Genomic DNA, 71,816 nt, shown 5'->3' with positions numbered 1-71,816 from the left:
GTGAAGGATCCAGGGCTCCTCATCCCAGCTCGCGCTTGGCCGAATTAGGAGAGATGTCACACTGGCTTCTACCTCACGGGGCTCAGGCCCGACTGGCCTGGGAGCTTTAGGCTCACCCGAGCTGGGAGCCTCATGCTCAACCAGCTTGGGGACTTCGGAGCTAAATGTGCACTCGGTGATGAAATCTGCTAAGGCTTGGGCCTTAATGGCAGTTCGCGGCTTGTACTGGAGGTCGTACTCGCTGAGCTCAATGGCCCACTTCGTCAACCGACCAGAGACCTCGGGCTTTAGTAAGACTTGCCTCAGAGGTTTGTCGGTGAGAACGATAACAGTGTGAGCCTGGAAGTACGGGCGAAGCTTCCGAGCTGCAATTACCAAGGCATATGCTAGCTTTTCTATCTCCGGATATCTTATCTCTGCTCCCTGCAATATTTTACTAACATAATAGATGGGACGTTGGACCCGATCTACTTCCTTTATTAGTACCAAATTGACCACTTCGTCGCTCGCCGAGAGGTACAGTTCCAAAACATCGCCTTCCTCGGGCCGGGTTAAAATCGGCACACTAGCGAGGTATTTCTTGAGCTCATCAAACGCGAGCTGACAGTCTTGGGTCCATTCGAACCCTTTGCTCTTGATCGCCTTAAAGAACGGCAGACAGCGATCCGCCGATTTGGACATGAAGCGGCCCAGGGCGGCTATGCGGCCATTCAACCTCTGAACCTCCATCATCTTTCGGGGTGGTCTCATATCTAAGATGGCTTTAATCTTATCAGGGTTGGCCTCAATGCCACGCCGGTTAACAATGTATCCTAGGAATTTGCCCGAGGTCACACCGAATACACACTTGTTTGGGTTCAATCTCATATTAAACTTACGCAAAATTCCAAAAACAGAATGCAAGTCTTGTATTAATTCATGTGAAAATTGAGTTTTGACGACCATGTCGTCTACATAACATTATACTTTTCTGTCGATTAATGGCACGAACAACTTATTTACAAGTCTTTGAAAGGTTGCCCCCGCATTCTTCAACTTGAAGAGCATAACCTTGTAACAGTACAGACCGAACTCTGTGATGAAGGCAGTCTTTTCTTCGTCTGCCGGGTCCATCTTTATTTGGTTATTGCCCGAATAGGCGTCTAAGAAACTCAGCAACTCGTGCCCTGAGGTCACATCCACCAAATGGTCAATTTTGGGGAGCGAGAATCAGTCTTTTGGGTAGGCTCGGTTTAAGTCGGTGTAGTCGATGCACATGCGCCACTTGCCGTTAGCCTTCTTTACTAGAACGGGGTTGGCTACCCAGCTCGGGTAATGGACTTCTCTTATGAAGTCAGCTGCAAGGAGCTTCTCGACCTCCTCATCGACCGCTTTCCACCGCTCCGGGGCTAAGTTTCGTTTCTTCTGTCTAACGGGCCTAACTACAGGATCAGTGTTCAACTTGTGAGTTATAAGGTCAGGGTCTATACCGAGCAACTCTGTTGCGAACCATGCAAAAATATCTAAATTTTGAAGTAAGAAAATTACCAGTTTGGATCGTAGAGGTTCCTGGACGGAAGCACTGATCTGAAGCGTCCGAGCTGGGTCTGCTGTCGAGGTCGGGACTGCAACTGTTTCTTCCATGGCCGCGGCTCGTTCTTCACCTTGTTCCGTAGGCCGCTCCAATTCGAGGTCGCCGGCCACCTTGGTCTTTCCCTTTAGGGCGGCGACATAGCACTTGCGGGACTCGAGCTGGTCGCCCCGCGCCACTCCCACACCGAAGTTTGTAGGGAACTTCATAGCCAAGTGATAGGTGGAGACCACCGCCCGTAGGACATGGGTGATCGTGGGGAGGGGGTCGCGACCACCAGAAAGTTGTGGTTGAATTTGACCATGCAGGGCCATGTGCTAACTTCCACAGGTACTGTTATTTTCCCAAAGGGTCAGACTTCTTCTCCGCTGAAGCCCACTAAAGGAGTGTCCGCGGGCTTCAAGTCACTTTTCTGCAACTGAAGCTGGTCAAATGCGACTTTGAAGAGAATGTCCGTCGAGCTACCCGAGTCGACGAGCACGCGCCTAACCTCGAAGTCGTTGATCCTCAGCTTTATCACAAGTGCGTCATCGTGGGGGTAGTGGACCCCTCGCGCATCATCTTCCATGAAGAAGATTGGCTCTTCTGTCCTTGGCCGGTTTGGAGAATTTTGTTATTCCCGGGCGGCCTCACGAACTGGCGTCCGAGCTACTACTGAAGTGCAACCCGCAACGATCGAACCTCCCACTATCATGTGGATGGTACCCCGAACCGGCCTCTCCTCCGGAGGCTGCCTCTGTAACTGTTCGGCCGGCCTGCTACTGGACTCGGGAGCATCCCAACCGTGCTCCCCTTGCCAACCTGTTTTATTACTATTATTATTATTATTATTATTATTTTGCACAAAGTTCCTCAAATATCCGCGACGGATGAGCTCCTCTATCTCGTCGTGGAGGTTTTTACAATTCTTGGTACTGTGACCGTGATCTCGGTGGAAACTGCAATACAGATTTTTATTTCTCTCATTGGGATTCCCTCTCAGACGGGTGGCCACTTCACGTACGGGGCGTCCTTGATCGCCATCAGGATTTCGGCCCGCTTCGCGTTCAGTGGGGTGTAATCAGTTCCGTCCGCCACAGGAGCTCGGAACGACTGACCCGGCTTTGCTCCCCGAGCTGCATCTTTTTTCTTTCGACTGTCTCCTTGGCTGGAAGGCTCTCCTTCCCTTTTCCTCTTCTCGGGCGCACCCTCGCCCTTCTGGTTGATCTCTTCCTCCGTGGCTATAAACATGTCCGCAAGCTTAAGAAACTCGGTTATGGTCGTCGGTTGGTTGACAACCATGTGCCATTTAAACTCTTTATGCGTCACACCTTTCTTGGCTGCTGCAAGGTGCACGGTGGGGTCCAGGCGCGGTATCTGCATGCACACATCGTTGAACCGCTTGATATAGCCCCAGATAGACTCTCCCTCTCTCTGCACTATGTTGAGAAGGCTTTCTTCAGTTCGCGGGCACCGCTTGCTGGTGACGAAGTGGGACGTGAAGGTTTGCACGAACTGTACCCAACTTCTTATCGACCCAGGTGCCAAGTTCCGGTACCATGTACGGGATACTCCTCTGAAAGTGGTGGAGAAGGCCACGCACATGCACGACTCGCTAGGTCTTGCCAAGTGCATCTGCAACTGGAAGGCATCTACGTGATCATTTGGGTCAAACGACCCATCATACTTGTCAAGAGGGGGGAGCTTGAAGTCTTTAGGCATTGGAACTGCCAGGAGTTCGGAAGACAGGGGAGATGGAACTGAGAGGAGGGGAGCTTTGACTTCGGCCGAGCTTACCTCTTCTTTGCCCCCGAGCTCGGGCAAATCGCGGGTGACAGATCGGCGAGCTCGGCGGCGGTGTCTCTGCTTCTTAGTGGGCTCAGTGTTCGTGCTGCTCACCTCTGCGTTGTCCATAATGGTTTGTGCAGGAAGTAGCCCGGTCCACTGGTGATGGCTGCGGACAAAGGGATCCTGCTTGGAGTCTGTTGCCAGGATCTCAAATCGGTTCTCAAGGAGCGGGGTTTCAAACTTCGACTGCCGAGGTGATGTAGATCTGGCGAGTTGGGGTCCTCCCGACCTGTCCACCCGCGGCGAGGCCGGGGGTAGCCGGTCCTTGGCCAGAGGAGCGCTCGTCCTGGCAGTGAGACCTAGCTTGCTGCGAGGCTGGGTGCCGAGGCGGGATCTGCGGCTGTTGAAGCTGAGGTTGAGGCAGCTGAGGGAACTGCTGCTGGTAATGGTACTGGGAGACGTGGTGCAACACTTGCTGCTGATAGAGCTGGTGTTGCTGAAGCTGCTGCACTTGGGCTTGCATGACCCACATGCATTGCATCAGGTCGTCGAGCTGGCTCTGGCTGGTCGCCAGAGGAACGACAGTCGATCAGCAAAGGTCGTTTCTACAGAGGATGGAAGGGGAACACCCACAGGCGCCGTTGTTCGCGGCATGTTCAGGCTGGGGACTCTGTCCACCGAGAGAGGAATGGTGAACTGCCCTATGCAGACCGTGGGAACCTGGGGTTGTTCCCTGGAGTTATCCATCTCCATGCTTCGTTCAGCGTTGCTTGAGGAAGCCATAAGGTTTAGAGAAAGGCTTTTTGAAGCGTATTCCCACAAACGGCGCCAAATGATGGTGCGCAATCCGGTCACTCCTAGTTGGCGCTCGCGTGGCTTCCCAAGAAGTACTTGAGATGAGGAAGAAGAAGAATCCCCGGGGGGTTCGCCTGACGGGAATGCTCCGACGATTAAGTCAGTATTCTGAGTGAGAAGCAAAGAGAAGATAAAAACTAAGAGTGAGGTAGCGCAAGAGATTTCAAGATGATACCTCCGTTCCTTGATACTAGCTCCTTATAACAGAAATCCATTGTATCAGGCTCACAGGCCTCTAACATGGCGGGTATAACCGCCACTGTCAGCCTGCCGCAGCCGTTACTGACAGGGCTGAGGTGGCACATGCGGGGCCGTCGCCGTAGTGTACGTGCCTATCAGGTGTAAGGCACCCTCTGAAGGTGGCAGACACGACGCTGTCTGACGAGGGATATGGTCGATGTTCCCAGATTTGTCGGGTACGGTGGTCGGCAAAAGGTCTTCCTATGATGTGACGGACTACCCTTCCGCGACCTACCCTGTGCCGGGTTATCCCGTAAGCGGCGTGCTGCCTGTGGCAAGCTATGCCGAGCTGGCTGACCCGAGGTGCCTATAACTCGGGGTGTCTAGAGATGGATCGGTGCGTTCCTGTCTAGGAGTGGCCTGAGGTCCATTGGGAGGAGCTCGGGCCTCAAGAGAGGTCAGGGTACCCCGACTTCGGGGTGCCCCGAAGTGCCTTAACCCTGGGGATGAGGTGCAGGTAAGGTGGCTCCCGACGAGTAGTTTATCTGCCTAGTTGCCGAGCTGAACTCGGTGGGACCTTCCCTCCGAGTTGTGGTTGCATCCGTTGCGCTGTCATGCTGAGTCACTGTTTGAGCAGGGTCACACCCACATGTACCCGTGCTGCGAGGTCGGGCCAAATCACCCTCCATCATAAACTTTTAAGTGTATATATACAAGCAAGTTCAAACTTTTTATACGTGTTCTGTATCTTTTAGGTATCATTGTAGAGTTTTAATAAATAATATAAAATAATATTGTTCTATAAAATTTTTTTGAAAAAAAAACTAAAAAAATAATAAATTAGAAGGTCAAAGGATTAACGTATCCAAGGATTAACGTATCCAAGGATTAACGTATATCCAAGGATTAACGTATCGATACGATACTCCCAATACGGGGCATATCCTACGAGTCGTGTGTAATCAGTATGATACACCTCCGTATCGGGTTGTATCGCATTGTATTGATGGATACGATCTGATACACACCGATATGGAAGTGTATCCGTGCCTAGTTTGACAAAATTGTACAGTGACTACTTTTGGACTATTTTTCATCTTTAATACAAGTTAAAAAATAGTATTATGAAAATTGAAATAAATAATTTAAGATTTAATTTTTCCAAAAAATTAATAAAAACTAAAAATTATAAAAATAATATATTTCATCTACCTTAGATGATTTATATATTTTATTTTACACATAATTATATGTTAAAAATAAGAACATAGTTATTATTTGAAAAAATAGAGTTATTATATAAAAATATTAAATAAATAAAATTTCCTAACAAAATTAATGGAAAACAAAAAATTATAATTTTAAAAACTGAAATGAATAATTTAAGATTTAATTTTCCCAAAAATTTTAATAACAACTAAAAATTAAATATAATTTATTTAATCTACCTTAAATGATTTATTTGTTTTATTTTACAATTATGTGTAAAATAAAAACATTATATTTTAAAAATGAAAACATATTTATTATTTAAAAAATAGTTGTTATTCAAATAAAATACTAAATTAATAAATATTCCCAAAAATTAATAAAAATTAAAAATTATAATTATAAAATTGAAAGAGTGATAATTATTGTACAATGTTTGAATTTTTTTAGAGTCTCGGTATTGTTTATTGTAATATTTCTCTTCATGTAACCTATTAAAGTATGCATTTCTCATGTGTTTATATCTTATTCATAGATAATTCAACTTTTGGTTTAGGATGATTAATGTATTTATGTGATTTATATGCATTTTTCTAGCGTATTCAAGCATTTCTATATCTTTCATTCGTATCCATGCGTTTCCAAAGCGTATCTGTATCCGTATCTGACATATTCAATACGATACCCGATACCGATACTTTGATCCTTAGGTGTATCAATGTTTTGAACCTTGTATATAAGTATACATATTTAAATCAAATCAAATTGGATCATATCACAATGAATAATGGTGTAGCCATATTCTGTCCAATTATAGAAAGATCAAATTCAAATCACTTCTAAATGGATTAAATTCTATTAAAAAAAAACATTATTTTGTTAAGGGCAAATTTCTTAAACTACCCCTATTGTTTAGCTAATTGATAAACTCTATCCTTATTGTTATTATATTATCTTAAACTACCCTGATTATTTCCGACAATTGTCATCATTGTTAAATGCTAACAGAAAAATGAAATATTAAATTTGCCCTTTATTTTGATTCAAAATTTCAAAAAAAAAGGCAAATCATTGTAAGAGTTGTCGTCAATTAGACAAAACGGCCACTAGTACCGTAAGACACGGCATCGAACCCAACAGACCTGCACTGTGTGGCGAACACCAGTAATATTCTCCTATGTAATCTCATCAACAGAGTTCGCATCTCCGCCCCACTGCTTGTCGCCCCACAAACGCCCCACACGATGTGCGACTGCCACGTGTCCAATCGCACGCAGTGGGGCGTTCCCGTGTGTGGGGCTAATGGGACAAGCCCAAACTTCCTTTCTCCTATATTCCCACCCCCTCAACCTCAATCCAATGTTTTAAAAAACCACCCGGAAATAAAACCATTTTGGTCGCCGCTTTCCGGGTCGACAGTCCAATTGTCTGATTCGAACAGACGAGCCGTTTTGACAAATAAATTAAAAATAATTAAAAATAAAAAACAGTCAAAAACCGTTGAACGGGTTGATGGTTCAACCATTTGAGTTAATAGAATCGGTTGCCTGGAGGGTTCTTGGGCCGAATGGTCAGACCGTCCGAGTCAATGACGGTTCAAAAACCTTGCCTCAAATCGTGTCTAACCCCTGTTCTACTCCCCTCTGCCCAAGTTTGGATCCAACTCTATTTCCAACAACGGCGATTGCTTCGACTTGTTCACCATTACCAGGTACGCTCCAATCCTCGTATTTTGTTTTGATATTTGGTTTTTTCATTTCAAATCAGAGAAACCCTCGTTTGATATTTTGTTTTTCATTTCAAACCAAAGAAATTTTTTTCCCCTCTTTCAACTCCCTCTCCAGCACCGGCAATCACTCCGGCTAATTCACCGTCACCAAGTACTCTCCAACCCTTGTATTTTGTTTTGATATTTGGTTTCTTCATTTCAAAACAGGGGAGCACCTTGTTTCTTTGATTTGGAGAGTACATAGTGACGATGAACTGGCCGAAGCAATTGTCGATGCCAAAGAGGGTGTTGGAAGAGGGGAAAAAGTTTCTCTGGTTTGAAATGAAAAGCAAATTATCAAACAGGGGTTTCTCTTATTTGAAATGAAAAAATCAAATATCAAAACAAAATATGAGGGTTGGAGCATACATGGTGACAATGAATTGGCTAAAGCAATCATCGGTGCCGGAGATGGAGTTGGATCCGAGCTCGAGCAGAGGAGAGTAGAAGGGGATCAAACACGATTTGAGGTTGAGAGCGGGAATATGGAAGCAAGGTTTTCGAACCACCGTTGACCCGAACAATCAGACCGTTCGACCTAGGAACCGTCCAGGCAATGGGTTCCGTTTTACCCCAAACTCGGTATTTGGTCAAAAACCGTTGAAAAGTCAATAACCCGTTGACCTCGACAATCGAACCATCAACTCGTTCAATGATTTTTGACCATTTTTTAAGTTTTAATTATTTTTTAATTTATTTGTTAGATTGGACCATCTATTCAAACCGAACGATCAAACCATTGACATAAAAACCAATGGCCAAAACGGTTCAATTTCCAGGTCGTTTTTAAAACATTGTAGGAGAGAAACCAACTGAACATGTATCAGTCGCATGTTGTGTGGGGCATTTGTGCGGCGACAGGCGGTGGGGCGGAGATGCGAAGTCGTGTATCCAATTCCTACAATTCTGCACTGAGGAGCTTGCAATTCGTGAAATCACCGCGAGAGATTCTGTACTTCTAGCCGATAATTGAGTATACCCCTACGATAATTGAATATACCCCTGTGATACTCAGGATGCCCTTTACACTTCACTGTATAATTCCCTCTTCTCTTTTCATGTAGAGAACAGCCGTGAGCAATCAAACTGGTATAAAAGGAGAAACCCATTTGAACAAACCATGTCCCCCGAAGAATCAAACCAACTCCACGAACCAATCTTGGGAAATTGGATTTGGAGGAAACAAATTCAAGAACGGTGGAGAAAATACAAATGGCGATCGGGAGAAACAAAAGATCGAAGTAACGGTTCTCAATCCCAGATGGGTCTTTCCTCTGAAGATAAAAAGAGGAGAAATTCTTGCCCGAAGCCGATGAGAGCAATTAAACTAAGGATCGAGGAGGGTAAAGGAATGGAATCAGTAAAACCGACCAAGAGACCGACGACGGAGTAGAGAAGAAAGAGAGAAACCTGTAAAACCAGGTCTTTTTCATATGATTATACCTACATTTTGTTGTATTTATTTTTATATTTTTAAATATATGATTATTTTTATCTTTGCATTGATGAGATATTCAAAGTTACTTTTATAATTTTTCTAATGGTTGTGTCTCTTAGAAAATTGATGTTGTTAAGGGGCTTGTTAAATTTGTGGTAATTTTTTTCAAAGGGGTGAGACTCATTTATTTCTCTTAGATATTTTTCAATTAATGTAAGATGTATCTATTTTTCTTAGTTTTTTTTTTCAATTGTAAGATGTATCTATTTCTCTTAAAATGATAAAAGTAAAAATATTTTTATTTTAATTAATCAGATGTTATATATGATAATGTTTGTCCCCACTGATCAAATTTCTTGGATCCACCACTATCACTGTCTTGTTCATTAATCTATCTTCAGAAGTTTCAATCATCACCTCAAGTCACGAAAATCAGGAGTAGTGATCGATTCCTCTACTGATTTTTGAGAAATCAATTTTACGAAGTGGATTCACACCCAAAAAAAAATTACCAAGTGGATTTTCACATGGTAGATTAATGGGTTTTTTTTTATAATTGAAAATAACATTAACCAAACAAAAGATTACATATAAAAGGTTCAAAGCCATATAGGTGGAGAATACCACCAGGACCATAAAAAAACTTAGCTTTTTAAGTCATCATATGAGCTGATTTAGTATAATCACTATTAATATATTCAAACTTAGGATCCATTTGGTTCATAGCAGAGTTGAAATTGGAACTAGAATATGGAATTCCTTGAAAGTGGAATTGGAATTTCTTATTTTCCTACTTGTTTGATTCAAATGGGAATTAGAACCAGATTTCATAAGATATGCATGTTTCCCAATGAAGATTGGCCTTAGGTAAAGAGAAATGCGATTTAGAGGTTTTTTAGCCATTTATTATTATTTTTTTTGACTGTTTGGAACGAGATTCTTATTCTCAATGGGGAGGCTGAAATTGCCATTATTGTCAAACTATTCCACCATAAATAGGAATTAGAGTCCTATTCCGTCCAACCAAATGGCTGGAACTGGAATGACAATTCCAATTCCAAACCCCTATTCCTACAAACCAAATAGACCTTAAATATTGCCCTGAAGTTTTATTCAAAAACCATACTATCCATGCAACTAGCAAAAGCTAATGCAAAAAACTTAAAAATCAAATTGTTATATTGGATCCCCCAACCAAACATTACCTAAAACAAGTAATCTTTCGGTGATAATTACAAATATATCCTCTTTATCAAGAATGGAACGTGCCCAAATTACTCCCCCCTTTCAGTAATTACACAATCACACAAGTGATGCCCTTTGGACCTAACATATCAGCGTCAATGGTTGATGAAAGGGTCCCATGAATAATTGTGTTTGCTTCCTGAATCAGGAGACCGAATCTGTTCCTCACACAGGGCGCCTTACACGCACATCGTGACATACATTGGTAACACCTACCATACTTATAGGTTATTATTCACAGAAAATATTTTCAATACACGGTGGATGTGCATGTGAGGCGCTTCTGTGTGAGAAACAGATCCCATTCCCTCAACTACCTCCTTCCATGGAAAGTTGGAGCCAAAAGGACCCACCACACATTTATTGATACATAATTCCAAAACATTTTCTATCCTACCCATCTTTTCATGTGATAGGACTTAGGAAAAAATCAAACAGAAAATAAAAAGAAGAAGGGAGAATGACCGATAACCCCAGGGTAGGAATGAGAGGTTGATTTGATGGTCTCCTACCGAACAAATTCCTACGTGAATCACATGCTTGTTGATTTTATATATTTCTCTATAAAAATGGTCTTTAATATTCAAATCATGTTGTTTTAAAAGTTGCAAAATAAGATGGGGTAACATGTCTTAAGTCATAACCATAACCATCATTATCATGTACTTCGGGGCAGTGATACGTTTGTTTTTATAAGTAATTCAATTAGGTAAATACAATAAACACACAAAAGTAGTGCGCACCTATCCAATTATACTTTAAGCCTAAAAATTCTGACCCTGGGCTGAATTGTCATTCTCTCTTTTTTTTAGCTATAAGGTGGATCAGGCTGCTCGCCCGTGCTCGTGCTTGGGATTTCGAGGCCCACAAGCCTATTATTCATCTATAAACAATATATATATATACATATTTTTAATTTTATTATATTATTTTATGTTAATGTTATTTAATTGTTTTCAAATTTATTTTATTATTTTATATATAAACAATTATATACATCAAATTCAAATGGAATAAAATTTTAATTTTTTTTTCAATTTTTCTAAAAAAGTCATGCCACCCACAACTCAATACAGCACGGGCCCGCCTAGGCTCAGGCCATGAGCCATGCCAGGCCTCCCTTTTAAGGGATTTCTAGCCAGGCAAGCACAACTCACCAAGGCCCGCATGCCAGCATGTCACAACTCGTTACATTGTAGGCGGCGTGCAAAAATGGGTGGTGTTGGTCTGACATGACCCATGCTATACCCCTATTCTTTTCTATCCAAGTAAGCTTTTTTTATTACCATTTTTGTCCTTTAGCCTTTTGTGTTTTAATAGACAATTTTGTCAAGTTGGTTTTAACATCTTTTTTGTAGGTGAAAAAATTATTTACTCATTTCATAGATGAATTAAATAAGTGATACCCAAGAAAACTTCATTTACCATGAAACCTATACCTTTCCTATTGACAGGCCCTTGAACGGTTGAACCTTCATTTGTGATAGACAAATCTATCCTGTTCTGCTGTGCATTCATATTTCAACACTCTGCTCCAATTGTTACCCTTTCCTATATTGTATTTCCAAAACCCAAGTGTTGAATTTTATGGTGGATGCTCTCTCTTTCTACTCTCTTAAATAAATGAAAAAAAAAGGCAAAAATGAAAAAAGAAATTTAAAACTTAGGTTTTGGAAATACAATAAAAAAACAGGGTAAAATTGTCTTATAAAATTTCAAAACTGACAAAATACTAACAAAGTATTGGAATTTGAAAATACAGGATATTTCTTTGCCACAAACTAAAGTTCAACTGTTCAAGTACCCAAGTGTCATTGCCCCCCAAAGTTCAGGGTAGATCTCTTTATTTTACCGGTTTACCCAAATATGTTTATATGGGGACCTAACTTGGTCGGACCGGGTCTAACAAATATAATCCATTGATGGACCCGGATGAGGTACCCGCCAGTTAGATAAGAAACCCCTTCCGACACCATATCCTGCCTTAATTTGTTGTTGGGTTTAACCACATCTGACCCACGTGCCTGCCCAACTGCACAATGACCTACAAGACCAATTGGCCCACCCAACCATGTAAGCTGTTGCTATTGAATTGGGCCCTTGCAATCGCTTTATGTCAATGACAATGACACTCTACGAATGATGTTTGGGGCCTTGGGGGAACCATGAAAATTGTGCATATGGCCCATCCGTACTGTTGGTCGTAACATGGAATGGTCAATTTTGTAGCTCTGAAAATGCCATTTGAACTACCAAGGTCTAAGAGGCATTTATTGGCTCATTAGAGGTCAAAGACTTGACCAATAACGACAGTTTGGGTTGGGGAGTTCGGATATCCTCCCAACAAATCACCACAACCGTTCATCTTCTTGTTGGAAGTATTTGTTGGGAGCATATTATTTGAATCCTAACTGAAAAATAGTATGTAATGATAGAATATTTTTTTATGCAATTTGGACCAATTCATGTACCTTCTAAGTAGGGATGCAAGTTGGGTCGGGTTCCCAACTTGAATAACTTATGATGCATTAGTCATGGATCATCGGTCGGGTCCATTTCATCTATTATTGCCCTTTTCCCAAGGCAAATTGATTTTGGTCCATATCGAGAATGCAAGCTCAAACTCTAATGGATATGCAGTGAACAGAGCAGAGTAATGGAACATGATGCATATAGTTAAGATAAGGTTTAATTGAGCTGAGTTAAAATCTGTGACATTTCTATTTATCTTTAATAATGCAACTCAGGTTGCCCTGAGTTAGCATTCAGAGATTGGCTCTATTCAATTTTTGATAAAAGCTAAACCTGAGTATTAGGTAATCTTTGTATTATGTAACAAAATACATAAACCAAAGATATCTAAGTTTGATGTGCAGCCAATATCAATGAGTATATTGTACTTAAACTCATCTTACTATTACGTCAAACTGAATGATAAAATTAAGTTGTAGTTGAACTCATCTTACTATTATATCAGACTAATGGTAAACTTAAAGGTTATGGGTGGGAGGCTATTACTTAATATCATCTTTATATTATTAATAGTAGGGATATCAACGGGTCGGGTTTAGCACAGGTTTGCCTCAATCCTAACCCAACCCTCTAGTGTCTCAACCTGAACAGATTTGATTATTCGACTTAAAAATGTATAATTTTTAAACCTGATCAAATCTGTAACATTTCAATTGTATTTTATATGTTTTGAAAATCAAAAAGCCATTAATTTTAACTTAGGAATTTATCTTATAGATTCTAAGGTGTCAATTTTTCCATAAGAAAATCAAAATCATAAACTTTAAGTCTATGGAGTTAGAAGTCAAAAAGTTACAAGAATGCTCGGTATATATGTATGTATGTAGGGGTATAAACAAATCGAATTCGAATCGGATCAGGCAATATCGGAATTCGAATCCAATTAGAATATTCGATATCTGAATTCGATTTAATATCCAATGGATATTGAAAATTAATAAATATTTTTTATATATAAATATATATATATTTATAATATATAATATAATAATATGTTATTTATTATTTAAAATATAATATTTTATATATATTTCTAGTGTTTTATTATATATTTATATATTATTTTATAATATATATTGTAAATAGTAAAAAATCGATGGTTAACTGAATTGGTCAATTGATTATCCGATCAACTTTGTTTCGGTTTCAGTTTGTAACCCTGGTTCGATTTCAAAAATGAACCCACGGTTCGGTTAATCAAACCGTAAGTACCCCTAGGTAGACAAAATTCAAAAATAAAGGTATTTTAATCAAAAGAATTCTAAAATCTAGACTCATTTATACTTTTAATAGTAGTATATATATAAATAAATAAGATATGAAAATTCCAAATTGATGATAGCTTCTAAAATGTAACTTGAAGTAATTTTTTCTTGAATGAGTAAAACATCTGAAAGTGCTTTTAATTCTACCCTATACAAAAAAAGTAGATTTGTCCACAAATTGAATAGTCTAAATTAATTAGTGATGGAGGCTTGTTTTCAAGGAAGGCTTGCGTGCCTTTTTTAGAATTCTAGTGAGGTTTGGTAATAACTTGTATTATTCAAACTTAAGTACAATATGGTTTAGATTTCAAAAAAGTGTTATTAAAAACGGCCTTATTTGTTATACATTGAGCACTAAGAGGTAGCATTTACCCTACCAACATTGCCCGTCAGCACACATCTCATACATGCATGGCAGGTCCTAATTTTTCAGTGGATCCCAATTTCATAGTGAGATGTGCCATAAAAGATGAAGTTGGTAGGGTATTATAACGTAATTTGTGCTGCTGCAAAGGGTAAGATGTTGGGTGGGTATGATTAAAACTGATTGGTTCTTGTCCTCAAAAAAGTTTTTATTTTTAAAATAAATATTTATTTTGGACTTATTTTTTAAATATAAATAAGTATTTATTGGTATGGTCCCTACTCAAAATAGATGTTTATTCTAATAAGTACTTATTTTTAAATACTCTTAAATTTATATTATATTTGATATTCCTTATTTTAAAGACTTATCTTCTTTTTTCAATTAAAATTCCCTTATAAGCACCTAGTTTTTAATTGCAAAAAAGACATCCTTAGCCTAATACGTCAAATGGATTCACAAACAGCCATTTAGGCTTTAAGCTAATTTTAGTAAAAAAATCTGGACCAGAGAGCGTAAGTATGTATTTGGTAGAGCTTCTATTTATAACTAGACATTTATATTTAATTTATCTTCAAAATCAAAAAAAATAATAATAATATCAACCGTTTTATGACAAATAGATATCACACCAGCAATATAATAAATAAATGACTAATTATTGAAAGAAGTGTTAAAATGAAATATTTCCCAACGATAAGCATATAAAAAAATCAAGGCTAGTTTTTATAAATATCTATGTATACCAACCACCGTGATAGGCAATTCCGACGTTTTGATAAACGCTTACCGGCACACGGAACAAAACACACGCTAAATGAATACGTTGATGAATCCAAGCAAAACGCCGTGCGGATAATATGAATACGAACGGAACACCATAACCCGTATATTGGGAACATCTAATGCAACTGCAACATAAGCTATTGATGTGTGCTGTATTGTCTTCGCGTTAGCGTTCGAACGGGGTCTGCTCGTATCATATAGACTCTACCGTGGTTATCCGCATCTCAAAAGCTATTGCCACGTGTTTTACCATGTTAGGATAATGGGGACACATGTCCTAACCAACCAGTCTAAATGGTTTTAGACTTTTGGCTTCTCGTGGAACCGACTATAGGGAGTGACGTGATACAACAATATGATTGGCTTTCACATGTGAAGGGTGTTTCCGTCTTTTAACAAACGTATGTTTTCGTCATTACACCACCATACAACTTGCATGTTCCGAGTACTGATTTCGGATTTCCCTTGTATTTTGCTGGGACCCACAGGTTCAACACACATGGGTTGGTGTGGGTCCCGTCCAAAGATAGGCCAAGTCAAAATAGTTGACAAAAGTTATGGCGAGTAGGTTTCCCTCTACTCGCGCGAGTAACTCCTGTTTATGAGCGTGACAACCCAAGACGGAGCCTTTCGCACTTTCTCAGTTTCTGTTTCCTGATTAACCAAAAAGTCCTCTCATCTCATATTTTTATAATTAAAAAAGAAAAAAAGAGTAATGATACCGTGTTGACTACCCTATCATAACTCCTGCTCTTATAACCACGATCGAATAAACACAGGGACCCACCTTAACTTTGTCGGCCTTCTGGTCCCACATGGACGGGTGAGTTACCCTATTCGAGCTGACGCCAGCCCTACTACTCTTTTCTATCATTTCCTTTCACCATTTAAAATTAATATCGTACTCCCCAACTTACTCGAATCTGCTGATCCACGGCACCCATCGGACAAAATGTTGCCCTTTTCGTCTAAGACGTACCTTACTACTGTATCTCGAGTGACGCTGGATGTTTCCTTCACTTTGCTTCTTCTCGAAGATTCATTTTCGATTCCAACAAAGAGTCTCGATCCCATAAAAGCCACCTTATATCTGCTCGTTCCATGACCGTTGGATCTGTATTGATCGTGATTGGTGACGGATGATTACCTGTTCCAGTCAGGGGATTCACCGGAAATGATACGTCCTTTCACACCGTATAGGTTTTCCGAACCATGAGTTTCACACACGACTCGATTTTTAGGAAAAGGCTCGGTACCAGAAAAGAACAGCAGTAACTCCCCCTCGAAATCCCCGAAAATCCCGTCGGAGATAACCCAATCTCCGGCATATTAATAACTACACATGATAAGTAGACTAACATATCATCCGCCAGTTTGCTTATGATAAGCGAGTTGATTTATCACCTTTTTTTTTCATACCCAGCCATCTCGCTTTCGTTTTGGGTATTTAGTTTTGTTTGTTTGCTTTCTAGTATATATCTCTCTCTTCTCCCTGTCAAATCTTTCTCCCTTCAAATCCGTTTTCGTCTTGAGGAGAGAGAAAGTGCGAAGAAAAGACTCACGAAACGAGACCGCTCGTCGTCGTCGTGCTGCTCTTCGTCTCCAAATCTTTTTCCGATCTGGTCTCTCTTTCTCTCAGTCAATTGAAGAGAAGTATATAAATCACGTTCTCTTCTCTCATCAACTTTTTTGTTTTATTTATTTAATTTGGTTTTCTTTTCGCCTCTGGTCTGCCTGTTGCAGAGATGGTCGGTTGATTGGTCTCGGAGGACTGAATTTTTTAAATGGAAGCCCTATTTTGGTTGTTTCTGGTTTGGTAGGGATTGTTGTCCAAGTTTGTGTTTACTCGAATTGGATCGATCTGTGAGAGTTTCGATCTTTCTGGCTGTGTCGGTTGATCTCGGAGGACGCAGAGATGTCTTCTCTTAGCAGAGAGCTTGTGTTTCTGATACTTCAGTTCCTCGAAGAGGAGAAATGCAAGGAAACCGTTCACAAGTATGGGAATATGTATCTTCTCTTCTCTTATTTTGATTGTTTATCTGGTTTTGGAAGCTTGAATTTACAAAGAGGAAAAAAAAAGAATGTTTGGTGATGTTCTGTTTTGTTTTGTCTCGTTTAAAGATTGGAGCAGGAGTCGGGGTTTTTCTTCAATATGAAGTATTTTGAGGACGCCGTAACAAACGGGGATTGGGACGAGGTTGAGAAGTACCTCTCTGGATTCACCAAGGTAGATGACAACAGATACTCAATGAAGATCTTTTTCGAGATCCGAAAGCAGAAATACCTCGAAGCCCTAGACAAGTAGGTGGCTCATGTAAAAAAAAAAAAATTGAACTGAATTGAATTTTTTTCTGCTGACTTTTTTGTACTTTTTCAAATAGATTTTCGTATATAACTCTGACTGAATTCAATTTCTTTGGGTATTAAAAACGTAGTAATATCTGTTTTTTAATTTGTTTTGGTTCATTTGCAGAAATGATCGTTCTAAAGCTGTCGAAATTCTTGTGAAGGACTTGAAAGTGTTCTCTGCTTTTAATGAGGATCTATTCAAGGAAATAACGCAGCTTCTGACTCTGGAGAACTTCAGGGAGAACGAGCAGCTATCCAAGTATGGAGACACCAAATCTGCCAGAGCTATAATGCTTGCGGAGCTCAAAAAGTTGATTGAAGCAAATCCCCTCTTTCGCGATAAGCTTCAGTTCCCTACTTTGAAGAGTTCAAGACTAAGGACACTAATCAATCAGAGGTAAGTTATACTGGAAACTTCATGTAGTCGCCCTTCTTCTGTTTATCCATTTGAGTTCTTCCCATCAACTAATATGGTTACTTTTCCTACCTCACCGTTAATCTTTGCTTGTAGTTTAAATTGGCAACACCAGCTTTGTAAGAATCCAAGGCCCAATCCTGACATAAAAACTCTATTTGTGGACCATACTTGTGGACAGCCCAATGGTGCTCGAGCTCCATCCCCTGTCACTAATCCGCTTATGGGGGCCATTCCCAAAGCAGGGGGTTTTCCAGCATTGGCTACTCATGGTGTAAGTAAATTTAGAAAGATTTCACTCATCCTCAAGCGAGTAGGCAGGATAGTAATTTCACATGTGATGTAATTATTTGTTCAGCCATTTCAGCCAGCTCCAGCATCCCTTCAATCATCTCTTGCAGGGTGGGTGGCAAATCCATCCCAGGTGCCTCATCCTACAGTTTCTGCTGGACCCATGAGCTTAACTGCTCCTAATAATGCAGGTACACATATTATAAGGCCTTCTATTGAAACTGTTTCTTTCAGGAGATACTGTTTAAATGTGCATTCTATGACATAGACACATCTAGAAAAAATGTTGGATATCCTCTGAAAAAATATATGATGATGAAAATCACCTAAATAGTTATTATTATTTTTTTATTTCATATGACCAAGAAGAATTGTAGTTCAAACGTGGCAACTAGAAAAAAAGTAGATACATGAAGAGTTTTCTTTCTGAGATGTTTGGTTTGTGTACTGCATTAAATTGGTGACAACCATTCCCAACAGATCATATTTTTTTATCCCCTCCTTCAAATGGATGGAATGTATTGTTTAAAAGAATCTATATTAGATTAGTCATATTCTCCTTTTCCTTATCTTTTTCCTTTATTTTGAAATATAGCACTTACCCGTCGACTGATTTGTTTCATTCTATTTGCATTTATTATCTTGGCAGCAGCTATTTTAAAGCGTCCTAGGACTCCTAGTACCAACAGCCCAGCTGTAGATTATCAGACAGCAGATTCTGAACATGTTCTGAAGAGATCAAAACCTCTGGGAGTATCCGATGAGGTACATGCATATATCTATATGAACTCCTAATGGTAAATTGTTTGATGAAGCTCTTGAAATGTTTATGTGAAAAAATATTAATCTGATGGCTTTTAGAGGAATAAAGCTCTTTGAAGGTTTAAATGTCTGTTTAGTTTTAGGGGTAACTATGGTTATTCTATAAAATTTTCTTGCTAAGGGGTGTTTCGGTCCTTATGAAAATTTCCACTCAAGTAATTCCTACCATAATAATGTGGTTCATTGTATTAATCTTTGCATTGGATATGAATTTGTACAATCTTTGTGTTTCCTTCATAAATTAAAAGAGGTGATTGGAATACTAATTATGAGGTTATTAATAACTGCTAGATTTTCTCTTGTGTTTTCATTGTTTGGTTATTAATTTTTGTACATTTCACTTAGTTCATATGTGTTACACAAATGCAGAGCACATGATTCCAAATACCCTTAATAAAATTGTATACTTGCTCCCAAGGAACTTCTCTTTATAAATTTAATCAACTGGATGCTGGGACAAATTAAATATTTTGAAGGATTACTTTTTTTTTAAATCCTAGGACTTGGAAGTTTTTATGGTATGTTCCTGTACATGGATATTATGTTCGTTCTAAGTTTCTATCCAAGCAATTTCTAGGGTGTTACATTAAGCAATAGTATTAAATAAATATTCTTGTTAGATGTATATGTAAAACCCTTTTAGTTCCATTAATTAATTAATTAGAAAATAGTTATGATTTAACACTTAACGTAGTATCTTTTAGTTTCTTTGTTTTCTATTCTCGTGATGTTTATATTTCTATAAATTGAAACTTAATTGATTCTGTTTTACAAGTTTCTTTTTTCAGGTGAATAACCTTTCAGTTAATATCATGCCAGTCACATATGCTAACCAAAGTCATATTCAGAGCTTATACTCCTCTGATGACTTGCCTAAGACTGTTGTTATGACTCTACATCAAGGCCATGCTGTCAGAAGCATGGATTTCCATCCAGTGCAGCAAACCTTACTTCTTGGTTAGATATTGCTCTCCTGAAACATGTATTCATATTATTTTTTAGTGTTCTTCTGGAAGAATGTTGTGTTCCTGATCTGGATTTTGATCAATGTGTGGCATCTTATATTCCAGTTGGAACATTTATTGGCGATGTCCTGGTGTGGGAGGTGGCTAGCAAGGAGAGGCTTGCTATGAGAACTTTCAAGGTTTGGGACCCTTCTGCATGTTCAATGACTCTACAGGTATGCCTTCCAGTACCAAATGATGTTTAAATAATAGACACAAATCTTATATTTCACACTCTTATATAATCACCAAACATGAGATGAATCTCAGTCTATTATGTATGTAGGCGGCTCTAGCAAAGGAAACCCAATTATCTGTGAATCGTGTTATGTGGAGTCCCGATGGAAATATCTGTGGTAAGTTTATTTTTTGAGAGCTTTCTTCCCTTTGAACTAATCTATTTATCTTTGTCATAAACTAGATACTAGAAAATGGAATATTTGAACATTAGGTCTGTTTTTGGATCCAGAAAGAGGAAATATTTGTAAGCGGAAATAATTATTTATGAAAAATATTCGTAAGAGGAAATAATTATGTATAAAAAATATTTATTTCTATTAAATTTTCTAATCTTACATTGTGATATGGAAAGAAACTCGGTAACTAAGGTCATTGGTTAGATTTTAGGTTTACATGGAGAAGAATACTTCCATGATCAAATGTTTTATTGGAGGGGACAACCATACATTAGAACTTTTAAACGTAAAGCCCATGATCTCATCCCTTTCAAAAGGGAGCAAGTCATTTTGCCACATTCTCACTCTAGTTTTATAATATTTTGCTTCTATTAGTATGTTACTAGGAACCAAACACTAAAAATTTATTTTTTTTCTAAAATTACTTTGTCCAACCAAGCACAGTCTAGATGTTAATAATTTAGGAAGGGAGAAGGTTCAAATTAGCTACTTATTTATTCTTTGTGGCCCTGCATCAGGTGTTGCATACTCAAAGCACATTGTCCATGTGTATTCTTACCATGGAGGTGATGATCTACGACACCACTTAGAGGTTTGTTCTATCAACCCCTCATGTTCATCCTGTTCATATGGGAATTACAAAAATAATAATTATGGTTCCTTAATATCTTGATAACCTCTTGCAACCTTTTTTGTTTTTTTTTATAATCTATTTTCTGTATTTTCTATTTGACCAACTATGACTGCACTTTTCTCAAGAAGTTATTTGTTATTATTCAGATTGATGCTCATAATGGTGGTGTAAACGACATAGCTTTCTCTCACCCAAACAAACAATTGTGTATAATAACTTGTGGAGATGACAAGTCTATCAAGGTTTGGTTTGTTATATAATTTCTTTTGATGGGATTTTTAGGCTTGGAGTTTCTATATTGATGCTTGAGATGTGTGCAGGTATGGGATGCAGTAACTGGTGCCAGGCAGTATACTTTTGAAGGTCATGAAGCACCTGTTTATTCTGTATGCCCACATTATAAGGAAAATATACAGGTAGCACCCATTTCTATAAATGCACTTTATTTTCTTAGTCATGTTTATTAACTGATTTATTGTATCTGTCATAGCAGCTGTGCTTGGTTTCATGTTTTCAAAATTCTTCCCTTCCTCATATTTATTCATATTCTCTTTGTCAGTTTATCTTCTCAACAGCACTAGATGGGAAGATTAAGGCATGGTTGTATGATAACATGGGGTCAAGAGTTGACTATGATGCACCGGGTCATTATTGTACAAGGATGGCCTATAGTGCAGATGGGACACGGTACGCTTACAAAGCTTTATATTTCTTTCATTGTTTGTTATTATGGTCTCCTGTTTCCCTTTCTCATCAGAATGATGAATGATTGATCCCTTCATATTTGCTGTGTTTTAACCATGGTGATTTGTCTGCATGTCTGACAACTTTTAGGTTGTTCTCGTGTGGAACAAGTAAGGATGGGGAGGCATACATTGTGGAATGGAATGAGAGTGAAGGAGCAGTTAAGCGAAGTTATCATGGTTGTGGGAAGCGATCTGTGGGTGTTGTGCAGTTTGATACCACTAAAAATCGGTTCTTGGTAGCTGGTGATGAGTCTGTTATCAAATTTTGGGACATGGACAATGTTAACCTCTTGATGACTACTGATGCAGAGGGTGGATTACCGGTAATAGGACAGCCAACATTATTTGCTCTACTTATCTTCTTTATATTTTCCTTTTCCTTTATAATTTTAAGTTATCTGAGGAAATTCCTTCCTAGGATGCTAATGTTAATCAATCTTATTTTAAACATCTCTTAGCCATCTCCTTTTATTCGGTTCAACAAGGAAGGGATACTATTGGCTGTTTCAACAAACGACAATGGGATCAAAATTCTTGCAAATGCAGATGGGCTTCGATTGCTACATACTATAGAGTCTCGTTTTGATGCATCTAAAGTTGCTTCTGGGTCTGTCATGAAGGTATAGAAAATTTTAAATCCTTCTATCTGTGGTTTGGGCATGTTTATTGATTGTATAAAGTGACTTATCATGCAGGGACCCACGGTTAGTCCATTTGTTGCTGTCCCTGTTACAACTGGAACGAGTGTGGGGGTTGCAGATCGAGGTGCTCCAGTGACAGCAATGGTTGGACTGGTTAGTATTTAATATCTTTTTCATAGGGATAATCATATATTTTTCTAGAAAATCTTATTTATGTATTATTCACCATGTATTATTTGTTGAATAAGTCCATACTGTGCTTTATATAATCTGTTTGTGCTATTTTTAGCTGATATACTTGTTTGATTTTTAGTGCATTGAGTCAATGACTTCTTTGAATTCTATCCAGAATGGCGACACCAGAAATTTGGCAGATGTAAAGCCAAGGATTGTGGATGAGTCAGTAGAGAAATCCAAAATTTGGAAGCTGACTGAAATTAATGAACCATCTCAATGTCGCTCTCTGAGGCTCCCTGATAATTTGCCAGCAGCAAAGGTATGGTTCCACTATGGTACAAGCCTTAAAAGTTACTGACTAGAGTTGCCAGCTTTTCTGGACATTCAAATCTCAATGTGGGTCATGGAGGGCAACATTGCCATGCATTTGACTCTTTCCCCCCTTCTTTCTATTTCTTTTTATTTTTAAGTATTCTCTTATTCAAATTCCATGCTCAATTATGTTGTTCAGATACCATGTTGCCAATGAATGTTGGTTATTGTCATGGTCATCAAACTGCTATGTCCCTTAAATCTTTTCCCTAAAAGATTTATTAACCGAATGTAAAATCTTCTAAAATTAATGTATAGAATGTGTGGCACAGTGGCTTAGACATTATAGATATCATATTTACAACTTTCCATGCACATGCTCACCTTCCATTTTGAAGTATCTATAAAGATTTGATCAACAGAGGCAAGCCTTCATAACATGAATTTGTCACTTCTCTCAAATTTCAACAGTAATGGTCATCATACACTAAATTTTGGTTACTGCCTTACTGGATTGGCTAAATTGTTGCAACTTGCTAGAGATAAGGATCTCCTACCGTAGTTTATGTTCATGCAAAGAATTTTGCACAACTAAAGATGATTGAAAAGAATGCAAAGAGGAAAAAAATCTAAAGAAATGTTGGTGTGCATCTCTTGAAATCCTAGGAATGCAACTCCTGCCATTATCGACCCAAAACTTAGCATTAGGTTTGCTTCGCTTTGCATTTTATACACCTTGGATGGTCTTGGACTATCAACTAATGTGTTCAGTGCAGTTCTTAATATAATTATGTAACATTAAAGGCTAAAACATTGGTCTTGCATATCTAATAATAAATTATTTTCTGCTGAAGTACTTTTTGTATTGATATTTGATAGCAAAGCAAATGTTATTAGAAAGGGTCAAACTAGAGGGAATAATAAAAGGATAGAAAATACTCATATAATGTCTGCATAAGAATGCAGAACCTGTTTGGAGCGAAGTAGTGCTTTCCATGATATGTTAACTGCTTTCTAGGTGCATGGTATTTAAAAGGCTTGAGCAAAGGGGGTAAAGTGTCATGGGGAATTATTCTGGCAGTAGTTTTTTGGGCTGTGTTGGGGGAATGGAATGTTCGAATGTTTGAGGGTAAGCAGAACTCAGTAGAGGAAGTCATGAAGAAAGTCTTGGGTATGCTGTTTCCTCACCTTGTACCTCAAACTCAATGTACCTCTGTGCTTTATTTTGCTCTTCTCACATTCGATTACCACCTTGACCTACCCACCATGCTTGCTTGTGATTCATTCAATAGACATAGTGGAAGAGGCCTTACCATGATATGTTCCCTGTTCACTCTCTTTCAACTGATTTAGGTATTGAATCAATTTCATGGAGGAGAGCAAAAAGCTCCTTATTTGACTCCACAAGTTCTGTTCCTACCACATAGCCTTCGTTTGTTTTTTTTGGTAATTTGGAGGGGGAATTTTTTTCTTTTTTTTTCTGTAATAGGAGGGGAAAGTTGGTTGGCGGTAAAGTGATTCCCATTGACCAACTTTCCTGTATTCACTTTTTCAGTAAGTTGTGGGCCCTGTGGTAAAGTTCTCCCAGGTGGGTAGGTAACTTCACCACCCAAATGGAGCCTTAGGGGTGCAAGTTGGGATGGGTTAGGTTAGATATTGAGCCAATTATATGGAGACCAAGAAGCTCCTTGGTTAAGTCAGGTTCATATTTTTCAACCCAAAACCAAACTTCAGTCTTGCCCAACTTAGCCGAACTTATTGGATTGTGTTTGGGCTAACCCAGCCAAAATTGCAGCCATACTATCGCTTTGACCAATGCAAACCCAGTTCCCCTATTCGAGTTCATTCTGTTGGTGCGATGCAATTATAAGATATTTTGAGGTTCTCTGGAAATATACAGGATAATGATTTTTGGTAGTGCTAAGAAACCCAACATGGACTTTATGTGAAAATGATAAATTTTGTGATGATAAAGAGATTATAAATTTTATCATGGAATTGGATAGTTCATATCATATCAAGAGGATGTTGGCTGGGATCAACAGGGGCACAGAAGTCAAACACTGTACATCAAGGATCACTGCCTACCATCTTTGGTTGTTGCATCTCAAGGCCCCTGATTAATAGCCAAAAAAATTGTTTGAGTGGTTCTTTTCTAAGCATTCTTCAAGTTTGGAAGTTAGGTTTCTTTTGTGAGATGTTTCCCTCAAGTGGAGGTTTTAGCAAGTCTAATTTAGTATCTGCTGTTGTTGGTCTTGATCCATGTTTTGGTTTACTAATTGTACATTGTCAAATTTCCTAATCAATCTTATCAACTGTTTCAGGTTTCCAGATTGATTTATGCTAATTCAGGAATTGCTATATTGGCATTAGCATCTAATGCTGTGCACAAGCTTTGGAAATGGCAACGAAATGACCGAAACATAACGGTGAAGGTATTAACTTGATTAAAGGTTCTCACTTTCCATTTATTCCACCCAAGGTTCAAAGTATTGATACACCCCGATACACCAGAAGAGTTGTATCACTACTTTGTACCTAACGCAAGATTTTTGCATTTTTTTTTTTTTCAAAAATAGGTCTTAGGCTGTCTACCCTGAAATTGGTCAGAAGGCCAAAATGCCTATATTTTGTGTATTGGACACCAACTGATATGATACAATGCGCCGATATGGGGCATATCATGTCAAATTTTTTTTAACCTTGATTTTGTCATTTTTGATGAGCCAGAGTTGAATTAAGTTCTTTCCCTACTGTAGGCAACTGCTAGTATACCACCACAACTATGGCAACCTTCAAGTGGAATACTAATGACAAATGAGATAAGCGATACAAACCCTGAAGATGCTGTTCCATGTTTTGCACTGTCAAAGAATGATTCTTATGTTATGTCAGCATCGGGTGGGAAAATATCTTTGTTCAATATGATGACATTCAAGGTAAACAGTCTAATATATACATGTACCTTTCTTTGGGTCCAAATTTCCAATACATAAAATTGCAATTGATGTATTACACTTGTTTAAAACTGCAGACAATGACAACGTTCATGCCTCCACCACCGGCAGCTACATTTCTTGCCTTTCATCCACAGGACAATAACATCATTGCAATAGGCATGGAAGATTCCTCAATTCAAATCTACAATGTCCGAGTTGATGAGGTTCAGATTTTCTTGAACTGAAACCTATATTTTGTTAATTATGTAAGAAATTTGAGGAACCCGAGATAATTGTCACTTTGAATGTTTCTAACAGGTTAAAAGCAAGCTGAAAGGGCATCAGAAGAGAATAACAGGGCTTGCTTTCTCTAATGTTCTAAATGTACTTGTATCTTCAGGAGCAGATGCTCAGGTTAGTGATAATTGCAGTACTGTAACTTGACAAAAGATTGGAAATTCTTATATGGAAATTTTTTGTTAATGTCTCTTCTATTTTCTTCTGTTCCAGCTCTGCATTTGGAGCACAGATAAATGGGAGAAGCAGGGTAGTAAGTTCTTGCAAATTGCAGCAGGAAAAGTGACATCTCCCCTTGTGGAGACACGTGTCCAATTTCACCAAGATCAGATTCACTTGCTGGCTGTTCATGAAACACAGATAGCAATGTATGATATTTCTAAACTAGAGTGCCTAAAGCAGGTAAACTGGATATGCACTTATTTTCTCAGAAGTTAAAATGTAATTTGCTTTTTTACCAGAAAATTATTGCATGAAGTTGTCTCATCATGCATAGCTGGTTGTAAGTTTACAAACATTAGATCAGGTTGATTTAATGAATAATATTAACTGAGGTGGAGCCATTTCATGCTTGGTTCAGCCCATATCATTGTATGAATTGCACGGTTATTCTTTAATAGCCATTATGATCTTATTCATTAAGTTTTGCTTTTCATCAGTGGGTTGCCCGAGAACCAAATGGTCAAATTACACATGCTACATATTCAAGTGATAGCCAATCTATTTATACAAGCTTTGAAGATGGAAGTGTGGGTGTTTTCACTGCTACAACACTCAGATTGAGGTGCCGGATCAATCCCACCGCCTATCTGCCTTCAAATCCAAGGTAATTTACCTGTGTTACTGTCTGACTAGCTAACCCTATCTGCTTCTTCTAGCCTTCTCTCAACTTAACCATATTTGGATATTACTTGATACAGTGTGAGGGTGTACCCACTTGTTATCGCTGCCCATCCATCTGAACCCAATCAGTTTGCAGTGGGACTGACCGACGGTGGGGTGTATGTACTAGAGCCACTAGAATCTGAAGGGAAATGGGGTACTTCGCCACCTCCAGAGAATGGTTCAGGGCCCAGCATCACCTCTGGTATAGCTGGTTCAGATCAACCATCCAGGTGACAATGAAAGTTGATCTCATCGACTAATGACTGTTTGCATCTCATCCACGTGGGACCCCAATTTATTTTACGGGGAAGCTGCGCAAGTCAGAGACATTCGTAGCATACAACATACAAGATACGTTATGCCCAGGCAGCAGGAAGCTAAGGCAACATCCTCTTTGCTCTCTGGCTAGGTTTGGGTAGTCTCTGCATATGTTGTGATCAAGTGGGAAGGTGCTATGGTTGGTGGATCATGTAAAAATGTACGAGCAAATTGACTTCTCATTTTTTTTTTCTTCTTTGGGTGGTTGAGGGGATGTCGAAGTTTCATGCGAAGTACAAATCAAGGGGTTGGACTGGAAGTAGAAGTTCTTCTGATGTACTGATTATTGGTATTGCTATTCTTTCTAAATTCAAGCATATACACCACTTCTTATATCCCTTTTTTTCATATTCTTCACCTTGGTTCAGTTTCTTCACTTGCCCTACATCTATGGAACTGGACCAGAAATTAGGCATCAAGAGGATCCTATTCAATTTGGTCCCATTTCCAGACACTCATTGGATCACAATGTTCATTTTACGTTATGTTACTGCATTGTTTTTTGACTTTTTTGGGTGAATACTGAACGTGGATTGAAAGAGTCTTGATGTTATAGAGAGAAAACTCGGTTATCAGATCCTTCTTCATCCATGGCGCAGTCTAAACCTATCTAACCCAGAGATGCCACTTGCCATAGCTCATTCTGCAGATGGGACCAGGGAACCGAAATTACATTCCTCCAAACCAAATTAGGGGAGGCATCAGCCATCAATCAGGTATGTGTGTCATCATTCATGACGTAAGAGGAAGTTATATTCTCCAGTCTCTCCACCCACAATATCACCAGAATTCCGGTGGGCTTCCTTGGATAAGTTCGTTTCCAACTTCTCGTAGATTAAAAAAAAAAATCTTCTCTAACCCTAAGAATCGGATAAGGTCCAAATTTCAAGTGGGCCCCCTAGCCCCAAAAGCCAACCTTGCTCCCATGTTACACTGGACACATGGAAAATATAAATATCTTCCCTAATCTCCATGAGCCCAGTCCGGATCTGCCGGAAACAATCGCTCCTATACCAAATCACAGATAAACACGTCAGTCCATGCAGACTTTCAGCAACTAACGTGTTTATTTGTGATTTGGAGCACCAGCAACTTTTTGTTCCTCTCGTGCTGGCCCACTGGTCCGGTGGAAATCGGACGGCTACTGTTCGTAGTCCATCGCACTGGCAAGGTTATACGTGTCACAGTTTCATTCCTATCTTGTTCTTATCGTGAGGTGGCAGAGCATGCGATTGCGTCAGCAATTGCACGTACACGCGGCAATAATAGAAGACATTCTCCGCTCTCCAGTTTCCACTAGCCAAACCAGAGTCAGTACTGGTATCAGCAGAAGCGATGATGCAAGCGATGGAGTTGAAGCACAACAACACTCACATCGAGCAATGTCTCGAAGGTCGTCAATGGTGGAGAGAGAAGAAGGTGAAGGATATGATGGTGCAGAAGAGGAAGCTGGTGGAGGTTCCTTACATGGCTACGCTGACCCACACGATCAACGCCTTGGTGACCAACCGTGTGGTGGCCGTGCCCGTGGCTGCTCCGCCTGGCCACTGGATCGGCGCCGGTGGGTCCATGATCCTGGAGTCCGACAAGCTCACCGGCGCTCCACGGAAGCACTACATCGGTATGGTCAACATGCTTGACGTCCTGACCCACATAGCCGAAAACGGCGATTGCGGCGACCTGGACAAGCGGATGTCTGTTCCCGTCTCATCCATCATCGGCCATTGCCTTGAAGGTCTCAGTTTGTGGACTCTCAACCCCAATACCAGGCAAGTTCTCTCTCACTTACTCAACATCACAGTCTATTACCAGATAGCTAGAGAGAGAGAGAGAGAGAGAGAGAGCTACACGCCTATGTCTGACTTCTGCAACCAAAACCCACCTTCCAGAGAATGGATCTAGCTTTGGACGCCAAATCCATGCTCTAGCTTTGTTCCCAGAAGTCCAGACTCCATACCTTATTCCTGTTTTTTGGATGGCTGAAAGAAGCTAATATTGTCCATCCAAGTAGAATTGTTATGAAAACGTCATAATTACTTGGTCGTCCATCTACAGAGCAGCTATCGAAGAGAAGCACAGATTGCTCTGTTCGTTTTCTGTCCTTGTTCCGCGAATAAAATGTTGGATGACTGTCTGATCTTGTTAATTCTTCCTTCTTCCTGGAATTGCAGCATTCTAGATTGCATGGAAGTGTTGAGCAAGGGTATCCACCGTGCTTTGGTTCCAGTGGACGGCTATACGCAGCGCCTCTCTGGAGCAGAACTGACGGAATCCGCGTCTAGTTATCAGATGCTTACTCAAATGGATGTGTTAAATTTCTTGAGGTTGCACGGATCTGAAATGGGCCGAATCGTTTCGCGCAGTGTAGGGGAATTGGGCGCCATTGCTGAAAATGTTTTTGGTGTAACTAATCGGGCAAAAGTTATAGATACTATCAAATGCATGAGGACTGCCTCCCTTAATGCTGTTCCCATCATCGAAGCTTCAGAAGCTGTGGAGGAAGATCACACGCAGCTTATCTATGTATGTCTTCTCAGCTTCTTCTAATGATCTTGTCCTGCATCGCATTGTAGCCGGATTTTATTCTTTAGACTGATGCACCGAAGACTACATTATCTGCATTAGTAACAGAAAGTTGCATGTATGTTGTTGTTGAGTTCTTTGTTTTTCAGTGGTATGCATCAACTGGAGTAGTACTGTCAGATTCCCAAAATGCCAATATAAGGAAAGATTGCTCTAGTGCAGTCTTCTGATCAGTAGAGCAGATGAATTTGACAATTGGGTTATTTTGGGGATTCTCTGGTTTGCATAGTTTTCTGATTTATTACCTCATATGGGTGATAACCCACTAGCTCAAGGGCTTAGAGGGCTTATAGATTAATTGGATGATTCAATTCTAGTTGAATTTTAATGAGGGAAAGCATTGATTGATTCAAACTCAATAGCCTATTAAGATCATATGATATAATTCCAGAATTAAGTTCTGCTTCTTGTTGTCCTGCAGCATTTAGCATTGACTTTCTATTTGCCAATACTGTAGGGAAAAGGGAGGAAGCTCATAGGCACATTCTCTGCAACTGATCTGAGGGGATGCCCAATTGCTTCATTGCAGTCCTGCTTGTCTGTTGGCGTTCTAGAGTTCATTGAGAAAGCCTCAACAGCACCCAATGGTGTTGCAGATGATCTAAGCCATTCAGCAAGAGAGCTTGTGAGCTGCTACCCCGATACAAGCCTTGCTGAAGTAATTGACAAGGCTGTGGTTGCTCATGTTCACCGAGTTTGGGTTGTGGACCAACAGGGTTTGCTTGTGGGACTTGTATCACTCACGGACATGCTTCGAGTGATAAGGTCATCACTCTTGTCAGAGTTTGGAACAAAATGAGTAGCTGTAATTAATGCTGATGGGTTTTGCTATGGCAGGTGATGCTTGAGTTAATATCTCTGATCTTGATGTGTTTTGGCTGCCTGTGTTGATGTTCCAAACCTTCTTTGTACCAGTTAACATGTAAATAGACCCTTCTGAATTTTCTACCATTTCATGCTTTTCTGGAAAACCTGTGACTCAGGAATGTGAAGCACTGCAATTTTCAGGGGCACAATTGGGTACATCATTGCAATATTTAGACAGGCTTTTGAAGCTCCTGCACATGCCGACATTATAGATCATTCTAAAAAATCGTTATTTGAAGAATGAGTTCCCAGCCAAAACTGTTTCTTTTTTGAAACCAAAAATCAATTCTTAGAGTGAGTTTTGAGTGCAGAAAAAAGAATCAATTCCAACAATTAACATGAACTGAAACTCGTAAGTGATTCTTTGAAATCTGTACCAAATGCAGTCTAATCATCATCATTATCGTCCAAGCCTTTTCCCAACTGTATTGGGTCGTCTACATCAATCCTGTTTTTCCATTCCATTCTCTAAATTAGGATCATATATGAGAGTTTATCTAAATGCAGCCTAATGTGGGCCAGTTGCCAATTTGATGCAATCCTCTTCTTTATCTACGATGCAAATGGATACCACCACCCTCCTTTAATTATATCTGATTAGCCGGATTTGATTAGCCATAGCTCTGTAAAATTTAACAAATTATTAATAAGAAAAAAAGAAATAAAACAGCCTATACAAAGAAAAACTAAAAAATACAAATATTTTTTCAACCATTTATATAATTCGAATTATATAAATGGTTAATCCAATAATCCTAGTAAGAGCTGTGTAACCAAGAAAATTTCCTGAATCCCTCCTGATTGTTGTTGTTATAAGTTATAACTTATAAACCCAAATTTCAAATGGAAAGTCTTAATTATGAATTTGGTCACTGAGATCATCATCCATATGCTAGGGCTGTATCCCCTGACCCCTGTCTGGGGTTCCTCTTTTTTAACTAGTAACTACTGGAACCATCATGCGTGGGTATTATGTGAAAATCAGTTCTACTTACTACATTACAGAACAATTATCAAGTATCAGGACAGAACAATGAAAAAGCGTCTAGCAATCCTTTGGCTTTTAAGGATCATTCCAACTTTCAACCTTGCAAAGATTTTAATAGAACAAGACGACCAGAATAGATGATTTGTATTTGTACCAGGAAGATAAATCACTTCAGTTTCTCCACGAAGAAGATAAAAAACAACCCTGTGTCGGCTTGACTTGAGGCTTTTTTTTTTTTTTTGTCATAAAAAAAAAGTTTCTCTGTGAACGGTGGTAAAAGACGATCACGGTGGGACTCGAACCCACAATCTCCCGCTCCGGAGGCGAGCGCCTTATCCATTAGGCCACGCGATCATGACATCAAGTGATCTCTATTAATTCATTATTATGATGATAAAATCTGCATTCTCCGCGCAAATAGACCTGAAAAAGCCTCTAATAAATTAAGAATTTTAAAATAAGTCCAGATCTCGCACACTTATTACTTTAACACTTAAATGTTTGATAATGGTCAACGTGGCTTAATAGAATGCGATAAGTTTCATCTTTTTGCAATAATTTAATACCCGAATTATCGAAAATAAGAGAAAATTTCTCATAGTTTAAGTAGAGTATCAATTTAGTATCCGAATTTTCATTTTGCGACAATTCAATACCTGGCGTTAACTCATCGTTGTGTTATAGGAATAGACACAAATGCCCCTTAATTTTCGTCATTCGAAGCGCTTCTATCCCTCCTCTTGAGAATGCTCGCCTACACACAGAAACCACGATTGTTTAACGCCCCGACCAGCAAGTCTCTCCGGCACCATCTGGAATGGATCAAACCGCTGCTGAAATCTGCACTCCCTGGATCAACCACATCAAGTACTGAACAACTATTAGGTACCTCTTGAAAATCAGGTACTGCACTCCCTGAACCAACCACTATCTGACGATGAACTGTTCATCGCCACTGTTCATCGTCTCCTTCGTTGAACAGCGGCGGCACTCCTTCTCTTCTCCTTTACGGGATCCCGAAACCACCAGCCACCCTGACCTAATTCATGATGAGCCCAACCAGGATCAAACCGCTGCTGAAATCTGCATTCCCTGGATCAACCACATCAGGTACTGAACAGCTATTAGGTACCTGCTGAAATCAGGTACTGCACTCCCTGAATCAACCACTATCTGACGATGAACTGTTCATCGTCTCCTTCGTTGAACAGTGGCGGCACTCCTCTTCTCCTCTACGGGATCCCGAAACCACCAGCCACCCTGACAAGATGGTGCGGATGGATCAAACCACTACTGAAATGAAAGATACCACTACTTCGCCTCATTGTTGGACCGCCGGCGCGAACACTGTGGTCTCTGACCAAGATCAGCAGCGGTTTCAGTTCATGCCTAGAAAATCATGGAAAAGTAAAGCTGGTTTTTCTTCTTTAAAGTTATTGTCGTTGTTGTTCTTGCTGCAATTACTGTTATTATGAGCCATCATCAGTACAGCCATTTCATCGGTAAATCATTCTATGGAACTCATAGCGAAGTCCCCCCACTCCCTCGAAATAATAATTTAAATAATCATCCTCACAAAACAAATTAAAAGGAAAGGAGAAAAGGGAGGTCGAATTTTCAGAAAAGATAAAGTATAGAGAGAGATAGATGTGAAGAGAGGGAGAGGGAGAGGGAGAGGGTGAGGGAGAGGAGCATTAAAAAGCAGAAGTTGGGTTTCTTCACTCTCTGTGTTTCATTTAATGGGTTCCGTGTTCTGTTTTGTTCTGTTCTGCTCTGCCTCTGTGCTCGTGTTTTATGGCATTTTTGTGTTGTTGCAGAGAGAATACGAGATGGTGCAGGATTTGATCCGACGGGATCCGATGCATGGAAGATGCCACTACTTCCAGCATTAAAAAGCAAAAGTTCTGCTCTACTCTGCCTCTATACTCGCCTACACGGGATTCGTCTTATCCAGCAGAGCGAAGCAGCCAGCGGCAGTTTGGGTTCTCTTTCATTGATGATGAACAGTGTATTTTATTTTTAAGGATAATTTTAATAGTTTCAAAAGTTCTAAATGCATGAGGTCACGATTAGATTGTTACAAAATGAAAGCTTGATACTAGATTGTCCTATTTTAAAATTGGGGTACTAAATTGATAGTCGACCTAAAATATAGGTTAACTATGGGGAATTTTTTCATAAAATAATTGTAAAATCAAATATTGAAGAGTATAACTTCCATTAAGCAGCCCACAGCCTCATGGATAACTTATTCGCAATAAGCCATTCGGTTCTACTTTAGCTGTTGTAAAAAATATTTCCAAAGATTCTCTTTCAATAGAAGCTTGTGCCCATTAGGTCTTCTTCATATTCAATCTATCACCAACTACTTCTAAAATACATCCATCAGCCTTTCTATTGAGTATACCATTGTTGTTTAGAAGAGCTTCACCAAAGTTAAAAATGGTTTTCTTCTTTAATTTTTCTTAGTTTTTGTATTTTTACATATCAAAATATATTTTTCCTTCTCTTATTTTTATTTCTCATCTTTATTATATTTAACCAAATCATTATCCATTTGGATTCTTTTTTTTCTTTTTTGGTAGAAATCCATGTGGGTTCTAGACAACGTGATTCTGAAAGGTTAAGTTTCATCCGTAATAAAGAATACAAAAAAAAAAATATTTTTCACTTATTTTGTTAATCAAGTGACACAAAATGAGATGTGTTAGATTTAAACTGCATTTGGCATTTCTTATTTTAAAGACTTACCTCCTTTTTACAGTTAAAATGCTCTTATAAACACTGAATTTTTAACAGTAAATAAGAGATGAGTCCTTAAGATACCAAATGCAACCTTAGTACTTAGGGAGCATAACTTTTAAGATGCAAAAAATCACGGCAAAAAGCATTGAATCAGGAGATGGAGATGTTTCTGGCAATAGGACTACTTGCAAGCAAAAACTTTATAAATGAAATAAAATCTAATTGAACATTCCATGACATCTCCCTATAGATTTAACATGTAGGTACAAGAGATATTCTCAATCTATAGCTAGATGCTATGGCAGAGTTTTACTTGGAGAGATAAAAGGCTCATGTTCCCGCAGTGTGTGAATGCAGTGGCTCGTTGGAAGCGTTTATTATTGGGCACAGATCCGGTTTCTCTTTAATTGGCATAGAAAATAATTTTTTTTTTGGTATTTGTTGGCATAGAAAATTAAAATCATACCTTTCAATTTTTTTTTCCTAAAACATTAGTATTCAGATTTAATGGTCCTTAGAATTTTAGTATTTATGATCGATCGTCTTGATCGATCATGCACATCCTTAATCATTCCGTCACATATCTTAGAATCCGTCTTTCCCATATTCGTATCTGAACATACTGGGTTATGATTCTAACTTTCAACAGATTCTGAGTTTCATCAAGTTTTTGCCTACGAATCACCAGTTATTAAAAATTTTCTTCAGAGTCTGAACATACAGGTTTTTTGATGGGCAAGGTAAATTTCAAGTTCTCAACATACATTGTATTGCGTGAAAAATATTCAAGTTTACAAGACTATATTCCTTTCACTTTATCTTCTTGGAGACTGACGCAGCCAAACAAAAATCTTGATTGCATGGAGCTGTATATTATTTACAAAAAGAAAAAATAATGTGACACTACTCATTGAAAACCTCACTTCCGCCTTCTGTTTGTCCTTGAATTCTTATTCTTCTTGGTATTGCTTGTGCTTGATGTTGATGGTGATGGTGATGATTGCTGTCGTACAGGCAATAGAGTTCCACCTTTGATATCATCTGAATCTGGCAAGTTAGCAACGGTTTTCTGTGCTTCAATGTAGACACTGAGATCTCTGATCTGTATTTAACCCATATGTGGAGCTAATAATAAGTAAATCACAGCTTTAACTAGCTTAAACACAACCAAATTCATAACTGATTGCAAAAACCTGTTCTTCCAAATCTTTCATCTTCACAGCCATCGACAACATTGTTGACCTTTCCCTGAAACAGAAATAAATAAATAGTCAGCCAGATAATAGTAAATCAAATTAAACTGCATATGGGCAACAGTCCAACCGCACCCATCCTCTTATTAGGGGGTGTTTTTTTTGGTACTTAACGCAATACACTAACTTTTCAATGTAGGTGATAATAGCAGGATTCGAGTCTACGTCTCTGCCACTTAACATTAGGAATGGCAATGGGATGGGTTCGGGGCAGGAATTACATTCCCCATCCCCGACCCCGACCCCCAAATCATCCCCCATCTCTGTCCCCGACCCGTCAGGTAAAGGAATTCTCCTCCATCCCTGACCCCGATGGATTAATTCCCCGTCGAAGACCCAAATCCCCAAGACTGAGGGAAAGATAGAGAGAAAGTTGAGAGAAAGAGGACTGAGAGTCTGAGACTGAGAGAGAGAGAGAGGGGAGGATCGTTGCGAGTTGCGGTCGGTGACGATAGACGTCCAACGGGCAACAACGATAGACAAAGAAAGATTGAAGAACTAGGTTTTAGTTTTCAGTTCTTTCTTCTTTGAGTCTTTCTGTCCTCTGTTGAGTTATAATCGGCGATGATAAACGTCCGATGTCTGACGGGCAATGGCAACGCCAATCGACAACAATAAATGAAGGAAGAATGAAGAGCTAGAGTTTTTACTTTTTTAAAATGAATAGTTTTTGTCTTTTAAGTTTTTATCTCTTACAAATAAATGAATAATATATAATATTATAATATTATAATATATATATATATATATATATATATATATATATATATATAAAAGATTGGGGCTGGGGGAGGGATTGCATTCCCCATCCCTGTCCCCGAACCCAATCAGGGATTTAGGGATGCCCCATCCCCGACCCTGACCCTGCTAAAATACTCCCCATATCCGACCCTATTAGATCAAGGAGCCCGGGTACCCGTCGGGGATGGGGAAAATTGCCACCCCTACCTAACATGCCAACCGAACCACCACTTGGTTATTAGGGGGGGCCAGCATATATGATTTTGTTTTTTAAAACAAAAAAAATACACAACTGCCACATCAGCAAAAATATATTGTTTTTTCTGATGTGAAAGTTGTTTTTTTGCTTTGAAAAGCAAAACCAATCATTTTAACGAGCACCCTTAAGTTGGTTGGCCACTTAGATAGGTGTGGTAGTGATATCACCCCTAAGTTGGATCGCTATAGTTGACTACATACGATATCATCCATCAACAGTGGAGTGTGGATATTTGGGATGTATCATGGCAACTGTGGATGCTGCTTGACAAATAAGTCAGAAAACTGTGACCTCGGAAATTTTGAATCATGGTACATGTGTTTCTATCACTCCAGTTCTGCTGATTGCCTGCTAGCAGGATCCTTTGTTGTATACCCACCAGGAACACACCACCTTCAGTACAGACTGGAGGGTGAACACAATAAATGGCCCGTATTTACATGCTTGAAGGTACATTCCTTCTGGATCCTGATAATAGATACCAGCAGATCCCAATGCTGGATCCCAAAGCAGATAACGGGGTACCAAAAATGTTTGACAGTGTCAAGTTTCAACTTTATTCTTGGTTTTCCCTCCCTCCCAACTCTATTCTTTCTTTCCACCTTGAACATAGCAGTCAAAAACATCCTAGACTTTGGGGGATATCAAGCAAGACCTTTCGTTAGGGAAGAGAAATCAATTGACACTCATTCCAAGGAAACTGACAAAAATAAAAATTCAAATTTCCAGATTTAGATCAAATCTATTCTTCCCTCTAAACATGGTTTTCGAACTGCTGTTGATCCGGACGATCGGACCAGAAACCATCCAGGCAACTGATTCCGTTTTACCCCAAACCCGATCTTTAATAAAAAACCGTTGAATCGATCAACAACCCATTGACACAGGCAGTCAAACCATTGACCCATTCAACGGTTTCTGACCGTTTTTAAATTTTAATTATTATTTTATGTTTTAATTTATTTTGTCAAAAAGGGTCATCCATTCAGACCGGACAGTCAAACCATCAATCCAGAAACTGATGGCCAGAACGGTTCCGATTCCGAGTTATTTTTTAAAGCATTGCTCTAAAGCAAAATAAAAAAATAAAAGTATATATATATATATATATTTATATATATTAAATTTTTTATAAATGATTCATATTACTTCATTAACTGTTCACTGTTCCATTGAAACCCAATTAACAATTAACACTAAATAAAATCTGACTTTACAAAAAAGAGTACAACCCGTATAAAAATCCTAAGACTGTATTCCCCATAATGGCCCGGCCCAACTAATAACACGCTACAGTTTTTTTTATAAATGCTAATATATATAATTAGACGGCCTATGTCAACATGTCTCTCCTTTGAGAGAAGCTATTTATCTATTTTCTTCATTTTTTTGCATTTTTTCTATTTTCTTTTGTTTTAAAAATATAAAAAGTAATCATTATCATTAATACAGTATATTATTAAAGAGAGAGAGAGAAATATTATATTAGAGAGAGAATTAACAGTGTATCAATGTGTGTGTGAGAGAGAGAGAAATATCGTAATTGGAACATTTGGGTATTTTAGGCCCCCCTAGAGAATGGAATTCCCATTCAAGAGTTTTAAAGAGATTCATGACAAAAGTGTTAATAAAATATTAATAAACTATTAAAGAAATATTAGTAAAATAGTAATAAAATAATAGTACTATAATAAAATATTAATAAATAAATACAATAATGTATAAATGTTTTATTTATACAATGTAAAGTAATAATATTATTAATAATATAATAATATTTAAGTAATAATGTTAATATTGATATAATATAATTAAAGTAATAATAGTATAAATTAACGGAATATTAATAAACTAATAAGAAAATAAAACATAATAATATAATAAAGTATTAATAAAATCCAATTCCGGTTCCCAACTAAACCAAATAGGCGTTAGGAATAGGTGATTCTAAGGGGGTTTTCCTTTTTCGGATTTTTAGAGGGGGAAAAGTTGGTCAATGGGATTTTGGTTCCCATTGACCAAGAATCCCATGTTCTTTTTTCAGATTTATGTGGGAACCAGGGAAAGTTTATTTTCTTGGGTATCACTTACCCGGGTAGGTGACACCCATCTCCTAGGTGGGTAAATAACTTTCCCACCTAGGGGGAAAGTTGCCAACACTTGAATGGGACAAAAATGCCCTTTTCAATAATGGATTTTTATGGCTAAAATGGTCATTGCCTTATTTACATGAGAAATAAAAGAACATGGGTAAATGCACTTACTCGGGTAAGTGTTTCCCAGGAAAAACTTACCTAGGTAACTGCATTTACCCGAGTAAGTAACTTTCCGAAAAGCAAACGGGGCCTAATTCCGATTCTAATTCCGATTCCAATCCTGTTTTTCAAACATTATAATAGTTAATAAAAGTTAAGAAATTTGGTTTACTTCAAATGTTAATTAAAAATGTTTCAATTTCACTTAAAATCAAACTTAATAAATACTAATTAAGAAATTTGTTATTTTATGTTTTACTGTTTAACCTCAACCTATTAAAGATTGGATCCAATTTGGATATCCAACTTTCCTTAATGTATTCAAATTTGAATCACCATATGTGAGATCTAACCGGATCTTTGGGTTGGATCAGGTTTGGATATGGCTATCCTTTCTCACTACCATTTATCTATTTGGTTTCTTTAAAATTCTAAATAAAAGCGTTTCAATTTCACTTAAAAATCAAACTTAATGAACATTAACAAAAATAAGAAATTTGTTAGTTTACGTTTTACTAGCAAGGACCCTTGTGATGCACGGAATTTGTCATTGATAATGGAAACTGATAACTATTATAAGGAATGCTATGTTGTTTAAAATAATTAATCTTTATTTTATTAATGCTATGCTTTAATAATTTAGTAATTTCTATTAATTATATTAATAATTTTTAAATAAAAGTAATAATTTATTGCCGATGATTAAATGTTTCAATTTTTTACTTTATTAATAAATTATTGTTCTATTTTATTAGTGATTAAATGTTTTAATCTTTTGTAAATGTTACTTAAATATTTAAAATACTTAAATATAAACAAATATATAAAGTTAAGTTATAGCCATAATTAAATTAATCTAAGCCTGAGCTCAAGGTTTAAGACTTCGGGTTAGGTTTCAAATTATAGTTTTCTAACAATTAACCAATTAATAAGATTTGAATATTAATAGGGATGGCAATGTCCCCCATCCTTTTGGGTACTCAACATCGGGTCAGGGATGGAGATTGCCTTGGCAAGGACAACAATTGATAGTGATACCCAACCGAGGATAGAGACGAAGATGGGAAAGTGAATTCCTCGCCTTGCCCTAACTCTGATTATATATAGTATTATTTATGATATTTTTTTATATCAAAATATATTTAAAACATTTTTATATTTTAAAAAAAAATCCCTTATTTTGAGTAAATATATTTTATGAAAATAATTTTAATTTAAAAATTCCGGGGATTCAGGTTCCCAACAAAGAACCCGTCTCCGCTAGGAATCGGGGATGGAGGGTCATATTTTATCCTTGGTAGGGATCGGGGTCAAGGACGAGGATTTGTTTCAAAGTTGGGATCGAGGATGAGGAGTATGGTCCCCACCCCGTTGCCATAGTTTTATATTAACATAGGCAAGTTTGGCCCTATCCCAAGCCCATACAAATATTATTATGCTTAGGGTATGGCAGGGCTAAGCTACGCAGCCAATAAAATTGTTATACACTATCAAAACCTGGCTTGAGATCTTTTATGCTTTTGGTTCATTATGCTACATAATGGGGGTAGCTCAACCCCCATAGCTCCTTCGGGTTCAATATTAATAATTTTTATATAAAAATAGTTAAAAACCCAAAAATAGTGCATGCATGGGCTGTGCTTAGATTTGATTCAATCTAATTACAAATTTCACATTGCTCTTGGGGGTGCAACTTAAGGGATTGGGTCAGGTTGAGGATCAACCAAAGCCTAACCTAAAGTCTTAAACCTTGAGCTTGGGCTTAGATTAATTTAATTATTAATGAAGTAAAATAAATAAAATAGAATACTAACGGATAATATGAAAAAATAATTATTTATTAAGTAATTTATTATTTTGTTAAACATTATTAATATAATTAATATAAATTACTAAATTATTTTTTGTAACAAATTACTAAAATAAAGATACTAATAAAATTATTAAATTATCAATTTCCATTATTTCACTTTTCCTTAATAAATCCCGTGCATCGCACGGGTCCCCGCTAGTAACATAGTAAGTTCAACACTATATATCAAGTAAACCCAACCACCACCAATTGGGTGAAGTTTACAAGCAACATCAGCAACCCAAGGGTTCTCTAAGTTTGTGTTTGGCATTTGTTACCCGGAACTACCTAAACCAAAACTAATTGCCACTGACTGAGCTCATAAATAACACCAGCAACCCACTCTAGTTCCAGAAAATTTGTATTTGACATTTGTTATCTGGCCCTGCTTGACCAAACAAAGCCTAACCCATGGAAATCCTTCTACTAAGCTCAAGTTCTAGCAAACTACTGCCCTGTTCAGCAATTACTCCAAAATAATGTGACCTTTGTTCTGCTTTGTTTTATTATATTTCCTTCTTTTCTTTTGGAGGATAGACAATTACAGAGTTTTCTTTCCAAAATGATGATGCATGTCCTCCATATGTGGAAATGGAACCCATGTAACAGATGAAGATGTTTTCTTGGTTGACCATGGACTTGAAAAATGAGTGGCTCGAGATAATTATTGGTTACTTTTGTGAACCTGATGTTAATACTTTGTAGTCCAATACAATTAAATTCACTTTTATTATATTAATAAATTGCAATAACCTAAGAGTTTAGTAATTCTTGAATTTTCGCATTTTAGAAGAGATGCATCTTATCCTATAAGGCCATTACCAATGGCTGGTCCCAACAATCAAATGTCATGGGAAAACGCACCGGGTAAAGTCCTAACCTTTGGCTCTGTTTTTTGGCATGTTGTCACCTTTAGACTCAAGCTAACATTCAAAGACTTTCGCCCAAGATTTTATCATTGCATCAAGCAATAGCCCCTGGATGCAGCTCACAAGATTATTTTTGGGTAATTACATGGCCATGAACCTTCTATGTGTTCACAAAAAAGGCTCATATAGGCAGAATTGTTTCTCATGTTTTCAATTGTTTTCCCAATGAAAAGAACATTAATTGTACCATGCATAGAATCCAGAGGTTAAAGGAGAAAACAAAAGAAAATGAAAAAGGAAAGAAAAAAACTATACCTGTCTTCAGTTTCCTCAACTTGTTGTCGTAAGAGTTCTTGATTCTTAAGAAGATTCTCATGCATCTAACATGGAAACAGATAAGAGGAAAGATCAAGTGAGGGCATTTGAAATGCAATGGAGATCTATAGGTACAGGAAAAAGTATATCATCCAACTGAAAAGAACAAATATAGGGAGGAAAGAAGGGAGGCAGAGAGATTACTTCACTAACAGCTTTCTTTTCTTCGACACATTTGTCAAGTTTAAACTGAATATCCTGCAAATTCAAAGTTATAGCCTTTTCCACTGCTTCAGAAATGGCCTTCTCCTTTTTTCCCTTAGCCTCCACAAGTAAAGTTTCGTAATACTGGAAAGTTAAACAACATGGCAATATGTCAACTCTTCCAAGGTGCCTCATGCTTAAGTTATCACTATCACAAAGAAAGAAACCCAAGATACCAGAGTGTACCACAATGACTGTTAAGTGGTATGAGTATCATCCAAGTGCACCTGGCAGAGTGCACAGGATGGTAAGAGGGACAAATGAACAATCAGGCCCCATTCATGTGTTGCTGAAGCCTTTTTTTCTTGGTGATGATGGTTGGGGTTTGGTTAAGAACTAAGAACTTCAGCCAAAATTGAGAAAACTGAATAATTCTAACTTGATGCAATCAATACTCAGGATAATCTACTGCAGTTGTTTACTAGCCTAGTAGATCATCAGGGTAATAATGTCCAATGGAGCACTGGACCCAATGGCATTTTAAACTTCACTTCTTACTGTAAATGCAATAATTGTAACCAGAATTCCATAACTCTACAGTATCTCTTGTATATATAAGAGTTTTGGCATGACCAACTAAATTCAATAGGGAAACACACAAATAGATTAAAAGGATCTAACATGCAATTGTACTTACTTGTCTTTGATTCTCAAGCTGGGTTGCAAGCAAACGATTGTATTCATCAAAGATCTGTTATCAAGTGCATAAATCAATAGCAAATACAAGCATAGCCATGAATTAATAATCATGCACGTCCATTGAGCAACAAGGTCAAAACATCAAACTATTCCAAGGTTATTCATATACCTATCTCAGACATCTCAGAATGTTGAAACAAAATAGGAAAAAAAAATAGACACCTCAGAATGCAAATGATGCATTATAATATGATCCCAGGAGGACCCTCCAAACCACACTTTAGACATCCAATGTCCATTCATCCAAGTCAAACCCAATGAAGTCAAATCAAATAAACTCTGCAACATCGATCATGTAAAGGTTTTGAATCCAAACAAGTGGGATCTACAATACTAAATTAGTAATGATATTTTAAGAGAAATAACGAGTCAACATCTACAATTAGAAAAAGGATTAATTGATGGAATAGATTATTACTGCTTCAACTTTACTATCTTCACTAATTCCAGGATCCTCACTGCATTCATAAGTCCCACAATCACCATCCATTGCTCCTCTACAGCGTGCATTCAATTCTACCAACTTGCTATCAGTTTTTGACTGATTTAGTCGGTGAACATAACTATCGCCTACATAATCCCAAACACGCTGTGTTTCCAAATCAAGAGAATAACAATGCTGTGTATCTTTCCAATGCCTGATAGCATGACCTTCTTTATACCTAAATCAGCAATGCAATTTCAGTTATCAGATAGAAATTGGCAATAGGAAAAATATTCACAGAAAAATAATTAACCACGTAACCAATAGAAAAACATATGTTATATCAGTTTAGAGCCACATGGATGATCCTAAAGAAGTAAGAGAACTGCAAAGTATAATCTACCTTCCACATCCTACAAAACCACAGATCACACAAATCCAGAGGTTCCCTGATGTTCCACAAATAGAGCAAGTTGGTTTCTCAGCCTGCTGCTGACAAAATCGACAAACCTAAAAGAAGCATGATTAATAAATCATTGCTGCCAAACTACTGCTAATGTGGCTAGGAGAAATACAATCATTACAACACAAATTAGGTTTGGATACTTCCCATAAAGACCTGATAGAGTGCCAAAAACAATCCTATAGCTATTATAGTACACTACAAGATGCATCCTTGCATTCTCAAGATGGACATCACAGCATCAAATTGTTTCTGAGTGTTAGAATACACAAATCAGGGGTATTTTGGTCCTTTGGGTTTATCTATTTGAGAGTGAAAGGTCTATTTTATTTAAGTTTAAGTTATGTGTCCCATCACTTATGAGGGACAATATGGTCTTTCTTGTAACTATGTTATTGGAGATAAATACAAGTGGGCCGGCTAGAGGTGGACTGATTTTTTTTCCTAATCTGGTCGAACCCTTCTTCTCCTCCTTCTTCTTCTCTTCTTCTTCTCTACTTTAACCTAGAATCGAATAGGGATTTTACATGGTATCAGAGCAATAAAATCTAGTTCTCTTTTCCCTTTTTTTCTTCTTTCCTCACTATTTGTCTTCTTCCTGGGTTCGCCACCAACCATTTCAGCTTTCTTCGATTTTCTAGCCTGAGTGGAAGCTCGACAAGAGGCCAAAAAGGAGTAGTCGTTTTGTGGTTTTGGAGGTGAGTATGCCTCCAGTTACTGTGGTGGTGGTCGTTGAGGTTGTGTACTAGATGCCCTCTATTCTGTGATACGAAGAGGGCTGTTTGTGGACAGGTATGAACAGTTATATTTTTTCTGCCCAAATAGTGGACTGTAAATGCTGTGTTTTGGTTCAAAATATTTTTTTTGTGGAGGTTTGAAGTGACTAGTATGCATATCAGCCTTGTTCTCCTCTGTTTTTACCTCATATGTATGCTGAAAGTAGGGTTTTTCGACTGCTGAAGTTCACGACAGCAGTGGTGTGGTGGTGGTTGTACTGTGTTGAATGGTGTGTGGATGCTTCTGAATAGTTGAAAGTGAAAGAGACTATACTGTGATAACCAAGCTGCTGTTCACATCTCTTCCAACCCAGTCTTCCATGAGAGAACCAAGCATATTGAGGTCGATTGTCACTTTGTGAGAAAGAAAGTGATAAGTGGAGTGATAACCACATCTCATGTGAGCTCAGTAAATCAGTGGGCAGATCTCTTTACAAAGGGATTGTCTCGGGGCAGAGTAGATTATATTTGTGACAAGCTGGGACTATATGACATATACTCTCCAGCTTGAGGGGGAGTGTTAGAACACACAAATCAGGGGTATTTTGGTCATTTGGGTTTATCTATTTGAGAGTGAAAGGTCTATTTTATTTAAGTTTAAGTTATGTGTCCCATCACTTATGAGGGACAATATGGTCTTTCTTGTAACTATGTTATTAGAGATAAATACAAGTGGTCGGCTGGAGGTGGACTGATTTTTTTCCTAATCTGGCCAAACCCTTCTTCTCCTCCTTCTTCTTCTTCTCTTCTTTAACCTAGAATCGAATAGGGATTTTACAATGAGCAAAGCAAAAGAAAAAACCAGGGAGTTGTTTAGTTCCATTGTCATTTATTAAATAAATGTTTTGTACAACACCTTCCTTGAAAATGAGAAAAGGTGTTGAAAAACTCTTTTTTACCATTTTCTGACAGCTAGGCTCCATTAGAGACCATTAGGCACCACATAAGGTGAATAGTGAAAAAATGCCTAAGCGTAGGGGGAACATCAAAAAGGTGTTTCCCCCAACAGATATCTTTCACACAACCCAAAAAAGACATTTATTTGATAAACGGTTTAACTAAACAACACTTCAAACTCCATTGGGGAAAATGCCCATGGGGCACTGAGTTGGCACCGTTTTTCAGATAAACAAAAATGGAATCAAACACCATCTAGTACATGTTAATCCCTATTTTTGACAGTTACCATTTCATTAGGGATAAAACAGATCAGAGAACAAAAATTTTTAAATGAAAATAAAAGAAAGCTTTTATCAGTGGTAAGTTTCCAAATTCTTAGCATAAAAATTTCTATGAACAGCTTAAAAAAACAATATCTATGAACTACTAACAAGAAGGTAACCAAGAAATGGTATGATCACAATAAATTCTTTATCTAGATCAGTTAAATCTCCCTTTCAGGTTGTAGGATTACTGGATTTTGAAGTGTACTTACAAACTCTATCTAGAGTCTTTAGACTGTTCAGATCTCCATGTTGTATTCCAAAAATAAAAATATCTTAAAATCAGATAATCATTTACTTATTATCATTACACTTTTATTTTAATATTTATTACTTTTTTGGGTGATGGAGGATAGGAAGTTCAACAGAAAGATGCACTGTTAAATTATATAACAAAACCAACAATTAATGATATGCAAAATAAAAAAAATAAAAAAAAAGAAGAAGAAAAAGAAAAATTAGGCTACATCACACGTGGATGTAAATTATTGAATGCGTTGTGAACAATTATGCTTGAAATTATCGCAAGATCCTAAAACATTACTAGATTCCTTTATTTTTTTTAGTATCATTACTAGATTCCTTTACACAATTGGATTTCTGCGGCCACAAACATAAGAAATCACAAACAAGTACAAGAAATTGAAAAGATTAAAAAACAAGAACAAGATAAACTCTACTTACTGGACAAGATGAGTGAGTCCATCTCGAAATGCATGCACATTGGAAAGAATGATCGCAAAGTGTCGTTAGAATCCCACTGGTATCTTGGTCCAATCTTTCTGAAAATTTGAGAAGTGCATGTTAATCAAGAAAGAGGTTCCATACTTCCATTCTCACAAAACAAAAATGGATCAGTAGAGAACGCAAGAAACTCACCGAGGCAGACAGGGCAAGTAGGTAACTCCGTAAATCCCACCGGCGGCATTCCAGCAATCTCTGCTAATTCCGTATATTCCACAGAAATCGTAAAGAGGATATGGCATACCTCAGCCTGCAACTCAACAAACAACATAAAGCCTCAAGGGATAAACTCAATAACTAAATGCTACCAATTCGTAAAAAGAAAGCAAGAACACTGACCTCCATAGATGAGAAGCGTCGTCCGTTGAGATTGCTGTAGAAGTTGTCAGCACTCTTCTGATCAACAAGCTTAATCAAGACGCTGTACCGGTCCTCAATCCCATCATTTCTGACAAATAAATCAATATTAAAAGAGAAGGTCGAGTTGCTGAACGCCTTCAATTCAATGTTGATGCTGAACAGCCAAGAGAAAAGATTGTACACCTCTACCTGATGAGAAGCATCTCCACGACGCTATCGATGTAAGAACCGCAAAAGCGGATAAAATCATCAGAAGACAAGTGATTTGGAACCGCAACAACGAAAAGCTCAGTGGTGCTTTGAATGTCAAGGTTTGGTGGGACGGAAGTCGAATGGCGGGAAACACTGCGAAAAAGGTGGATGATGCCTCGGCGTTCTTGAATGTTAGGGTTTGGGTTTGCGGAGGCAGAGTCGATGGGAGCACCGCTTTGTTCGCCGGCGAATTCAGTGAGCGGGTGGTTGGTATCCACAGAATGAATTTGGAGGCTGAACATAACGACCGGTGGACTGTAATCGTCGGAAATGGTATCAGTCTATCGGGGTCCAAGATTTTGACTACTACTATCTTTCACAAAGAAATGAAATGATAAATTCATCCGAATTCCCAAGCTTATATAGAATTCATGAGTCATGACGGGGGTCCGGGCAGGGCCTGGATCATAGCCATTTGGCCCATTTCCATAGGTGATAAGCCCAGCCCATGATCACCCTTACTTAAATTAAGTTCTAAGCTTTGTCCTTGGCCTCTTGATCAAGTCAATAATAATGATATTTTGGTTTAAAGTATAGTAAACAGAGAGAGAGGGGGTATTATGGTAGAGAATCACCTAAAAAGTGATGGGGGAGTCTCGCCTTCTAGCACTTTATGCCCCATTTGTCTTTTGGTAAAAAAGGGTGGGTAAGTTGGTTATTGAATTAGTCAATTAATCCCGTTCATTTTTCATCATTAGTGGATTTCATAGAAAATTTACTAACACAAGATGGAACAATATTATCCTTCTAATAATGATTGTTTATAGGTAAAATGGCCATTGTTTAACATTATTTGAGAAACAAAAGAACGCTGATAAATAAACTTACCCGGATAATAAGTGAAAATTTACATAGATAAGTGCATTTATCTAGGTAAATGGTTTCCCGAAAAAAGGAGGGCCTTAATTTTAGGGGTATCAATTGAACCAGATTTAGTCCAATCCAATCCAGTCCAATATGAATCCATTATAGATAGACCAGGTCCAATCCAATGAATACTTTGAACCATTTTGGACCAGTCTAATTCGATGTTTGAACCATCCAATATGTTCAAATTGGTTTTAATTTATAATGGTTCTAACCCAAATCCAGATCATTGACACCTATATTCTTATCTTCTATCAATGGACCAAATATTGATCCAATTTGACCCAATCCAATATAAATTCATTATGGATGGACCAGGTCCAATCAATACCTTGGACCATTAAGTATGGATTTGTTCAATTCAATGTTTTATTGGTCTGTCCAATCCATCAAATTGATTTTGATTTGGAAGGGTCTAACCCAAAACCAGTCCATTAACACCCATACTTAATTTATATGGTAAGTGTGCTCTCAAATGTAATGAAGAAGAGCAATGAAATCATCTCATTCAGTTGATTTTAGATTTTTAGATGACTCAAGTATGATTTAATTTTGGCTTTTGGGTCAAAAGCTCAAAGCAACTCCTCAAAGAATTGGGGTCCAATGGAATCATTATCTAAGACTTTCTCCTGGCAAGTGGCACCTACATGATACATGAATCCTATTTCGCAATCCTTTTTATGTCTATTGTTAAATCATAGGCATAGGGACCAGTTTATGAAAAGGATTTTTACTGTTCAGTCCACCCCCAGAAATCTTAGTTCTACCGTACATGTGGGGTGAATTCTGACCATAGATCGATGCCAAATTTACGGGCAGGATGCGGTTTATGGGGGGGGCTATTAGTAGATTAAGAGGGGGCTGTAATTTCATATTTCTAAGGTGGAGTGCAGTCTACTTATTCTTTTATAAAACCCTTGCCAGCTTATTGACACTATGGGCGGGTTAAAGTGAGTTCACATCTGCGCCCCACAATATCCCACAGTACATCCCGCCTTGTATTGGAAACATCTCCCGATGATGACATCATCGATTCTGGTGCTATCATCAAAAAATATTTTCAATACACGGTGGAGATGTGCTGTGGGACGTTGTGGGGCGCAAATTTGGACTCGGTTAAAGTATGGTTAACCACTTTTGGGAAACACCCAGCCTGAGCACGAAAAGACCAGGGCAAAATTGAATCTTATTTTTTAAAAGGCTAGGAAGCTTGCAGTTGGGGACCATTGCTTGGTGTAATGAGGTCCACTCTGGTTTAGTGATAGGGTACCGTGGCTGCAGCCTTCATCCAAGTTGGAGGGTCCAAGGACTAGGGGTTTGGTTGTGTAGCCCATCGCCCCCCCCCCCCTCCCTATGAGGCTATGATAAGGGTATAGTTTAAGCTTGGTTCTAAGTCTGGGACAGGGTTGAGCCCATCCTGGTTTTGAGCCTGTCTTTTTATATATAAAATATTGCATACATATAATATTTTATATTAAATGGCATAAGTTTGCATACATATTATAAATGTGGTATTATAATCTTTTTGTATAAAATATATAATATAATACATATGTATACATTATTATAAAACATACATATTTATGCAGGTCTGGGTTGGGCCTGAACAAAAACCTAAGCTCAAGCATGGATTTTCAGGGCTGGGCTTGTACAGGCCAAGCTGAAATGATCACCCCTATGCTATGTCCAAGTTGGACCAGGTATGGACCCAGGCTATAACTTTTATCATAGCTTCATAGGTGCTAAGCCCTGCCTAGGGCTGGCCCATGATCACCCTTAAGGGCTTTTTTCTTTTTTCTTTTTTCTTTTTTCCTTTGTTTTTTAAGCCTACCCTTGAGGGCAATGATGTTATTATAAATAACCTTTGGAGAGTAATTGAGTAGACAGTAAATAGTTCAATATGGATGCCGCCACACTTTCAAATAAAATTGTTTTACTAGGGCTGCAACTTGGGCCGGGTTAGCCCAAATCCTTTCGATAATAATTGAGTGGACAGTAAGTAGTTAAATATGGATGCCGCCACACATTCAAATAAAATTGTTTTATTAGGGCTGCAACTTGGGTCGGGTTAGACCAAATCCAACACTAACCTTAAAAATCAAGTTGATGATTGGGTTAGGGTTAGGGTCTGTTCGTTTGCTCTGACGTTTGACTTCTGAAAGTGCAATAATTATATTAAGAGGTATATTGGTATTGGTAGGGGTGAGATTCGGTTTATTCTCGACTGGCTAAGCCTAGTAAAATTCTCTAAGTGCCAAAATTTGACAATAGCAACCAGGAAATATGGATTATGATCAACTAGCAACAAGGAAATAGCAGTACATAAATGGTATACAGCAGATGGCCCAGAATTACTAGCTAGCCAAGTCAAAACAAACACCTTATCATGATGATTCTGAACAGAATATAAATAGAACAAATCATAATCTAGCAAAACAAACACCTTTAATCTTCAATGGCAGTCACGGAACATGGTCTTAATAACCAACAACCACACATTTCTCAAAGTAGCCCACATAAGCCAATAGAACCAGTGAAACAAAGAAGAAAGCATGTTCCACACAAACCCTATTGTTTTGCTTTTCTTCTTTTTTCTGCCCACTTCTCTAATCATAATCCAACTGGAATAAAACAAGAGAACCCACAGAGTTCCAACTTGGGAACATTCCACCATCAACTCCTTACAAGATTTCATGTCTTTAATAAGAAATGACAGATAAAGGTTAGCATGAAGCCAAATTCCCTAGATGTTTTATATGTTATGTATCTGCATTAGTTGTTTTGTAAAGTCTTTCCAATAAGAGGATCCCAATCAGATCTCTGAAAGGCATATCCTCCTCCATTTCAATTTTAAACGAAGAATCATTTTTCTCTTTGCAATATTTATTGCTCTTTGAGTGAGACCCATCTTCTATGATGCCAAGTCACTATCAACTCTCACTTTAATTTGTGAGATTCCAATCTGAAGATCAGGATTGGATAGTAATCTTTTCACCTAACCACCTTATTCTCTACCACATTTTTCCTTCTCTATTTTCTGCTTTCTGTTTTGGGTGATAGTACCATCAATCTAGGAAATTTTAGTATAGTTGAACTTCCTCTTTTGGATTACCCTACATCAAAGCCTCTTACACTTACCAATTACTGCTCTAAAGCCAACACTAGTCCATATCATATGGTTATCAATGGGCCGGGAAAATGTTGTATCAACTAAAGAAAATGGGAATCAGGGAATGGAATGCATAAAATAAAGAAAAGGAAAAAACATATGTAACCATATCATAAATGTTGTATAAGAAAACAGAATAACTACAACATTGTAATAGAATGGCAGGAGGTATCTTTTCTGTTGCAGACTTGTTCAATCCACCAAAAAAGGTGGCAGTGGATACCACCATTTGAAAACAGAATTCCTAGTTCCAATAGCCAACCTTTTTTGTTGAATCTAAAACAGTTAGATCAGCTCTTAAACATCCAAATTTTCTAGCAGCAATGAAAGAAAAGTTAGAGATTTTAAATGATTAATCTACTTAGACATGGTTCCTTGTACTTTCTGGCATGAATACTGTTGGTAGTGTATGTATGCCAAAATGAAATTGAAAGCAGTGTTTTAAAAGGCGTGGGAGGCATACGCCTGGAGGCGCGCCTCCCAGGCGAGGCACTCCCAAAACGCCCTGAGGCGTATGCCAGAGGCGCTGACACCTCTGAGGCGTACACCTCAGGTGCAAGAGGCGTACGCCTCTTGCGCTTTTTTCATGAGGCATGCTAGAGGCGTACGCCTCATGCACATATGATATCAAAAGACAAAAAAAAAAAGAAAAAAGAAAAAAAAAGGCAAGGAAAGGAAAGGAAAAGAAAGGGAAGGGAAAGAAAAAGAAAGAGAAGAAAAAAAAAAAGAGAAAAGGAAAGAAAAGGAAAGGAAAGAGAAGGGAACAAAAGATAAGGGAAAGAAAGTGGTTTGCCCCCTGCCCCTTCGGCTGGGGGCGAAGCCCCCCCAGACCTCCCCGCCCCCTTCTCGATGCAGCCCAATTTGTTTTTTTTTGAGTTAGGGGGTCTTGCTCCGCTTCGACAAGACCCCCCCTTTCAACTAATGTTATGCAACTTTATTCTTCTTAATATAAAATATTTTTATTAAAAATAAAGAAAAAATGAGATCCCCCCTTTCTCTTCATCCTCCTCCTAACCCCCGTCCTCTTAAGGAGGCTTACGCCTCCTTGTGTTCGGGAGGCTTACGCCTCTTGCGTTCTGAACTACGCCTCACGCCTCTAGGTAGTGGAACGCCTCGGGTCACACCTCCGCGTTTTAAAACATTGATTGAAAGTATGAGTCATTAGAGGACCTTAAAGCATGTATTTTTGCTAATTGGTTTAACCAAGTGCAAGATGTCGACTGCTAAAAAACTTTCAACCCTGCTTTATGCACAAATGATATAACTAGTTCTGACAATTGCTTTCACTCTCAAATGGGAAATCTAACAATTTAGACATAAAAAAGATGCACATCTTCATAGGTTTCTCAAGGAGCTAGTGTACATGTGGTAAGAAAAAACACCAGGCTTTCAAGATGCAAAATATTGCATTATGTTTGCAAATGCCAAACATATATAAAAACTCCAAATCTTGGTTTCACAGATTTTCTACTCATTTGTTATATGTAAACTAGTTAGACTTCTTTTGTAATTTACATGATGTTGTTCATTTTACTCTATCCCCTAAATGTACCATTCTTCTATAACTCTGTGTAAATGGCATTGTATTAACTAGAAGTAACTCCACTTCCAAGAATTTTGCATGGTATTGGCATAGAATTTGCAAAAAAAAAAAAACTGCAGGACAAAATACAGAGTTAGACTATCATTTTGTACAAGAAAAAAATGTGGGAGTTGGATATCTTGTTACTCATTATGTCCCTCAAGGCAACTTAATCACATCCATAGTGAAAGGGGAATTTTTTATTTATTTATTTGAGGGGGGGGGGGTATTTCTGGGTTGGGGGGGGGGGGGGCAGCCCATTCCCTGCTCCATCTCAGGTGATATACAAGATCAATTCGATGCACGACAAGGTTAGACTACAATTCCTCTCCATATCACTCATCAACTTGAGGACGAATTGATGATATGAAGAAGATTTCAACCAGTGTGAACAGATGATGGGTCTAGGAGACATGAGCCAGTAATATGTCAATAGGGTATGCAATTAGTGTTTGAAAGAAATCAGGTACAGGAGAAATCTTGCAGCAGTATTTGAAAATGAAAATCAGGTACAGGAGAAATCTTACTTTCACTTTCAGAGATACATTGAAGGGGATCTAAATACGATGATGGTCAGGATCTTTTAACAAGAGAAAAACTAAATAAAAGAACAAAATAACACTATATCAATATCTGATCAGTAAATCGGATGGAGAAATGAAAAGGTTCGTTGTTCTCTCACCAGCTTAAACACAGACTTCAACGCAGACTTAAACGCTGACGCTCGGACTCCTTAAGGCTGTTGGTGACAGAGCACGGTGTAACTGGTTGCATGTCGGTGACAGAAATAGTAAGTTTTTTCAACAGGAACCGTAAAAATAGTATTTATTGGCTCAAAGATTCAGATGGCATTTGGTCTTCTGATCCCTTGACGATTAAAACTGCTATTCGAGATTATTTTCTTGATCTTTTTGCCTCTTCAGATCCAGTGTGCAGGCATTCCTGATCAAGAATTTGCTCCTTGTGATGTTACCCTATACAATAATAATTTCCTGTGCTGTTCTTACAACTGAAGAAGAGGCGGCTCTATTTGTAGTAGGACCGATCGACCAAAGCCCCTGGGCCGGATGGTACCTCGACCAAAGACCCTCAGGATATTAATTCCATTAATGGGACTAACATAGTTCTCAGACTAAAAAAACACGGTGCTGAGTTTGTGAAGGATTTCAGACCTATTGGACTTTAGGAATGGCAATGAGTAGGGTATCCCTCCAAATTGCCCAACCCATTTCCCTATCCCTGATTTTAAACCCGTTCCAAATCCTTTTAATTTTTCTTTTCAATTTTTCAAATTCATCCCGTTTTAAATCCATTCCACCCGTTAAATTGCTTGACCAAATGTTTTCTACTAAAAAGCTATGCTTTTAGTGTGACTTGAACCCAAATCAATTAATGCACAAAATTTCTTTTGTTATTTAATGAAATAAAATAGATTTTATTAACTTTTGTATTCATCAAATCAATCAATCTATATATATGATTAATAATTTCAATTAAAAATTAAAAAAATATTTAAAATTAGAATTTTATAATTAAATGAAATAAATAATTTATCAAATCCAAATTTACATCAAATGATGGTTTTAATCCCAAGAAATTTATACAAATATAATATTAATAATAGGATAATTATCTCAGTATTTAAAATTTATAAATGTGTGCATGATATATAATATAATAGGTTCATATTTATGCATCCCAGGTATTGGGTATCGGATACCCTAAAGTCAAAACTTAAATCCGTCCCAAACCCTATAGGATTTTGATAAACGGATCCTATTAGGGCCAAAACGGGTTGGATACCCAAAAAATCCTATGAAATTGACATCCCTAAGAGTACTCACTAATGTTACTTATAAAATAGTAACAAAAATTTTCACTTCAAGATAAAAGAATTTACTTCCTCGGTTGATTTCACCAATGCAAACAACATTTACTCCAGGCCGACAAATTCTTGACAATTGGATTATTGCATCTGAAATTTTGGAAACCATTTACAAAAAAAAGAGGACGATATGGTGCATTTGTTTTGAAAATCGATCTTTCTAAGGCGTAAGACCGTATGGAATGGTGATGAGAGGTTTTTCACCCAATTTTTGTCAGTTAATTTATCATTGCATGACCATTGGTTTTTACTCTTTTTCGGGGTATGCTTTAATTTGGAGAAGTGACTTGAAGATCTTTTTGGTAGATAAAGCATCTTCCCCTATATGGCCATCATTGTATGGCCACTACTTTAATTTGATTCAAATGGTTGAATTGCTTAGTCACCACTTGGATAAAGAATGGTTTTGATTTTGAGTATATTTTAAGATATAGGATTATATTGCTAAAAGTTTTGGACATAGATCTAATTAATAGCATTTATTAGTAAAAAATAACTTAAATATGTGATTTAATAAGAGAATGAGAGTTAATACCTTAAAAATATGACTTAATGATAGGGGATTAAATGAGGTGAAAAAGTAATAACTTAAATTAAGTTTACAACCCTCATAATTAGATATTGACAAAATACACAAATATGGGCATTTTAGTCAATAAAAAATCACATTTTCATTTGTACTTTTAATACTTGTAGGTATCTTGGTGTGAGAATGATGAAGGGGGGTGGGAAATATTTGGGTTATTATTTTAGATCCATCAAGATGAAAACAAGTTGGATAGAGGTTGGTTATTGATAAATTGAAGGCTTGTTTGTAGAATTGGAAGTCACAATATCTCTCACATAGTGATAAAAGCACAGTGGATGCGAGTTGGGCTGACATAGGTTAAGGTCAATCATAGCCTAACCCTAACCCAACCCGAAATTTAATTAAAGGTGGGGTTAGGCCCAACCTGGCCTCTCTCTCATTTAGGATGCAAACAGAACATATCGGATTTGAATCAGGGTATATTTGAATTTGATACGACACTATTCATGTTGAATCCAATCCGATTAGACCTGATAGGATTCAATTTGAATTCAAATCCTAACGGTAAGTTGGATCTTCGGATTTGATCTGATTCGACTTATTTTCTTTAAAAATTAATAAATTATTAAAAGAAAAATAAAATATACTAATTTAAATAAAGTAAAAGCCAAAAATACAAGTATTTTTTAATTATTTGCATCATATATATACATGTTTTTTTATAAAAAATAAATAATATAACAAATGTATAAAAATATATTTACAAAATAAATAAATAACATATATATGTATTATATATATTTATATTTAGAAATATATAATATATATCGGGATTAGATAGGGGGTGATCCAAATCCAATCCGATTTCTGATCGGATCATATTATCTAATCCGAAGATCGAAACAAGGGTGATATGAAGTTGACCAAATAGGATCGGATTGGATCATGATCCGATCCATTTGCACCCATCTCTCTCACGATAAAATATCATAACATGTCTCAAATTCTCTTAATTGTTGACTAATAGGCTAAACTAAAAACTTTTATGACGAAATACTAATTATATTTTCCATTGCTATTTGCTTTTTTGTTGTTTTTATTGAATGATTCAAATGATTAGAATCATCTATGAATTATAATAGATCTTTTGTTGAAAATCTAAAATCATGAAATTAGTAATAATCTATACTATATATAAAAGTGTGGATGCAATATGAAACTTTTTTGGACTAAAATCACCATCTACTTATTTGTTTGAGAAAGGATATAAAAGTCATTTTATTAGACTTAACGTTAGCTTTAATGTCTATTAAAATGCATATATCTGTGTATTTAATTCATCTATAATTGTAAGGGTTGCAAGTGTAACTTCAATTATTACTTTCCACCTCATTTAATCCCCTCTCATTAAGTTAAATACTTAAGGTATTAAATCATATAGTTTGAAGCTATTTTACACTAATAAATGTTACTGATTAGATCTATGTCAATATTTGTAACAATATAATACCATATATTTTAAAACTGACTAAAAATTAAAACCATTTTTTATCCAAGTGGTAGCTAAGCAATTCAACCATCCGAATCAAATTGATCAACCTATGAAGTCATAGTTTGGTAATAAAATTTTAAAATAAAAGTAAATATAGAAAATTACAAAAATATAGATAAAATTAGACACACTTATGATATTTTTATTAATTAAATTAAAAAAACAAGTGTAATAAACAATAATTATTTTTATTGATAATGAAAATGAAATACATAATTTAGAGCTAACCAAAAATGAAATATAAAAATTAATAATAAATAGTTCAACTTTTGTGTTAAATGTGTTAACTTTTAATATCATAAATAAATAATAAAATATAAAAATACAAAAAGGAAAAAATACATAAATTTTGCAAAAAAAAAAAATCATTTAGGCACATGTATAATATCACATATATATCATATTAGATAAAAAGTAAGTGTGATATATTAGAATTATTTTACACACAAAAATACAAAAAAAAAGTAGAAAAAATTGAACACATCTATAATTCTATATTTATACTACTATTAAAAATATGAAAAATGCTCATTTTTTAATTTAGTCCCTATTCAATTGTAAGATTTAAATTGTAAATTGAACTACTACTTTTTCACATCATTCAATTTCCTCTATTTAAATCTTACAATTTTTTATAAATGAACAAAAGAAAAAAGATACACTAAAAAGGAGAAAACTCTACAAAAAAAAATAGCCAAGTAGTTGGCTCGTCAAAGATACTTGAAACTTTACAACTCGATCTGATTATCACATATTTGTATAATGTATTTATGTAACCAGATTTAGATTTTGCAATCTCTATCTAATTAATAATAAAAAATATAAAATATAAAAACAAAAAATAAAATATATAAAATTTATAGAAATTTTTGGATATATTACAACTATCATTACCATCATCTAAAACTGCCACGTGCAAAGCACGTGCACACTTACTAGTAAAACAAAAACTATGGAATGAGAGTCACTAATAAAACAAAAATTAATAATTGATTAATTAAAAATATGTATTATTTATTCATAAAATAAATAATTATTGATTAATTAATAATTAGTGATTAATATTTATTGAATTAATTATTAATTGATTATGAATTATTAATTATTAATATAAAGTATTAATTACTAATTAATTGTTAATTAGTAATAATATTTCACTAATTAATTAATAATAATAATAATTCATAATTAATTATTATTAATTAATCAATTATCAATAATAATAGTTAATTAATTGTTAGTAATAAATATTAATTATTAATAATAAGTATTAATTCATCATAAAAACAATTAATTATTAATTATTAATTATTACTTAGTGATTAATAATTAATGAATTAGTCATTAATTTATTATTAATTAATTGTTATTAATAATTATTAATAATTAATATTATGTAATATATATTATAATAATTTTTAATATTGTTTCATTATTGAATTATATAGATAAATAAAAATTATCTTATATGGGGTTAAATTGGATATTTGACATTTTTCAGAATTCAAAATTCAAAATTCAGAACAATATTCTCAACATTTAGAGTTCAGAGGAAAGAAAAGTTCACCAATACCTAGGGGTGAGCATTATTCGGTTAAAACCGAATAACCGAACCAAAAATTAGGTTTCGGTTTTTTTGGTTTTTGGTTAAATCAGTTTGATTATTTCAGTTTTCGGTTTTTGGAATTAGAATTTTGGTTAACCGAATTAACCAAACTTTTTATTATTATATGTAATATATAATATATAATATATATAATAGAGTATATATTATTAAAATTCGGTTTTAACCGAAAATTTTGGTTTTGGTTATTTCAGTTTTGGTTTTTATTTTTTTTTAATTCGGTTTTTAAAATTTCGATTTATTCAACTCAGTTTTTAACCGAATAAACTGAATGTTCACCCCTACCAATATACAAAAAACACTTCTAAACACATATACGAAGAACAATTAATTCATCCATGTCTATTGCCTGGCCGAGCCAAGTGGTAGTCATTCCACATCATATTTGCAATGGTTTCACGTAGAAGAGCTCCATCTCTAGACTCTGCATTTCTACTTGCACGTTGAGAAGGCATAGAGATTTGTGGTGCTTCTTGTTCATCATCACACTCATCATCATCATCTACTCTTTCGCTTTCTAATGTGTGGTCCTCTCGTTCAAATTGCCTCATGATGTAATCACGTGGTTCGACACCCATGACATGATCGTGCAAGATACAACATACACTCACAATTTCAACTTGTGTCTTAAAAGGATAATGTTGTTCAGAGACAAGGATGGGAAAACATTTCTTGAGCACTCCAAAAATCCTTTCAATTACATTTCTCGTAGAAGAATGATGAAGATTGAATAGTTCCTTTACATTTTCTGTGCGTGTGTCCCCTATTCTTTCAAATGATATCGAGTGTTCCTATATGGTGTGAGGAAGCCCGTTTTAGTGGGAAACCCGCATCAGCTAGGTAGTATTTACCTAACTACAAAAAACATGAAATTAATATAGTGGTAAACTAGCAAAATTTAGATTTGCCTTAGTTGTGATTTTTTATATTGTACCTTATGGCACATGAAGTCTATGCTCTCTTGTGAGGGCAGAACTTAACACCTTAGAATCTGATACCGCACCTTCCCATCCGGGCAAGATGTTTTGGCTAGGGTATGACTTACGACCTCTAAACCTAGCAACCTCTGTATTTGGGACTTTTACAGGGAGATGTGAACCGTCAATTACTCCTACACAGTCCTGCCAGTTACCAGTTTCACCACTTTAGGTATTATTGTTTCACCATGAATTATAAGCATAAATAAAAAGTATTCAAGAGGAAGTAGTGATTATCTATCCTCTCAACTTAAGATTGCATCTAAGACTCCATTGAATTGTTGACTTACTGTCTCACCTGGTCGGCCAAAATGAAAACTCATTTTGTACGGTTCTTGACATTATGTGCAAGTATATGGAGAAACCTAGCTACTTGTTCTTCTACAGTACTCCTCACTGTATCACTTACTCTACCGGTCTCTCAAAGTATTTCGCTCCCCATTCTCAATTGATTATAACAATCAATCTCCCTTCTCTTGTAAAGTCGATCCAATAAATCAGCCCTTTGTACATCTCGGTTAGTAGAGGGCTCTTCTAAGACTGACAATACAACATATACCGAAGAAATTGTAGCACCGACAATAGATGCTAGTATGAGATGCCTTCCCCTTTCCATCTAAGTTGGAAAATTACAAAGTATAAGAAAAATTAATAGTAGATAGAGAAGAGAAGATGATGCAAAGATGAAGCTTATTTCTTTTTTCTAGTTGCATTTAGCCTTCATTATCCTATAATCCAATAAACTAAAATGACTGAAAAATTTACCGAATTTTGTTAATTTAATCTCCTACAAAATTCTAGTTGTTTGCTTTCTCTATGCGAGGAATACTCCCGCGGAACAATGCCAAATAGGGCCTGAGTGGCCTCTTCCTCTACTTTTTGAGTCATTGAAGAGTCTTGAGTGGCAACAAATGAAGTGTAATTTTCTCTCTATAGACTTGAAATATTAGGGCTTATAAGTCCCCTAATTCAAGTTTGGATCATATAGAGTAAATGCAGGAAGCTATTTCGCTGCATATGGTAATTGATAAAAGAATAATGGAACACCAAACAAAGAATGACAGTGAGTTTATGGTAACTGATAAAAGAATAATGGATCATATATAGTAAAATGTAGGAAGCTATTTTACAATATAAGTATATAACACGTGATTAGTTTTCTATTCTGTCTCCTTACTGACCTGGGAATTTTCCAACTTCCAAGTGGAAGCTTATTAGATGGGGAATACCAATAAACAATGAGTTTATGCAAGTTAATCAAGTAAATGAACTTTCAGATCAATTTACTGTTTATGGTGAATATTTAATACACTTCCCAATCAATAATTATTTTTACATTCACTCACTTGCACCAATAAGTGATTACTATTTGGCAGGAATTCAAGATCAGATATTAAATAAAAATCATGAAAAACACCATTCAGTTTAGGGATCCATCCCCATGAAAGTTCAAACTATGTTCTCTCTAAAGTACAAAAAAACTAATGCAGACATGGAAGCAAGGAAAGAAACCATAAGTTTCTCTATATATCCAGCACCAAGGTTTTTTTTTTTTTTAATTTTGGGTGATCTGACTGTTTTTTTTCTTTTCTTTTGTCAATTTGAGTTTTTTAATAGTTACATTCTGATGCGCTAATTTCTTAGGAATGGGATTGTGATCTTAAAGTGTCACAATAGTTTAAAGAGTCTTTTCTTCCTTTTTTTTAACCCGGAATTACTCCATAGCCCCGGAGTGGATCCTTTTTTTAAAGGAATTTTATTAATTCAGAAAAGATGGCATTTTTAAGAGATACAACTACTAGCACCCAATGAGCCGGTCCCATCCTCAACCAGTCATCATTGTAGATAAATCTTAGTTAGAAGTTTAGCTAGCTTTAGAGTCACCTTCGACCTCCAGCTGCCTTAAATTAAGATTTTAGCTAGCTTTAGACCATAACAACAGAAATTTCAGCTGTAAGGGAGTCTTCTAACCCTATTGGGCCTGCATAGAGAACTACTGAGAGAGAACTGCAATCTTAGTTAGATACTCAGATTCTAGGTGTGACAAAAATTAAAAATAGGGGTTATATTCTGACCAAAAATAAAAAACATATACATAGATAAATATACCCAATCGGTTACCAGATAAATCTACCCAATCATCTTCTTTGATCATGTGGACCAAAGCTTCAAATAGAATCACTTCTAACCCCAAATAAATCTACCCATTCGGTTCCCTCTTCTAACCTCAGATAAATCTACAGTAAAATAAGGAATTAAGTCAACACTTCAGAAGAACCAATCGGTTCCCTCTTCTGTTTTTTTGGTAATAGCCCCATCGTCTTCTTTGATCATGGTAGAGAAGGGTTCTAAAATCGAACCAAAAGAATAGGCAGTCTTGTTGGAAGTCACAATGGAAAAAAAATGCACACCCACTGTAAATCGATCAAACCAGCAGTGATCTGATGATTGAATTACAAAAAAAAAAAAAAAAAAAAAAAAAAAAAAACAAATCTCAGAGAAAACCCCTGTACCTAACAAATAGCATCACTTTAGAATAACAAAAAAACAAAAAAAAACCCCTTCATCACAGCACTGTAATGTGAATCTCAAAGAAAACCCCTGTACCTAACAAATAGCATCACTTTAGAATAACAAAGAAACAAAAAAAAAACCCTTCGTCACAGCACTATAACGTGAATCTCAGAGAAAACCCCTGTCCCTAACAAATCTCATTTTACCCTTGTGCATGTCCTAACAAATCTCATAAAATGAGAAGGCTAAAACAAGGATTGGCGCAAGTAGTGAAGAAGATGAAATGGAGCTTCTCCTTTGCTTGCTAAAACATACTATCCTACCAAATCTCGCCTACACAAGGAGAATGGATCTTCTCCTTGCTGAAAATAGTGAAGATGAAATGGGGCTAGTCATTGCAGAGACTGGCGCAACAATGGTTAAGACATTCTTATCCACCAAAATATACAAGAAAATAGAGGAAATGGCTCGCCAAAACAAGAGGAGTGTAGATCTGGTCTTGCCTTTGCTTGAAATCACCAAGGAAGAAGGAGACTCTCGAGTTCAGGCCTAACAAAGCCCGATAACTTTTCTCAAGCGCATCTCACGTTTTTCGTTTCTCACTGGGGTCGCACCATTTCCCACTTACTTATTTTTGGGATCCTGCTTCTCACTCTTTTCTCATCCCATACCACTGTATACCAACAATCAAACATGGGAAAAATGTATCATTTAGGAATATTCTTCTTTTTTCATCCCTTTCCCTCAAACCAAACAGAGCCTAGGGATGTCAATTTCGCGGGATTTTTGAGTATCCAACGTTTTGACCCTAATAGGATCCATTTATCAAAATCCTATAGGGTTTGGGACGGGTTTAAGTTTTGACATCTGATACCCGATATCTGAGATGCATAAATATGAATCTATTATATTATATATCATGCACAAACTTATAAATTTTAAGTACCAAGATAATTATTCTCTTATTAATATTTTATTTGTATAAATTTCTTGGGATTAAAACCATTGATGTAAATTTGGATTTGATAGATTATTTATTTCATTTAGTTATAAAATGCTAATTTTAAATGTTATTTCTTTTAATTTTTAGTTAGAATTATTATAGATAGATAGATAGATTGATTGTTTTAATGAATACAAAAGTTAATAAAATTTATTTTATTTTATTAAATAACATAAGAGATTTTATACGGTCATTAATTGATTTGGGTTCAAGTCACACTATAAGCATTAAGAAGCTTTTTAGTAGAAAACATTTGGTCAAGAGATTTAACGAGTGGAATGGGTTTAAAACGGGATGAGTTTGAAAAATTGAAAAGAAAAGTTAAACGAATTTGGGACGGATTTAAAATCTGGGATAGGGGAATGGGTTGGGCAATTTGCAGGGATACCCTGCTCATTGCCATTCCTAAAGTCCTATAGGTCTGAAATCCTTCACAAACTAAGCACCGTCTTTATTTGGTATGAGAACTATGTTAGTCCCATTAATGGAATTAATATCCCGAGGGGCTTTGGTCGTGATACCATCCGGCCCAGGGGCTTTGGTCGATCGGTCCTATTGCAAATAGAGCCGCTTTGAGTTCCTCAGTTGTAGGAACAGCACAGGAAATTATTATTGTCTAGGGTAACATCACAAGGAGCAAATTCTTGATCAGGAATGTCTGTACAAACTGGATCTGAAGAGGCAAAAAGATCAAGAAAATAATCTCGAATAGCAGTTTTAATCGTCAAGGGATCAGAAGACCAATTGCCATCTGAATCTTTGAGCCAATAAATGCTATTTTTACGCTTCCTGTTGATTTCTGTCGCCGACATGCAACCAGTTACACCGTGCTCTTTCATGCCAATAGGTAGGTATCTTCTACTTCAAGAATGTAATCCAACTCCTAAGTAGAGGACGTTCTTATTGTAAGTTGTAAGTTATCCTCTATTCTCGCAGAAGATTGGAGGTGTGCAATTTTTGATAGAAGAAGCTCCCGGTGCTTCTTCAATTGACCATGATTTGTAGAGGCCCATTGCTGCATATTCAGTTTTGTGAAGTCACATTTGTCAATAAAACATTGAGAACTAGAATTCCGCAACGTAGAGACTTGTGATCTGAAACCGTCTAACTATGTCCAATAGGCTTCAAAGCGAAGAGGTGTGTTTCATCTGTATCTTCTTCCCAAGGTATGTAAAATGATGGGGCTATGATCTGATCCAGCTGCAGCTGGGAGGTGTTTAACCCAAGCAGAGACGAAAAATTGAATCCATGCATCTGTTACTAACACTCGATATAACCTTTCAGAAATAAGAGCGTGAGGCTGTCTTCTGTTAGACCAAGTGAAGTGTGGACCTTGAAATTCGATATCTTGGAGCTGACACTCGTGAATTAATGTAAGAAAGTCGGCAGTGTCGTCTCTAACTGAAACTGGCCTACCTCCTTCTTTGTCTGCCACCGAACTGATGATTACATTGAAGTCACACCAAGAATCACCCAAGGAAAAGCATTACTCTGTCCCAGTCCCAGCCTTTGAATGGTCGACCAAACTTCTGCTCTATGTCTTCTATCCTGTGCCCATAAACAAAGAACACACTCCAATGAAAATGAAGGGAAATTATAAACATCAAGCACTAGTAAATGAGAGGAAGAAAAAGTGATAGGAATGTTGACATTTGAATTCCACATAAGCCATAAACCACCACTCAAACCTTCAGAAGGAACTATATGACAGTGATAATTTCTGAATTGATGTAAAATTCAATTGTACTTTCGCCAATCACATTTGGATTCCATGATAAAAGCTAATTGAGGCTTCTCATCTGTGAGGAGTCTGATAAGATTGACGAATTGTCAGGGGACTCCCCCCTCGATCCCTGGCAATTCCAATTTCCAAGACATAATCTTCATTGGTTACGCGGTGGCAATATCAGGCTTGCCACCGTAGACTCTGTTGCCGTAGATGCAGATCCAATATGCATAGCACTTAGCAGCGTTAATGTTGAGATAATCCACCGGCAGACCAATTAAGATGAACAAAGAAATCAGCCTGACAGAAGGTATAAGACTCTGGAGGTTTATGGGGAATTACTTTTCGAATGACTGCAAGGTCATTGTCAAATAGGCAGGGACCTTTCTCAAAGACATGATCTCGCTCAAAAGAAGTTGGAAATCGTATCAATAACGAGTCATCGGCGAAAGCAAGTATATGCCGGTCAGTAAATACCTTACAGACCAAACTTCTTTGTCAATCATCCACGGGGGAGATGCCATCATCGATCGTTTGCCCGAACAGGAGTGCGGAAGATGACGGAAGGAGTCGAGAGAGGTCTTGAAGAGTAGTGTCATCTGCCATTTAGACCATGTTACAGAAAAGAGAAATCAGGAAGGAAGGAATAACTGTGGCGAACAGAGAGAAATCGTTAAGTAAGATCTGGAGGGAGAACCTACTACAAAACAAAACGTAGGAGGGAGAAAAAGGTGAAGCGAGCAGTGTCGGTCTTGGTTTTATTCTACGTAACAATTAATCTCCTTGATTTATTACAACTCGTGCAAAGAATTTCTCCCAATATCACTTACTAACATTAGATGCTTCAATTGACTCCCACCCATTAGTCCATTACCTTTTTAATGCTTAGTAATCCACTTTCATAGATTGCCCAAGCTTCAACTGTTACTTAACAAGGCATACTTTCTCTACACTTTCTCCACTCTATGCATACATTCTCTTTACTCAAAATAATGTAATTTTTCATAAAATCAGGGAAATAAATATCGGGATGTTTTATTGATTTATTCTTAAAAATTATTTTGTAATATAAAATTTTCATTTTTAATTATAAATATGCACAATTTCCTCTCTAAAAAAGTAAAAAACTACATACATAAAATTTGCTACATTTTAAAAACTTTTATATATTAATAACTTTTTAATTCAATTTTATTTGACCTTTTTCTCGAATTCGAGCTAGTTATGTCAATGGGTCAGGTTCTGTAGGGTTTGGCTCAACCCAAACTCGATGCCATGATACTCCAACCTGACCTGACCCGATCCAACTGAAAAGAGAGTAATTATCGGAACTGAACCGACCCGCCACATATATGGTACATTGATACTCAAACAAGCCTACATGTAAGAACATTCCAACGCTACAATGTTTACGGGTCGGGTTCAGCAATCAGCATGGACCCTATCAGAACCAGATCAAGACTGATCCAACATTAACCCCGATAGGGTCGGGCAAGTGTGGGTTTTCCACTTAACCCGACTCACTGACATCCCTTCGAGGGCGCGTTGTTTTCAACCATTCTCGACGTGCCTCCCACTCAGGCCCCACCGGCCACCAGTAACGTTTCTCAGTTCTCACCGTCCATACAGCGCTGTACCACACGAAAATACGAAATCCTCTTGATCACGCTTCGGTACGTCTACCATATGGTAAAGAATTTAACAGCGTCAGAGATGTGCAGTTAACGTGTTATCTTTTGGTTTTGTCTGTACAGGTGTCCAACTAATAATAAAATCACCATTTAAAGGAACGGGACCCACCTCTCAATGGGACCCACTCCAGAAGTCAAGTTCAACCTAAGCCATCATTTCTACTTTTACGAAAATCATAATCAAACAACTGACCGTAGCATCCGTATCACATAGTCAAAGTCAAAACAACGCAGATCCAATGGCAGACAATAATCCCAACTCTTAATGCAGCTGTGTACGACTCAGTGTATACGATGATCCTCTGATGTGGACTCTTAGATCTCAAACGAGAAGGGAATTATTTCTGAAATTCTAGTAACAGGTTAATCACCGTTAGATCTTTTGTTGTGATGGATCCTTATTTCTTATATGATGAGGACGCCCTTATTGTAGCATACCTCCTAACCACTACCTTCTCCCTTCAAAAGTAAACTAAAGTCGGTGACTCGGTGAGTCGAAGACTCGAAGTAGTTTTCAAATTTTCAATTTAGAGTAAAGGTTAAAAGTGTAAAACTCGATTTCCGACACGCACCCGATACTTTCGCTAAAGCAAACTTGGTTCGGATTTCGGAATGCTCCGGGATCTTGATGCACGGTCCAGATCTAACTACCTCCACCGGATTTCGAGCTTCCTACTTAAACCCAGTTTTGTAATGTTTGGTGGCTCACTGGCTCCATCCTCTCTCTCTCATCTATACACGTAGCTAAAACCGGCGGTGGAGAAACTCGGAGCACCATCAATGCCAAACGCGCCGCTCGGTGATCGATCACTGAAGGGATTACGCCCCTGTGGCTGCCGTAATAGCCGGATCTAGTGAAGTGGAATCCAATCTGCTGTTTCAGTCTTCGTTGTCGATCTGATCCAGTTCTGATTCAATCTTGTGGTCGTCTTCGGTCTCCTCGTTCTCGCTGCTTTGAGGTCAGTCAATCAACTCAGATCGGTTGGTATTTGTTTCTATTGATAGATCGGAGCCTCCTCGGCGTAGATCGAGAGAAGCCGAAACGAATTGTTTCCATTTTGTGTACTTCTGTTTCTTTTTTTGATTCAAAGAGTTTAAATAAATAAAGCGGAGTGGTGGATTGGTTCCCAATTGATAATCTGCGAAGGTTTCCGTTTTAGATCTTAAGAAGTTGAGTAGGAAAGAAGTGGATAAGTAATCGCTCTCGGTTGATAGGTGGTAGGGGTGGTGGATATGGCGCCAAGCATCAGAAAGGCGATCGGAGCCGTTAAGGATCAGACGAGTATCGGATTGGCGAAGGTCGCCAGTAATACGGCGCCGGACTTGGAGGTGGCGATTGTTAAGGCGACGAGTCACGACGATGATCCGGCCGACGAGAAGTATATCAGGGAGATCTTGACTCTGACTTCTTTTTCCAGAGAGTACGTCAATGCCTGTGTTGCTACCGTGTCGAGGCGTCTGGGGAAGACACGGGACTGGGTCGTGGCTCTCAAGGCATTGATGCTTGTTCATCGGTTGTTGAATGAGGGAAATCCGGATTTTCAACAGGAGATCCTTTACGCGACTCGCAAAGGGACTCGTCTCCTCAATATGTCCGATTTTCGCGATGAGGCTCATTCGAATTCGTGGGATCACTCTGCCTTTGTTCAGACTTACGCTTTGTATCTAGATCAGCAACTTGAGTATCTGGTGTACGATAGGAAACAGCGAGGCGTTGGCGGTGGCAGTGGCAGTGGCAGTGGCCACGGAAGGGATGATAGGTTTGGGGACAGAGACGACCGGTGGAGGCCACCACCGCGTTCTTACGAGTATGAATACGGGTTCAGAGATGAACCCGGTTATGGAAACTATGGTGGACCGCCCCGGCGGTCGAGGTCTAATGGGGATTTGAACGAGTCACAGGGACGGGAGGAGAGGAAGCCGGTGACGCCTCTTAGGGATATGAAGCCGGAAAGGGTTTTGGGCAAGATGAATCAGCTGCAACGTCTTCTCGATCGGTTCTTGGCATGTCGGCCCACCGGCACGGCCAAGAACAGTAGAATGGTGCTCGTTGCTCTCTACCCTGTAGTCAAGGAAAGTTTCAAGCATTATGCGGATATATGCGAGATATTGGCTGTGTTGCTAGATCGATTCTTTGACATGGAATACCCTGATTGCGTGAAGTCTTTTGAAGCATATGCTAGTGCCGCCAAGCAGATCGATGAGCTTGTGGCGTTCTATAATTGGTGTAAGGACATAGGCGTGGCAAGGTCATCAGAGTATCCTGAGGTGCAGAGGATTACCGACAAGCTTTTGGAGACACTGGAGGAGTTTATGAGGGATAGGGCAAGGAGGCCGAAGAGCCCTGATAGGCCCCGTGAGGAGACCCCTCAAGAGGAGGAACCAGCACAGGATATGAACGAGATAAAGGCTCTCCCTCCGCCAGAAAATTATACTCCTCCACCCCCACCTGAGCCAGAACCCAAACCGCAGCCACAGCAGGTAACAGAGGACTTGGTGGATTTAAGAGATAATGGGGTTTCTGCTGAAGATCAATCAAACAGGTTGGCCCTGGCTCTGTTTTCTGGACCGGCTACTGGAAACACCAATGGATCATGGGAAGCATTCCCATCTAATGGCACTGCGCCTGGGGAGCCTGAAGTAACCTCAGCATGGCACACACCCGCTGCTGAGCCCGGAAAGGCCGATTGGGAACTAGCCCTGGTAGAGACAGCGAGCAACCTATCAAAGCAGAAAGCCACTTTGGCAGGTGGATTCGATCCATTGCTACTGAACGGCATGTATGATCAGGGGGCAGTGAGGCAGCATACAAACACAGCACAGTTGACCGGAGGGAGTGCAAGCAGTGTGGCATTGCCAGTGCCAGGCAAGAGTGCAACACCAGTGCTGGCACTTCCTGCCCCAGATGGAACTGTCCAGACAGTTGGGCATGACCCATTTGCTGCATCGGTCAGTATCCCTCCTCCAGCCTATGTTCAGATGGCAGACATTGAGAAGAAACAGAACTTGCTGGTTCAGGAGCAGCATATGTGGCAGCAGTATGCCAGGGATGGAATGCAAGGCCAAGTGAGTTTGGCCAAGATCAACGGGACCGGCTTCTACACTCAAGGTCCACCTGCTGCGATGCCATACGGGATGCCACAGTATGGGATGCCGCCGGTGAATGGTACGATGGGACAAGGAGGATACTACTACACACCTCACTGATTTTGCTCCCATTTATGTATCACTTATAATGATGCACTTTGAAACTGGTTGACAGTTTCATTCTTGTTTTTTTTTTGAAAGTTCTCTTTCTATTCGATTATGTGTTAGTGGTGTACAACTTTGTGTGTGGACAAGGGAGGGAAATAGAGACACAGGAGAAAGGGAGGCTTGAACCTATTTTACAGAAGAGATGTGGTTGGTTTTTACATGGGGGGGGCCCTGTTGGTCGGTATTGTAATGTATCAATTATAGTTTTTACCTGTTCTTTGTACTATTCGGATAATCTTCTCTTCTTATTGTTTTGGAACCTTAAATGATTCTTTCCAGTTGTGAACTGGTGATCCTCAATTTTGAAGAGGCTAGCTCCTCTGACATAACTAATTATTGTTTTTCTTCCTTTTTTTCCCCCAAGGTTATAATCCTTTGCATTTTATCTAGGATGGAAAGTTGAAATCCACAATTGTCAATACTCAATAGCAATCTCCTCTAATTTTACAAATGAAGAATCTCCTGTGATGACCATTTTTGTGAGGAGGAAATCCGATCTCCTCCTTTTGTTGTAAAATCTTGTTTTGACAGCGTTCATGGATTGACATTTGGCTGGCAATGGGTCAAGTCAATATATTATTGATCGGTTAATCCACTTCTAGATTCTAGCTTCCTGTGGGGTGTTGAGTTGGCCCATTGGGAACGGGAGTTTCACTATATGTTGACTTGGTTTTCTAATGTCACTTGACTTCTCTCAGGTTGACAGATATGCACCACCGATGCATTGCCAGGATGGGACAAGCTGGATGTGCAGCTAGATTTTGAGGGTCAACTGATTTCTAGACGCTTTGTGAGCAACATAGGAATGATTGAGGTGGCTCTAATAATAATAATTACTGAGGTAGGAGTTCAAAGCAGAATGCTGACAACAGTGACAAGATTTTAAATTTGAAATTAATGCATTAAGTATTTGAGCAATGGAGTCGTTTGATAACAGCTGAAATAGGCTGAACTGATTCATTAATTATATAATAATATATAAGAGTATAAATATAATCAATCCAACTTCAGCTTCAACCCTTGAGGACCTTATAATTTACTTGATAACTACTCATTAAATACTATTAGTAAATATTGTTTTGTCTTTCGTTTTCTTTTGTTACAAATTTAAAAATCTTTTCAGCTTTCCACTTTCAATACTGAATCTTTCTCTACATGTGGCACGTTAATTCATATAATCTTGGCCTTATTGTCACGTAAAATTCATATAAACTAAGGATGTGTTTGGATATAAAAGTATGAGGCATGTTTTGTGTTTTTATCGTGTACTTTTACAATTTAGTAAATATTGTTCTCAGGTTATGAGAGCAGAAACTTGTTATTTATTGAAATTTATAATATAAAAATGTCACAGGGTTTATAGTTTTGCCTATGTTAATCAAACTTGGCATATATTTTGCCATGTGTCAGAAATTTTTACATTGCATATATATTGTCATGTATCACAATTTTTTCCTTATAACATATATTTTGTCACATGGTATATTTTTTCATGTGTCATATATTTTATCACATGGCATTTGTTGTGTCGCAACTTTTGTCATATGGCGTATATTTCACCATGTATCACAAATTCTCCAACATGCCATATAGCTTGTCATATTTATATGGCCGGTCAATGATACCCAAAAAACTAAGGCTTAATCTAACATCTGATCCGGTTATTTATATAATTGGATCAAATTCAGATGTTAGAATCAATATCCGATTAAAATCTAGATCCCATTATATTATAATATTTATTAATTTTAATATATAAAATTTATATAATTATAATTAAAAATATAAAAATATATTTTATTATATATGAATTTTTATATATAACAATAAATTTAGTATTTTATATTTATATTAACTTATTATAGATAAAAGTTGAAAACTAAATATTCTTTTATATTTTTTCTGGTATTTTAAAAAAATTATAACGAAGTCAGATTAAATCTGAATTTGATCCGAGTCCATTAGAATTCAAATTTGAATATGAGTCTTTAAATCCGATCGAATTTGGATGTAAGTTCTTAATAATCGGATTGGATACGAATTTTGCTGCATCTAATTCAAATCCGATCCTATTACAACCCTAATATTTACCCATTTTGTGATGAAGCATAGGCGTATATTTTGCCATGTGGTATGTATATGTTTTTTCTTTATTGCATTTTGTGAAAAATATATTTGACCCAAGGTGCATTGCAAAAGCACGAAGTAATCCAGCATGGCTTTGTGCTTTTTGTTGTAGATTTGCTTTTACTCTCAAGGAATCTACTTTCAAAAACATGCTTAAC

The 71,816-nt window shown here is 37.5% G+C and overlaps 4 protein-coding genes and 1 non-coding gene across 10 annotated transcripts; 3 read left to right on the top strand and 2 right to left on the bottom strand.

Moving 5' to 3' along the window:
• Positions 1-16,460: 16,460 nt before the first annotated feature.
• On the top strand, positions 16,461-27,560 carry LOC104586116 (topless-related protein 1-like). 4 transcript variants are annotated; one of them, XM_010243249.3, is made up of 25 exons: positions 16,461-16,601; positions 16,723-16,974; positions 17,101-17,280; positions 17,453-17,725; positions 17,840-18,017; positions 18,102-18,225; positions 18,687-18,799; positions 19,645-19,813; positions 19,927-20,036; positions 20,147-20,216; positions 20,795-20,868; positions 21,057-21,152; positions 21,231-21,326; positions 21,470-21,597; positions 21,745-21,979; positions 22,115-22,276; positions 22,352-22,450; positions 22,647-22,793; positions 25,111-25,221; positions 25,546-25,725; positions 25,821-25,949; positions 26,044-26,139; positions 26,236-26,424; positions 26,682-26,848; positions 26,943-27,560. In XM_010243249.3, exons 2-25 carry the CDS (start codon positions 16,895-16,897, stop codon positions 27,139-27,141), a joined length of 3,405 nt encoding a protein of 1,134 aa, XP_010241551.1. In that variant the 5' UTR covers positions 16,461-16,601; positions 16,723-16,894; the 3' UTR covers positions 27,142-27,560. The 4 variants fall into 4 exon arrangements, with proteins under 4 accessions (XP_010241551.1, XP_019056180.1, XP_088753656.1 ...); XM_019200635.2 differs by having other exon boundaries at positions 18,684-18,799; XM_088897530.1 differs by having other exon boundaries at positions 16,485-16,632.
• Positions 27,561-27,702: 142 nt separating this feature from the next.
• LOC104586115 (SNF1-related protein kinase regulatory subunit gamma-like PV42a) lies at positions 27,703-30,779 on the top strand. The gene is made up of 3 exons (XM_010243247.3): positions 27,703-28,994; positions 29,397-29,748; positions 30,266-30,779. Exons 1-3 carry the CDS (start codon positions 28,561-28,563, stop codon positions 30,605-30,607), a joined length of 1,128 nt encoding a protein of 375 aa, XP_010241549.1. The 5' UTR covers positions 27,703-28,560; the 3' UTR covers positions 30,608-30,779.
• Positions 30,780-31,944: 1,165 nt separating this feature from the next.
• Positions 31,945-32,017, bottom strand: TRNAR-CCG (transfer RNA arginine (anticodon CCG)). The gene has a single exon. It is a non-coding gene; the product is annotated as a tRNA-Arg (tRNA).
• Positions 32,018-35,153: 3,136 nt separating this feature from the next.
• On the bottom strand, positions 35,154-53,997 carry BRIZ1 (zinc finger (ubiquitin-hydrolase) domain-containing protein). Of its 3 annotated transcripts, XM_010243245.3 has the most exons (13): positions 53,458-53,778; positions 53,303-53,373; positions 47,095-47,412; positions 46,885-46,993; positions 46,681-46,795; positions 46,486-46,583; positions 43,743-43,849; positions 43,334-43,577; positions 42,854-42,907; positions 42,157-42,300; positions 41,953-42,017; positions 35,602-35,656; positions 35,154-35,510 (listed from the first exon to the last, which is right to left on the bottom strand). In XM_010243245.3, the coding sequence occupies exons 3-13, from the start codon at positions 47,397-47,399 to the stop codon at positions 35,328-35,330; spliced, it is 1,479 nt and encodes a 492-aa protein (XP_010241547.1). In that variant the 5' UTR covers positions 47,400-47,412; positions 53,303-53,373; positions 53,458-53,778; the 3' UTR covers positions 35,154-35,327. The 3 variants fall into 3 exon arrangements, with proteins under 3 accessions (XP_010241547.1, XP_010241548.1, XP_088754206.1); XM_010243246.3 differs by lacking the exon at positions 53,303-53,373 and having other exon boundaries at positions 53,458-53,997; XM_088898080.1 differs by lacking the exon at positions 53,458-53,778 and having other exon boundaries at positions 53,303-53,391.
• A 12,974-nt stretch (positions 53,998-66,971) lies between these two features.
• On the top strand, positions 66,972-69,797 carry LOC104586113 (putative clathrin assembly protein At4g32285). Its single transcript, XM_010243244.3, has 2 exons — positions 66,972-67,235; positions 67,492-69,797. Exon 2 carries the CDS (start codon positions 67,510-67,512, stop codon positions 69,481-69,483), a length of 1,974 nt encoding a protein of 657 aa, XP_010241546.1. The 5' UTR covers positions 66,972-67,235; positions 67,492-67,509; the 3' UTR covers positions 69,484-69,797.
• Positions 69,798-71,816: the final 2,019 nt, after the last annotated feature.

Source organism: Nelumbo nucifera, chromosome 2 (genome assembly GCF_055504915.1).
Source record: "Nelumbo nucifera cultivar China Antique chromosome 2, China Antique-T2T, whole genome shotgun sequence".
Lineage (NCBI taxonomy): Eukaryota > Viridiplantae > Streptophyta > Magnoliopsida > Proteales > Nelumbonaceae > Nelumbo > Nelumbo nucifera.
The sequence above is the reverse complement of the archived record's forward strand: the minus strand, read 5'-3'. Positions and strand labels throughout refer to the sequence as shown.

What these genes read in the sequence shown, in the direction of transcription:
- LOC104586116 (XM_019200635.2), top strand. Translation starts at nt 16,895, where the DNA reads ATGTCTTCTCTTAGCAGAGAGCTTGTGTTTCTGATACTTCAGTTCCTC. An exon ending in TACCTCGAAGCCCTAGACAA is followed by an intron (nt 17,281 to 17,452) that starts GTAGGTGGCTCA and finishes GTTCATTTGCAG; the next exon opens with AAATGATCGTTCTAAAGCTG. An exon ending in ATGCAGAGGGTGGATTACCG is followed by an intron (nt 21,980 to 22,114) that starts GTAATAGGACAG and finishes AACATCTCTTAG; the next exon opens with CCATCTCCTTTTATTCGGTT.
- LOC104586115 (XM_010243247.3), top strand. Translation starts at nt 28,561, where the DNA reads ATGATGCAAGCGATGGAGTTGAAGCACAACAACACTCACATCGAGCAA. An exon ending in ACTCTCAACCCCAATACCAG is followed by an intron (nt 28,995 to 29,396) that starts GCAAGTTCTCTC and finishes CTGGAATTGCAG; the next exon opens with CATTCTAGATTGCATGGAAG. An exon ending in ATCACACGCAGCTTATCTAT is followed by an intron (nt 29,749 to 30,265) that starts GTATGTCTTCTC and finishes CCAATACTGTAG; the next exon opens with GGAAAAGGGAGGAAGCTCAT.
- BRIZ1 (XM_010243246.3), bottom strand. Translation starts at nt 47,399, where the DNA reads ATGTTCAGCCTCCAAATTCATTCTGTGGATACCAACCACCCGCTCACT. An exon ending in GGACTCACTCATCTTGTCCA is followed by an intron (nt 43,850 to 46,485) that starts GTAAGTAGAGTT and finishes TGCTTCTTTTAG; the next exon opens with GTTTGTCGATTTTGTCAGCA. An exon ending in AAGATAGTAAAGTTGAAGCA is followed by an intron (nt 42,908 to 43,333) that starts GTAATAATCTAT and finishes ACTTGATAACAG; the next exon opens with ATCTTTGATGAATACAATCG.
- LOC104586113 (XM_010243244.3), top strand. Translation starts at nt 67,510, where the DNA reads ATGGCGCCAAGCATCAGAAAGGCGATCGGAGCCGTTAAGGATCAGACG.